This window comes from Prosopis cineraria, unplaced genomic scaffold, assembly GCF_029017545.1.
Source record: "Prosopis cineraria cultivar Desert tree isolate PC_DT_omini unplaced genomic scaffold, ASM2901754v1 PC13, whole genome shotgun sequence".
Lineage (NCBI taxonomy): Eukaryota > Viridiplantae > Streptophyta > Magnoliopsida > Fabales > Fabaceae > Prosopis > Prosopis cineraria.
The window spans coordinates 12,830,188-12,902,276 of NW_026555344.1; the positions used below are offsets into that span (position 1 = coordinate 12,830,188).

Here is a 72,089-nt window from a genome sequence, read left to right on the forward strand (position 1 = left end):
AATACTTCTAGATTGCTAATAGATACTTGAAAACTAAAAATTAAATTTATTAAATTTATTAAAACTTGCAATATTAAATTTTTTATTACTAATATCATTTTTTGATTTGCTTTTAAAGTCAAAAATTATATTTTCCTTAAAAAATAAGTTTTTGATGTAATAAAAGAATAAATATTACATTTTTCTTAATTATAAAAATGTGAAAATGTAATCTTATGGTGGTTGAGGAGGAGGAAATATTGATACTATACCTATTGATAGGGATTAGGTGATAGGCAATTAAGTATAGGTAAAATAAAAATACAATTAATAATTATATTGTATTTGGTATTATTATAAAGGACTATATATATATATATATGCCAATTTGAATATTTTTTAAAATAAAATTATATTTTTAATATTTTTATAAATATATATACACGTTTCAAAAACATATCATATCTCATGTTTTAAAAAAATGAAAGTATCGACGTATCGGATACGTATCATATTCAATATACATATCAGTATCTGTGCATCCTATGCTCAAGGCCTTTCTTGTAATTAACTTTTTTGATGAAAAAATGCAATTGCCTCTTTGTGAAATACATAATTCATAAATAAAATTTAAAGTCCATTTATTAATAATAAAATATCCTTTTATTTCACAAAGTTCACGTGATTTAATCTTGTTGTATGAGAGAAAATTTACATGTTACCCACATGATAATTACAAATAGAAACTCCATAAATAATATTTACAATCCATTTAGTAACAATACATTGTCCGCTTATTTCACATAGTTCTTGTGATTTACACTTGAAGTAGAGGAAATTTATAAGTTATCCAAATAAAATTTATAATAGAAACTTTATATAACATTCAAAGTCTATTTATTTGTTAAATAAGCTAGCCACCTAAAAAGAACTGAATTGGGTGTTATATAAAATTTTCACAAACTTTTTCTTGACAGAAAACAAAGATTATGTTAATTAAAACAAAGTTTCACACAAAGAGCTTTTAATGCAAATGAAGTTTAAAGAAGAAGAAGCTTGACATAAGAGATTTACACTAGTTCAACACAATCACTTAGCCTAGAATTCCTAACTCTATAATTAGAGTTGTTTGTTGATTTCAACTTCAAATTTATATTTATGTATTATGAAAAAAAATTGTGCAGATTGTGTGGACAAAGAGTATGGTGGAAGTGATGTTGTGAAGGGAACTTGTTCACTAAGCAATAAGGTAATTATTATTAATGTGTGATAGGGGTGTGTTTGATTATGTGTGATTTTATTGTTTGGCAAATTATATTTGTTCGAAGATAATATATTTTTGTTTGGAATGTTAATTGCCAAGTGGATTGAATTGCTTATGAGCATTATGTTTGGTACAATATTATTGTTTGGAAATATGAAATTGTTTGGATATGTTTGAAATATATATGCTAGAAACATGTGTTGTTGAGGATTTTGTTTGAAGTTTATTTACCACATGGTAAATCCTCATTAGACCTAATACGTGGCTTGTCACTTGAATTGACTTACCTTTGGCCGGGTGACTCAGTTCCTAATGTAACATCTTAAATTTCTAATATAGAACTTAATTATTATTTATTGAAAATTAGTAAATTATTCAAACTTAATAAGTGCATGATCTAGTAAAGAGAATAGAAGAGAAGTTAGGTTTTGGTGAAAGCTTAAAGGAAGAAGAGAAAGGCTCTACTAGGGGCAAATGTGGTGGTGATCTTGGAAGCTAGCTTGAACCTTCAAACTCTTATATCTTAGTAGGTGGAGCCTTGTTGAGGTTAAAGACACAGTAGGAGCATATATTGGCCATAAGTAACCCTTTTGGCGTCAAAAGGGTTGAGGTTCTGAGACAATAGAGCGTAAGTTAAAGAGACGAGCAAGGAATAACAAATTAGCTATCTTTTGTAATGCCCTATTTATGTTTTGAGTCTATGTACATAGATGTAAATGTATAGTATTTTAGGTTGCCAACTAGAATTACATATACTTTTTGTATTACACTTGTATGATATAAAGTTATGATGTATATTAGCCTAAGAATTGTATGATGTGGTGATATATGTGATGATGCGTGCAGTAATAGGTTAACATACTAGTACAAGTAAAAGTACATTGTAAATGTGTTGTGATATGCTAAACTACACTTGTATAATGTAAATTTATAAAATTTTAGCGTAAGGAAATGCTTTGTGAAACATTGTAAAACTAGGCTAAAATAGTATTACAAGTGTAAGCCGTCATGAATAGATGTGATATGTGATGATGAATTGGCCAAGTAGTGATTATATGCGAATATGTTTGAGATTGGCCTTGTTATGTGATATCGGGTCTTAGGGGACCAAATCTTGTGTTTGACATGATATTATGTGATTATTTGTTCAATTAGATATACATTAGCCATTTGAACTTAGTTCAAGTCTCAAATTGAGTTGGAAGTATAAGTTTTGGTATTTGAACACTTGAATGCCCTAATTTAGTTATAACATTTGAATTTTTACATCTAGGTGTTCAAAATTCATATGATATTGCATCATAACAAAACTTATATCATTAGCTAGATTATTGAAACCTTCATGTGAGCACTTGAATCACTCCAATTGAGCATTGCTTACTAAATTAGTGCAAATATAAAATTTATCCTGAAAAGCTATCATGACAATAAAAAACTGTCATGAGTCATGACCATATGTGCTATTGCTTGTTGTGCATAACTATGACAAATGGCGCAAAGGCCAAATTATCCTTCTCTGTGTCACATGCCACTGTGCATAGACCATATGTCGTGACGTAACATCCTAATTTTAAATATAATTAATTAATATTTGATTAATATATTGAAATTAAAACTAAAAATTTAATCTTAAAGTGAGAGAGAGCCACAAAACTTTTCTTTCCATTGCATGAATATTACAAAATATGAGAAGAAAAATCTCATTAAATATTATATATATTGTTACTAAATTTCATAAAAATTTTACAATTGCTTTCTTCAACATTTGAACTCTTGATATAACTATCCTTGTATGATATACACATGATACAATAGATCTTGAATCCAAGCATGACTTGTTCTACCCCCTAACAAGTTATGTTATTGATGATGTACTGGATAATTGACATCTAAACACATTATGATAGAAAAACAAAGTGAGAATTACAAAATTTTCTCAGTAAAATATATCAAGTTTGAGCTAATAACGGTCTTGATGCCTTGTGTGCAAAAAATAATTTTCTCACTCTTGCCTATATTGAAATTCACATAAAAATATACAAGTACTCATAATAGGCATTGATTAAAAAATTAATAAAAGATTTTACAATATTTTGGTAAATCAAACCATTTTCCCTTGATAACGATATGTGATTATGCATTTGAAAATTATAAACACCCAAAATATAGCACTAAGCATAACCAGGATATCCCCAGTGTGGATCCACATAAATAAATCTCACCCCATTTTCACTTAGATTGGGGTTATCTCAAAAATGCTAGCATATAGAAATATAATTTTCTTTTGCATATTTCCATATACTGTATTAAACCATAATCTTTTGGATGCAAATACTCATAAAGAAACTTCAAACATTTGGAGAAATACTTCTCATTTGAAACATTCTTAAATTATATGTTGAAAAATGAAAGATCATAAATCTAAATAAATAAGATAAGATTTTCAATAAATAGAAACTTAGATAAAATCAATAACTTGTTAATGTGTGAAACCAAGAAATTAAAATCAAATAAAGTTTAAGATTAATAGACAAGATTATGAAATATGAAACTATTAGAATGCTAAAATAAGATAAATTTCAAAAGTAATGTCTTCTAAAAAACTTAATGATTTATACAAAAGATAGCATTTACATGCTATGGAATTGAAAAGTCTAATGATAAAATATTTAAAATAAATTAAATAGGAAAAAAAATTTATAATTAAATAAAATTGTAAATCGCAGTAAGTCAAGAATCTTACCTTATACTAATTTTTCTATTTAATGATATTGACCTTATTTAATATTTATCCTATCTTTCTTTCTTCATTTTTTTCTGGCATGTTTTTTCCTTAATTTCTATCATCTCTTTTTATCAATTCTCATACATTTTCTCTATATTTTATCTCTTCATATTATCACCCTTGCCATTTTCTTCCTCCTCTCTCTCTCTTCTTCTCCATCATCTAATCTTTCTTTCACTTTCTTTCTCTCCACCTTTCTCTATTGCCTCTTATTCCTTTCTATTTGTCTACTTATACTATAAGAGTTAGGGGTATATATGGTGTTGTTGACTTGATAAAAGGATTAAGAATTCTTTAAGGGGCAAGTCATCTTAGGTGTCATTCTTATTAATATCCATTTAATCGGACTTGGCTTCTCTCAAAAGAAATTACTATTATGCCACATGTGTCAATTGGTGGCTTTCTCTTAAAGAAAAGCTCTTTTTATGACAATTCATACAAATTTATTTATAACTATTTATTATTATTTTTATAAAACTTACTTCTTATTATTGAATACTAAGAATATCATATATATTTTAGTATTATTAATCCTATTGAAATATTCCATTATCCAATTCTCTTTAAATAAATATATCTACTTAATTTCAAAGAAGGCATAAAAGACACATAATAGTATTAAAAAATTTATAAGTACAAGAGAGATGCATAATTTCAAAAAATGACAAGTTAATTACTAAAAGTTCAAATTTTAAACTTATAATTTATTTACATAGTTATATCTATTATTTTGATTATTTTAAATTTTTCTGGATGTTACATGCAACATTTATGCTAGAATACGCCAAAATGATGTCTTGGCCTTGTTTTTTGTATTTTGCTTTCCTTTGTCTTCCATACTTCTCATATTTTTAAATTTCAATAAATTTGAGCTCAAACTATATATTTGAATGTTTTTTTTTACCCTAAAGGCTACCATTTGTATTTTAACTATTTAATCAATTTAACTTTTGTAAGTTTGATAAGCTTAGGAGGGAATTAATAGCTCCTGATTAATGTGGTATATTGTGGTTGTGGTGATTATTGGTAATGTCAAAACTGACGATACACCTAGCATGATGTATAAGGTGTTGTCCTACAATAATGATTTTGTCTTCGTTGTTTGGATAATATATGTTTGTGAAATCATTCTTGAATATCCACTTAGCAACCGCATGTTAGTTGCATCATGTAATGCAATATTAACTAATTTTCCCACAAGACTTAACCTTAAAACCAATTATTGCCACGATAATTAGGAATCAACCATCCTGGTCATCTTACCATGGTAAAAAGAAATTAACAGTAGTTAAAGAAAATTAATCATAGTAGAAAAGAAAAGACTTGGGTTTAAGGTCTACTATGGTTAAATGAATCAAGCATATAAAGGCATGCATATAATGGCATGACTAGAATATGCAAACAAACATAGAAATTGTTATGGTAGAATAAAATCAAAGTATACAAGATTAAAAACCATTTACTTAATACTAGCATACTAAAAAATATTGGAACTCATTTAAATAAGTGAAATTAAACCATTCAATTGAGATTCCAAGTGGAACAAGTATTTTGTAGCATCTCATAATCAAACAAGCACGTATCAAAGTCCCAAAAATGAATGGAAGCATGAACATTTTCTTGACAATTAAAATCATTGAAAATGATGTTTTAAAATCTATTTTTTCTAAATAGAGTGATCCATCGCAGCTAATTACAAGTTCATCATGGCTAACAACGACAAGGCAATCCGCTATGGCAAAGGAGCCATCCACCATGGCATACTGCAAAGAAATGACATCATTAGTGCTGTCAAACTATAACACTAGGAACAAACTTCTGACACACCCCAAGCCTTCATCCAACATTCAATCAGGATAATCTAGATATCCACAAAAAGCTCATCTCAAGTGCTAACTATTGCCATTAGTTTCTTTTCAAGATCTTATCACAATAAAAAATTTAACACCCAGAGCCAAACTTACTCCTTTTTCACACTTAAACACTTCCAAGGTATCCAAGACCTCAACCAAGTTTTAGAAGCCTAAACACCCACCTAAACCAAGTCCCCAAGACTCAAGACAACCTATATAATGCACCACATCACAAATATTACACGTGCATCATATTTTCACTTTTCAACCTTAATTCCAACAAAAACCATAGGGGAGACTTATATAACATAAATTCATTATTTAATCTCATTATAATACCCAAAAGTAATAACAATGAACTTTAAACCTACTTGTACCAATATTTAGGCTCTGTTTCACTTTAACAGCAAATATCATAAGACTAAGGCACTATATACAACTATCAATTACATAAATAATGCAATGATACAAGTAACCCAAAATAAATGTCCTAACTTGGCAATTTAACAATCATCATATTATACATAAAGAAATAAACAAAGAAAGAGGCTATATTGTGGGAATTTCAAATTCCTAAGCCTTAAATGCATTTTCCTTTTCTTTGCTGAAGCTAGTGCCTCTAAAATATTAAATAGGTGTGAGTACAACCACTCAGTAATTAAGGAAAGCTCTAAATCACGCACATGTAAGTCAATTCAATTAAGGCATATAAAGAAGGCATTTATAAAAACCACATTCAATAACATAAAGTACAACATCATAATATCTCAATATCACATCTCATGATATTACAAATACATGATCAATATCTCTTTATCTTTTCCATATACTGCTGACTGAATTTCATAGGCTAATAACTTAATAGGACTAAGTTCATGTGAGTGGACTAACCTAAGTTCTCCAATCATGAGGAGTCATTCAACCAAAGATGCCTCACTCAATCTTAGACTATAGATTCCCCTAATTCTTGACTCCATTAAGAGTGTTGCAATACCTTACCCCACATCCAGTCCAGGGTGATATTAAGGGCAATAGATTTAGGCAACCTATGCTTGCACCCATTCCGATATGAGTTTCAGGAAGACCCAACCCATGAATACCATCCGCTGAGGCCACCTCATGGTATTGGTTATATAATTTCACGTGAAAAAATAATCTACTCCTTATAGGGCATCCTCCTTTCTAAATCATGATCATGCAACCATGCACAAGGCACTACCATGAATATTCATATCTCAATGCATAATTATAGTACTCAAGCATGCATAACAATATAGTTAAACTATCACAAGCATGCATATAAAGCTCTAGCATTCCATAATACAATCTTTCAACTATATGAAGCATTTTAAACATAAAAAGCTTTAATGAAAAATTATGAAACCCACTTGCCTTTATTTTGTAAAACAATAATTAAGTTTATATTCAAATGAATTCACGTTAAGCATGTCCACAAAACAAGCTAAACTAATCTAACAAGCAATAGTATAAGTTAGAGATCCCTTAATTATCTCAAACATTTAAAAACTCAAAGGTTTCCCCTATAACATAATACAATAGATCTTACTCATATCAAATACTAAAATATGTATTCAATTCAAATTATAATTTCATTTGATTCTTTTCAAAGTACAACTATCAATATACCTTTCAAATATTACACTCACAGTTGTAGACATAGGAAATTCATACCCAATAAAATATCTTTATGTTTATTCACAAAATGATTTACATTCAAATAGTAACATGTCTCATAACATGTCCAAAATGAAAAACCATGCATGTACACTGTACAACAAGAATTAAATCTTCATTATCTCAATTCTTCATGTTAGAAAGGGCAAGCCAAGTCCAAGTTCGGTATAATACCATTGCCAAGATCAATCGAGGAACAAGGTCCAGGATTTACAAATCAAAGTCAGCACCGATATAGTTCAAGCACGCCATCCAAATACAAAAATCAAGTTTCAATCTAACAAAAGTCCAAATAATCCATCCAATATTCAATCAAATCTCCAACCATGTTCAATAATTACTTATTGTTAAAAAGCCTCAAACCACATGCCAAACAAAGGGTTAAGTCCCAAATCAATCACTGCCCCCCATCTCCAATTTTTCTTACAAAGAATTCTATAATTCAACACCTTACAACAATCACAAACAACCCCAAATCACAACCAAAGTTCCATAATTCAAATATCATAAAGAAGTCAAAAATCATGCCAATTCCATCTTCATGCGTTTGAAAATTTGTATGGAAAATACACCAAAATATTGAATTTAACATTTCCTAAATGTCTTCAACCATTCAAAATCATTCAAATGAAATCTCAAATCCATATATACAAATCATTTCCACCATTTAGGAAAATTTCCAAATTACTTTCAAAAAGTTCTTTTAAAGTAAGAATCTTGAATTTAAAATGATAAACAAAAAAAAACTCATTAACTTTGCACATAAAATCCTTGTCACCTAAGTTTTTTTTTTTAGCTAAAACAATTTGTTAGTCAAGCAATATCTAGATTACTTATACAAAAAAATATCCCAAAAATTTACAATAATTCATTCATAAATAGAAAAACAAATAAACTTGCTACGCAACCACAAATTCAAGCTGCAGCAAACATTTTAGACATACCCAAGGCAAATCAATGAAGTTTCAAGTAAAGATTAGGGAAAATTAATGTATACGTCCTAAAAGTTTTGCTCAATTTAAAACTAAGTCCTTAGAGTTTATTTTATTTTAATCAAGCTCTTATTATTTGATTTATTATATATGTTAATCCCAGAAAGTTAAAATTAATATAAATTTCACAAAAAAACTACTTTTGAAGTTTACAAAAAAATTTAATTTAATATTTTTAGCCAAAATAAAAAAATTAATTTAATATACTGTTTACATTTTTATTATTTTTTAATGAAAATTCTGCATGTATAAAAAATATTTAAAAAACAGCCTAATTATATAAATTTTGAATTATAAAAATTATGTAATTAATTCTAAAGTTATATAAATATTTAATAAAAATATAATTTAAAATAAAATATTTTAAAAAGATAAATTAAAATAAGATAAATTATAGAAATTGAGTGAATAAAGTACTGGTAGATTTTTTTTTAAAGATTAGAAAAAATGATAATAAAATCTCTTTAAAATATATAAATGATAATTGATTTCTTAAAATATTATAATTCTCCTAAAATCTTTAACGACTTTTCTGTTATTAATGAATTTATATAAATTATTAAATTGTCCTTGTTGAAAATAAATTGTGAATATTTAAACAAAATTTATGAATCATTTATTTTTTAATAAGAACAATTTAATAATTTATATAAATTTATTAATAATAAATTTTTTTAAAAAAAATTATAACATTTTAAAAAATTAAATTATTATTTATATATTTTTAAAAAATTATTATTTTTTTCCTGTAGATTATAACCTAAAACAACATCCCTCCTTCCAAAGTTTAGGGTTGAGCCAAATGGATAAAAATATTTACTTTCCACTATAAACACCCAAATGACATCAGCCAATCCCACCTCTGACAAATATCCTCGATCCATCTTCCCTCCTTTGCCTCATCTGAAACATTATTTTGGCCATCCATACTGAAACATTCTTCATTTTCTTCCCTCACGAAACGGCCAGCATTTCAAGTCGTTAGATTCTTCGTCCTCCACTTCTCTCTTCCTTGGCCTCCTTCCCTCAGTCTCCTCTGTTACTCCATGGGTGCTGGCTTTGTTGTTCTGATGGATGAAATGACGTTAATGTGAAGCCGTGAACATTGCTGGTTGGTGTCTCTCTGGTTTTTCTTTCTCTGTGACGTGGCCACTTTTACTTTTCTTTCTTGTTTCTGAATGTAATAATTTTTTGAAATGGAATTGTTGCTTTCTGAATTCACTTTTTTTGAACTGGAATTCTTTAACTCAAACCAGAACGAAGAGGAGGAGCATAGATGGAAAAGGGTTGAGGGCAAAGCTTTTTGATTTTACAATCACGTAGCCTTATAGAAACTACTGTTCGCAAGCCAATTCTATCTCGCTGGTCACTCTCAGTTTCAAACTCCGAAGACCCAGATCGAGTTCGGCCAATCTCTTCTTCTGGTCATCGTCGTCTCTCTCTCCTATCTCCTCCAAGGTCACCGTTAGTTTCTGTTTTTCCATATCTTCAGTTCTTCACCTCTATTCTTGGTTAAAGCTTTGTCTTCTTATTTGATTTTCTTCATATTAAGTCAATTTTTCGTTTTCCTCTATATTATTCTGCAATTATTTTCATCCGTTGGATATTGCCTTATCTTGTTTGTCTTTACTTATTCGCAGTCTTCAACTCTTGATCTTCGACTTCGAATTCGTCTTCAACTTTTGATTTTCGACTTCGTCTTTCCTCTTCGGTCTTTGCTGCTCAAGGTATGTTCGACGTCGCTGACTCTCTGCTTCTTCTTCTTCTTCTTCTTCTTCTTCTTTTTTGGCTGATTTTGTGACTTTGACTTCGCTGCCCCCATTATGTTCATTTTTTGCTGATTCATGGTTGTTCGAGTTCGAAACTGTTGTGGTTTTAATTTGTTGGTGAATGGCTGAATGCCTTGTGAGTTCTGATTCGTGCCTTTTTCAGATTTTTTGCAAGGTCTCCGCTCAGAATTTTAACATTTGAGCTAATCTTAGAACAACATAAAATAGAAACCAAAGTCATAGGAAAGTAAAGAAGGACAATCTAAATTGATCGAGATATTTCACATAGGATATAAGTTGAGTGGTTAAATTGACTAAAAACTAAAAAGTTATTTGTAATCGTAAGATACTAATAAACAAACTTAAAAGGGAAGTTTCATCAAATTGCTATAAGACCAACAATATTATATAATAGTGAATGTTGAGTTTTAACGAAACAGCAAAATCATAAAGTTGGAGTCACAGAGATGAAAATGTTAAGATGAATGTAAGGACATACATGTAGAAATAAAATCCAAAATGAGCTCATATAGGAAAAACTAGGCGTTGCGCCTATTGAAGAAAAAATAGTAGAAAATCATCTGAGATGGTTTGGATATGTACAAAGAAAACTACGGGATACACATAGATAATTTTAAACCCTGTCAAGAGGGGTGGAGAAAGGCCAAAAAGAATACCTTTGGAAGTTGTTGATCGAAACCTTAGTTAACAATATTTCTAGAAACTTGATAAATGATAGAATGCAGTGGCATCATACAATTCATATAGCTGATCCCACCTAGTAGAATAAGGCTTGTTGTTGTTGTTGTTGACTGTGCTTTCTGCCTTTATTCATTTGCTTTAGAAATTCTCATTCTTCTCAACTTCTCTCTCTCATCAGGTTCTTTACATTCTTCATTAGAAGATTTGTGCAAAGGCCCTGGTAGATTATGATGGCATAGAATACAAATTTCTTATTTCTTATAAATCTCCTCTTTTTGTATAAATCTTGTTTGCATAAATCTCCTCTGCTTTTTTTTTTTAAAAATTTTGTTCTACCAACAGTCTTGTAATTATTCTGCACAAATCTCCTCTGTTGCATTACTTGTTTTGTTTGTACCGTTTGAACTGGAAGTTGGACAATTATTTGAAGTTTGAACAATAGTCTTGATTTATGTTTGCTTCATTCCTTGTATTTGTTATGTTTTGTGTGTTTTATTATGTTAAAGGTTTCTTAGGCCACAAAGTATGCTTATATTATTTAAAGGTTTATTATAATTTTTGTTGTAATTTTTTGCTGCAATTTTAGATTTATTTTTTTGTTAATTCCAAAAAAAAATCATTTCAAGGGCCATACTAGGCATCTTAGCCCAAAGATACCTGAGCATCTCAACCTTGCCTCCCGGCCCTTCTAACTGAGGGCATTTTTCAGACATGGTTGGCCTTTGGGCTCAACTTTATGCTTGAAGGGGGTTTAGGGTTGGTCAATGGGCAGCTATCCTACCCGGTCCAACCCTGCCCATGTCCCACCCTAAATATGAGCTATGAACACCTTCATACCAAATCCAAACTCATTCAGCCTTTGCTCCTTGGTTCTTGCTCCCTTCATTCTGATTCTGAAATTGAACCTCACCATTGTCATTCTTGCTTCACAGCATTGCTGTCACTGACACATTGTTCAAAGGCTCAGACTCACTGTTCTCCATTGGGATTTGCATTTTGTTGTGGTTCAGCTCAAGCTTTTGCTGTTGCTCAAACAGCACTTTCAGTTCGAGTTCTGTCCTAGTTGTTGCCTGCTTCTTTCTCTTGGCTCTCTTCTTGCTTATTTCATTCTCCAGGTTCATTACCTTTCTTATTCTGGTTTGATTGTTGCTGTGAGATCCGGGTGAGTGTCTTCTGCTTGAATGATTGACCAATTGAGGCTATGGGTGTTTAGATTTTGGCTCTGTATGACTGTATCCTAAGTTTCAATTGAAGCTCTGATTAAAATGGTTACTGCTCCGATTGAAGCCCTGTATGACTGTCTCCTAAGTTTTGATTGAAGCTCTGTGATAAAAAGTGGTACATCTCTATTGAAGCTCTGTATGACTGTATTGTAAGTTTCAATTAAAGCTACGTGATTAAAAATGGTACGGGTTTGATTAAAGCTTTGTATGACTGACTGTATCCTAAATTGGTAAGTAGGTAATCTGCTATTCTTCAACATTATATGCTCTAGCCATCTAGCATCCTTATGATGCAGTTCCTTCTAGGATGCAACTGAGAAAGTTGTGTAGGGGATCATTTAAACTACTCAAGCTCTCTTTTTCTTTAGATTTAAAGTTGATGGATTTAATCTTTTTCAATATCTGGCTATCACTTCTTTGATGATGTCCTATTAGCAATCTGCATATACTTTCATAATTTTGCATCCATCCCTGCTGGTCTCTAAAGGAAAATTAATATAATATAACCTTAACGACAATCTTAGGTAAGTAAATTTTGTTTATATCTTAATTGTTAGAAGCTTTGGGTATAGGTATTATTTGTGTTGGGATAGATTTTAAGTGCGATTTATTAATACTGATATTTTTTCAGTTCAATGTTGTATGATTGATGTATTTGGAGGTTTGTCAATATTTTAAATTTTGATTAGAGAATCTAAATAAACATGTAAAAAAATTGTCCCAAATTTTCTCCTTTTTCTTACCAAGGTGGTGGGGAGTGATAGGGCTCACAATAACCGGAAGAAATAATAAGAATAAATCTATTAAGATGATATAGAATAAGAATCTCGTTCTATATTTCTCTCAATAGCCACGCTTGGGAGAATCTCCAAAGGGTTTGAAAGACAGTTTATTAATTTTCTCATATGCTAGCTTCAAGGTTGCTAGTCATATTTATAATGCTAAATACAATCTAAAATAAAATTTAGATAACTATTTAAGATAATGAATAAAATCTAGATAACTAAATAAAATTTCCTAAAATCTAAAATACTGCATAAAATCTAACTAAATAAAATCTGAATCTAAAAAGTTAAATAATAAAATCTTAAGAAATATCTAAAACTAATTATCTAGTTATCTAAAATTAAAATACTAAATTAAATGAATTTAATCCTAATTTATCTTTTGCTTCTCCCTTCGTGAATAAGTCTGAATCTTATCCGGAATCTTATCATTACCCCCTCTTGAAAACTCAACTTGTCCTCAAGTTGAAAAGAAGGGAATTGAGCATGCAATAGGTCATAGTCCTCCCAGCTTGCTTCTACCACAGGTCGCTCGTGCCATTCCACCAATAGTTCAAGCGAATGATAACGAGTCCATCTATGATCTAAGACTCGATGAGGTCGTACATGTAACTCAAAATCAGCTGATAATGGTAAGGCAGCTGGTGCAAGCGGTAGATCCATCCCATAAGCCGGGCGCAAGAGGGATACATAGAAAATAGGGTGAATACGAGCGTCTGCTGGCAGTTCCAATTCATAAGCTACTTTGCCAATTCTTCGAAGAATCTTGTAGGGCCCAAAGAAGCGCGGAGATAATTTTTCAAACTTTCGCTTGGTAAGGGACTGTTGACGAAATGGCTGTACTCGCAACCACACAACATCACTCACAGTATACTCGACTTCCTTTCGATGCTTGTCAACATAAGCCTTCATTCGGTCCTGAGCCTTACGCAGATCATCCTTCAAAAGTCGGATCATTGCATCTCTAGTTTCAAGTTGATCTTCTAAGTCAGCTACAGGTGTTTCTCCTTTCACATAAGGAAGTAGAGGAGGAGGATCTCTCCCATATACTAGTTTGAAAGGTGAATGGTTGGTTGACGTATGATGACCCGTGTTGTATGAGTATTCTGCCCAGCAAAGGAACTTGTGCCAAGACTTGGGTTGCTCGTGTGCAAAACATCGCAGATAGGCTTCAAGACTACAATTGACCACTTCTGTTTGACCATCTGTTTGAGGATGGTAAGCAGTACTCATCTTCAACTGGGTCTGGCTTAATCGAAATAACTCTTGCCAAAACGAGCTCATGAAGATAGGATCCCGGTCAGAGATAATTGAGCGAGGTACCCCATGTAGGCGGATAATTTCCTCACAGAAGACTGTGGCAACCTTCTTAGCAGTGTAAGGATGTGAAAGAGCAAGAAAATGAGCATACTTACTCAAACGATCCACCACTACCAAAATAACTTCAAACCCACCAAACTTTGGAAGACCTGTGATAAAATCAATTGAGATGTCCTCTCAAATCTGAGAGGGTACTGGTAAGGGTTGAAGAAGGCCTGCTGGCGCCAGAGTTTGATACTTATTTTGCTGACAAGTGGCACAATGTCGCACATATGCTTTCACATCTGCTTTCATTGCCGGCTAATAAAAATTCTCCGAGAGACGTTTAAATGTTTTAAGAAAACCGCCGTGTCCTCCAATGGTAGTAGAATGGGCTTCTGCTAGTAACTTTGGTCGTAATTGGGATGAATAGGGAATGACTACTCGGTGATCATAGAAAAGTTTTTGATTAACCAGGTGGAATCTAGGACGGGATGTTGGGTCGTTTTGCAAATCTTGCATTATTGCATTAGTGAATGGATCTAAGGCCAATTCAGAAGGGAGGTCATGTAGCTCAGGCGCGAAGGGGACTGCCAATTGAAAAAAATCTGCGTGTTGCGGTCGTCTTGATAATGCATCAGCACCTTTATTTTCCACTCCTGCTTTGTAGATGATAGTAAAATTAAATGGTAAAAGCTTGATAATCAATCTTTGTTGAGTGTTGGTGGTGATACGTTGTTGGAGTAAATATTGAAGACTGGCGTGATCTGTTCTAACAAAGAAATGCCTCCCAAGGAGGTAATGACGCCATTTTTGCACTGCCAGTACTAATGCAAGGAGTTCACGATCATAAGTGGACTTGAAGCGGTTAGAGAAGGAAAACCCTTTACTAAAGTAAGCAATGGGGTGGTCGTTTTGTAATAGTATAGCCCCAATCCCGTCAGTGGATGCATCGCATTCAACTGTAAATTCCTCTTCAAAATTGGGTAAGTGTAGAACAGGTGCTGTCATTAATGCAAGTTTCAAGCGATTAAAGGCCTTTTGAGCTGGTTCAGACCATAAGAAGGCATCCTTCTTAATCAACTCAGTAAGGGGTCGAGCAATAATCCCAAAATTCTTCACAAAACGTCAGTAATATCCAGCAAGGCCTAAAAACCCACGTAACTCCTTGACATTTTTTAGGATAGGCCATTCACGTACTACCTCTACCTTCTCAGCTTCCATCTCTACTCCTTGGGCAGAAATTTGGTGTCCTAAAAAAGGAACTCCTGGCCTCTCTATAAAGCATTTTTTTAAATTGACACAGAACACATTTTCCTGTAGTATTTGCAAGACAGTGTGCAAGTGATCCTGGTGCTGTTGAACGGAGGAACTGTAGATCAAAATATCATTAAAAAATACCAATATAAATTTTCGCAAATAAGGACGAAATAAATCGTTCATAGCCGCTTGAAAAGTGGCTGGAGCATTAGTTAAGCCGAACGGCATGACGGTGAATTCGTAGTGCCCAGAGTGGGTTCGAAATGCCGTTTTGTAAATATCATCAGGTGCCATCTTAATTTGGTGATATCCAGATTGTAGATCCAATTTGGAAAAATAAATTGCCCCATGTAGCTCATCTAATAACTCATCAATATTAGGAATTGGATATTTGTCTGGAATTGTGATGCTGTTTAATTTTCGATAATCTACACATAAACGCCATGATCCATCCTTCTTTGCAACTAACAAGACTGGACTGGCAAATGGGCTGGAATTGGGCTGAATGAATCCCTTTTTTAGTGATTCTTCAACTTGCGCCTTAATCTCAGTTTTCTGATAATGAGGATACCTGTATGGTCGTAAATTAGGAGGACTGGCCCCTGGTAGTAGGGTAATGGTATGTGAGTGCTTTCTAAATGGTGGTAAGTTTGTGGGTTCTTCAAAAACTGATGGAAAAGCTGCAATTAATTGTTCCGGGTTGAAATATCGGAGAGATTTAGAGTCAGCGGAAGCTTCAATTTGTTGCATGGAGTTAAGTTGAGCACCTCTAGTGGTATTAGGGACTCCTTGCAGCTTATACCTCTTACCATTTTTCTAGAAAATCATAAAAAGTTGATTCCAGTTGGCTTGCACTGTGTTAAGAGATGCTAACCATTTAATACCAAGAACCAGATCAGCCCCCCCTAGAGTGAAGGGGAAAAAATCTTCCTTAATGGTTAGACCTATCAGTTCTACTTCTACATTTTTGCATATTCGATTGCAGCGCACAATACTACTGTCACCAATTTGAACTCCAAAAGTAGAAATTGATTGAATAGGTAGATGAAGTTCCTGGATTAATGCATCAAAGATGAAATTATGTGTAGACCCACGATCCACTAACAATAACACTTGTCGAGAGCCCAATCTTCCACTAAGTTTCATTGCTGACCCAGAATTACTGCCTAGGATAGCATTTAATGAAATTTCAGCTCCATTTGGTTCTATTTCTTCGAGTGCAGCGTCTTCGAGTGGAGGGATAATCTCTTCGCCCTCTTCAGTGACCTCCATTAAAGAGAATGAACTCTTGCATCGGTGCCCAGGTCGAAATGGGTCCCCACAGCGGAAGCAAAGACCCTTCTCCCTCCTGCGCAGGTGCTCGGCGTCCATGGACGCTGGTCTGGCCAAGCTCGACGATGTATTGTTGGAAGACGTTGCTGGGTTTCTATACGAGTTCGAAGACGCTGTCAAAGCTTTCTGGGCCTGAGTCGTCTGTTCTCGTGCGAAGGGAAAGGAAGAAGTATATCGATTCTGGATCTGTAGACTGTTCGGCTTGGACCCACGAGAGAGAAGTTTCCCTTCAAACTCCAGTGCTAGACTCATAGCTCAGTAAACACTCCTTGGCTTGTGAATACGTACATCTGCACACAAGTCATCCTTCAATCCGTTCAGAAAAACGCCGAGGAGGCAGTGCTTCGGCCAATTCTTGACTCGCGATGATTGTTTGGCAAATTCTGCTCTGTATTCCTGCACGCTTCCTTCTTGTTTGATGCTGCACAGGAATTCGTTGGGGTTTTGGTACTCAGGAGGTCCAAAATTCTCCTGAAAAGCTGACGCCAATTCATCCCAATAATGAAGCGTTCATTCATGGCTGATCCAAGCAAACAGATCGAGGGCGTCACCTTCCAGAGACAATGAGGCTACATCTACTTTATCTTCTTCAGGTGTGCCATAATATTTGAAGTATTTTTCAGCCTTCAAAAACCAACCTCGTGGATCACCTCCACTGAATTTTGGGAATTCAATTTTTGTGCGATGAAATCTGCTACGTCTATGAGTTTCTTGCTCCTCTTCACTTTCATCTTCATAATAATGCCTGCGGGAGCCCTCTTGGGCATGTTTGCCTTTGTTAAGTGTAGAGGCTTCAAGTGCTTCTATTTTCTCTTTTAATAAATCAAGAGTTTCGAGTCTTGAGGCTATGGTAGCTAGATCTGAAACTATCGAGTCTTGATTTTTTGGGGAGTGATTGGATGAATTGTCAAGATGGTTTGTTTCTTGACCCGTACGAGTAGTAACCATGGCTCTGATGCCAAATTGATAGGGCTCACAATAACCGGAAGAAATAATAAGAATAAATCTATTAAGATGATATAGAATAAGAATCTCGTTCTATATTTCTCTAATAGCCACGCTTGGGAGAATCTCCAAAGGGTTTGAAAGACAGTTTATTAATTTTCTCATATGCTAGCTTCAAGGTTGCTAGTCATATTTATGATGCTAAATACAATCTAAAATAAAATTTAGATAACTATTTAAGATAATGAATAAAATCTAGATAACTAAATAAAATTTCCTAAAATCTAAAATACTGCATAAAATCTAACTAAATAAAATCTGAATCTAAAAAGTTAAATAATAAAATCTTAAGAAATATCTAAAACTAATTATCTAGTTATCTAAAATTAAAATACTAAATTAAATGAATTTAATCCTAATTTATCTTTTGCTTCTTCCTTTGTGAATAAGTCTGAATCTTATCCGGAATCTTATCAGGGAGCCTCGTAAAATATGATCTAAAATGTTAAATCTTGTCATTTTATTGTCATTTCTTTCGTTTATTGTTTGTTCAGGGGTAAATTTTTTTTTATTTGTCTTCAATGGATCTTCTAGGTTCTTGGGTTGTGTGATACCTATATTTCCTCATTACTTCATTATAAAGATAAAACTGAGACTTTTATGAGTATTTAGTTTAGTTGGCTCTAATTCTTACCTCAATTTTCTTTTAATCTGGTAACATTTCCAATGTTTGGGTTTGGTTGGTTAAACTTATATTTGCTATGGTTTTGGGGTCTGGTTTTGCTTTCAGTGGAGTTACTATTTCATGAGATGACGGTTAGTTATCTATAAATTGTGGTGCTTATACTTTATATGTCGTGTGGGTTTGGCTTTGTTTAATAGAATGATGTTGTTTGCTTGCAGTGGAGGCATAGTGAAGTGAAGCTGTAGCGGAGGGAAGCTGGATGCATCATTTGGCTGCTATCCAACTTTAAATTGGACACTTGTCAATAAGGTCCATGGAAAACTCAATTTCAGCCATTACAACACTATCTCTACAGTTCCATTGTTTCCACTCAAACACCAAAACCAGTGGCGAACATAACAATTTCCGCATCTTCAAGTTCAGGGCTTCCACTCAATCTCTCTCAATTTCTTGTGAAGCACCTCCAACGCTTGACTGCAAAATACGCAAATTCTCCTCTGAGAAGGTGAAACCTTTTGCAGAAAAAGATGCATTCCCTTCATCATTACCCCTCCACAACAAAAACCCACGTTCCATCTACAAGGACATCAAGAAATTTGCTAAGGAGAACCAGCTGCGAAAGGCTCTTATCATCTTGGACTACATGGACCAACGGGGTATCCCTGTGAACCCCACGACATTCTCTACCTTAATTGCTGCTTGTATTCGCACCAAATCCTTGAAAGAGGGAAGAGAGATTCATACCCATATTCGGATTAATGGGCTAGAAAAAAATGAATTTTTACGCACAAAACTTGTCCACATGTACACATCTTGTGGCTCAATGGAAGAAGCTAAACAATTATTTGAGGATTGCTCTTGTTGGAGTGTATATCCATGGAATGCCTTGCTTAGAGGAACTGTGATTTCTGGTAAGAAGCAATATCGCAATGTGCTTGCAACTTTTTCAGAAATGCGTGCATTGGGGATTGAATTGAATGTATACTCTTTCTCTAGTGTTATCAAAAGCATTGCTGGTGCGCCTGCACTTTTTCAAGGATTGAAGACTCACGCCCTTTTAATTAAGAATGGTTTAGTTGATAGTTCAATTCTGCGGACAAGTTTGATTGATATGTATTTTAAGTGTGGCAAGGTTAGGCTTGCCCACCGTGTGTTTGAGGAAACTCTTGAGAGAGATGTTGTTGTGTGGGGAGCAATGATTGCTGGTTTTGCACATAACAGGTTACATAGGGAAGCATTGGAGTATGTAAGGTGGATGGTGGAGGAAGGAAGAAAGCCAAATTCAGTTATAATGACCATTATTCTTCCTGCGGTTGGTGAGGTTTGTGCACGAAGGCTAGGGCAGGAGGTTCATGCTTACGTACTGAAAACAAAATCATATTCTAAGCAAGTACCAATTCAATCTGCTTTAATTGATATGTATTGCAAGTGTGGGGACCTGAGCTCAGGAAGACGAGTGTTTTATAGCTCAATGGAGAGAAATGTCATTTGTTGGACTGCCCTGATGTCAGGTTATGCCACTAATGGGAGACTAGAGCAGGCACTAAGATCTACAATTTGGATGCAGCAAGAAGGGTTCAGGCCTGATATTGTCACAGTTGCTACTGCTCTTCCAATTTGTGCTGAGTTAAGGGCTCTAAAACAAGGGAAGGAGATTCATGCTTATTCCTTGAGAAACGGGTTTTTGCCTAATGTATCTATAGTCTCTTCATTGATGGTAATGTACTCCAAGTGCCAAATGATTGATTGCTCTACAAAACTATTTGATCACTTGGAGCACAGAAACGTGATTTTGTGGACAGCCATGATTGATTCATTTATAGAAAATGGGAATTTATATGAAGCACTTAATGTGACTAGGTCAATGCAATTGTCAAAGCAGCGGCCAGACTCAGTTACCATAGCGAGGATGCTGAGTGTTTGTGGTGAACTCAAACTTTCAAAGCTTGGGAAGGAGATTCATGGCCAGATCTTGAAAAAGGATCTTTCATCTGTTCATTATGTCTCTGCTGAAGTTATCAATATGTATGGGACTTGTGGGGATGTTACTAAAGCAAAGTTGGTCTTTGATGCTGTCCCTGTGAAGGGTTCAATGACATGGACTGCTCTTATAAAGTCATACGGTTATAATGAATTGTATCAAGATGCAATTGACCTTTTTTATCAGATGAAATCAAAAGGTTTTTCTCCAAACCACTTCACTTTCCAAGCAACTCTATCTCTATGTGAGGGAGCTGGATTTGTTGATGAAGCTTGTAGTATCTTTAATTTAATGTTGAGTAGATATAAGATTGAAGCATCTAGAGAACACTATGTTATAATGATCCGACTTTTGACACGTTATGGTCGACTGGTGGAGGCTCAAAGATACATAGAAATGAGTTCTTTGTAGCGAAGGTTGATAAGATTCTGTGTATCAGATACATACATTGTCAAACAATCCTACATTCTGTTTTTGAATCACAAGCAGCATGGACATTTGTATAGACATATTAACGATGTGAGAAAATTGTAATTATGTGTATCATACTCCTACTAGATGTTCCACTCTTTCACTTGAAAACTCATGGTGATTAGCCAGTTCTCTTCCGAGGGTAAGTAAACTATGGAAAATTACTTTAATGATGTTTCATTTTTGAGGCGTCAAGCTTTCCTCACAATTTTTTTTTTTTTTTTTTTTTGGTTGGGGGGTGGGATGTGGTGGTTCTGTCTATACAATATGATTACTTCTTATGTGCCTTTCCAAAGGATGAGTTTTACGGTTACATTATTTGCCTTTGGTTTCATGGTGAAATATAATACCATCTCAATCTCATCCAAACCTTTATTCCCAGTTACCTTACTAAGCTTTTCGTTGTACTGGTAAATTGCAACTCGTGGGTCTCCCCACTACACTATTTCAAATTTGTAGAGATGAGAATATTGAGATGGATATATAGACATGCAATCTGAAATGAATACATAAAAAAAAAAAAGTAGGCGTAGCATCTATTAAAGGAAAAAGGATAGAAAATCGATTGAAATAGTTTAGACATATATAAAAAAAATCATGGAAGGCACCAGTGAAAAAAATAAAATGGATAACTTTGAATTCTATTAAAAGAGGTAAAGGAAAATCAAAACAAATACTTTTAAAAATTTTTAACCAAGACCTCTTAATTAGCAACATTTTCAAAAGCTTGATTAATAATAGAGTATAATAATATCGTACAATTTATCCAATCAATTTCATTTAGTGGAATAAGGCTTGTTGTTGTATTATCACAAATTTGCACATTTGTTGAACTTTTTCATTGTCATATGCCAAGGACATTACCAGGAAATTAGGACACTTTTTATTGGAAGAACAGGAGATCAAATATTGGTTCATATTAGATGCTAGATAATGTTTTATTGGTCATACTTCAGTGACCAAGAGGGAGACAAGATTTTAATATCATTTGTTTTTCCACATCTTGCAAATCATGACTCTTCTTTTTATGCTTGGTAAGATTATTATTATGTTGATATTTATTATTTTTTTAGAGAAATTACATCCAAGATCCATACAAGAAAATTAATTATTATAAGGTTCATTAACAACTGAATTAAGGAAATAGACAACACAATCAATTGTCAATCTCCTTAATTCACTTGTCACTGAACCTTATAGTAATTAATTTTTTTTACGTGAGACTTCAATATAATTTTTCCTTTTTTTCCCTATGTTTTTCATATGCGTGCTTAATTTCAGGATAAAGACTTGAGAATTGCTTGGCAGTACAAGAAGTATTTTGGGTGAATCTCTTCGAAATATTAACTCTAAATATGCTAAGCTGGTCTGTAACTTCTGTCCTTTACTTGATCCTAAATGACACTCTAATGTTATCACTTTGGTGATATTTATTTTGTTACTGTGGTAAACTTGATTTTATCTTAGTTACTGTGCCTGTAAGAGCTTCATGGATAATATTATTCTTGTCTTTTGGTAAAAAAAAAAAAAAGCATTTTTACCTTTCTTGTGTTTTTCTAACTATAGAATTATGCTAGGGCAATGCACCAAGTGCAACCCATTGAAAATATTAACCCTGCACACTTGACATTTATAATGCAGGTGCAAAGCATGTTTATTGAGAATTGTGATGACTTTGTGGAAGCCACTAGAAAGGCAGTTTTTCAACGGTTCAGGTGTTGATTGCATTAGTATCAAAGATTTGACAAACCTTGCCCCTTTCAGGATCAATCCATGTGCAACAATTTCAGCTCAATTCTCAAGGTGCAGTATTGGTCATGAACTCTACTCTAGTTTGGTGCATATTGATGTTTATGTTAGAATTTTACTTCATCCGTTCCATATTGTAAGGTCATTTTAACAAACACCCACCCATCAAGAAAAGTGGTTAGTTAGTTAACTACCTAATTTTTTCCAACTTTGCCCTTAAATACCATTATTAATTAGTTGTTTCTAATGATTACTTTTTTTCTGGACAAGTTCTTTTGATATACTCGTGCTCCCTCTGGTTCTTAATATAAAACATATTTTAAAAGCTTTTTTTTGGTCCTTGATATAATGCAAAGATAGAGCAATTAATGTTTCTTTCCAATTTTACCCCTTATTTATTTATTATCATTTTAATTTATAGACAACAATTTATGTTTATTAATTGCAAAGGGCGAAATTGGAAAATTACACATTTTTTAACCATTTTAAGGATATATTATTATTTCTTAATAAGCATAAAATTAGTTAAGTTTGTCTTATATTAAGGATAGAAGATAATAGTACTTTACAAAAATGGCTTTATAATATGAAATGGAGGGGGTATTTAACTATTTATGCATGTCATCATGATTCCAGGATCATGTGTATGGCAAGGAACAATTTGTTTGCAAATGTAACCAATCTTAAAAATAATTTTGAGCCCAAATTCTGTGTTAGGAACTACTTCTTTCGCCATTTCTTCAGCTTGTTAGAGTAAACTGAAAGGGTAGCATTATAGCTCTGTTTATTTTCATCTACGTCGTTCTGATCCTGGACCTTTCTTTGGACCCAGTTTTTGCACCAATGGATTTCTGAATTTCTAATGAGATTCTTCATTCTTAATGTAAAACTTGCTGTCTGTCTATCTTGAATTTACTAACATTATATGGTGACATAATCAAAAGAAGTGAAAAAAGCAACATGTTCGGATGTGTTAGGATTAAAAAAATTCCAACTAAGGTTAGAATAAATTGAGATTTGCCAACTGGAGTTAGGATAAAAGTTCCCAATGTTCCACCACTGCACATTAAAAAGCATCTTGGGATAGCTTCAGCAAAAGCGCTGGATTGAGTTGACTACCCATTTAGCTATTTTTTGTCCAAACAATATATCAATTTATCTAAAAGACTTTTTAATTCTCAGCTGAGGTTTGGGTCACCCCCAATCTTAGTTGGGGAACACCTATCCTTTGCTGGGCGAATGGCATTCTATTATTCACAATGCAATTATTCAAACATGGTGAGTTACTTTGTCAATCTTTCTAGGTTAAAAAAAAAAAAAAAAAAAAACTTTGCAGAGACTATTGGCTTATTATTTATTTACTCATGCAAGAATTAAACGATAACCCAACACATGGGTGATTAGGGCTTCTTGACTTTGTATTTTGCAGACCAGGTTGGCTCTATTGTATATTGCACAAATTCTGATGAATGAGATGCATTACTTTTTTTTTTTTTAATACAAGGAAATGGGAAAATCATGTAAAAGAAGGAAGAATCAGATTATGTCAGATTCCATAAGGGCTCTGCATCCAAGAGGTGGATGATTGTAAATGGTAAGGTTGAGATTATCACGAGATGCAAGGTGAGCGAGCATGTTCGTACATCTGTTTGCTTCCCTGAACGTGTGATTGAAGGTAATGATCCAATCTTTCATGACAAGAGTTCTGACTTTATTGATAATTCCAGAGAGAGGATGATTATCGGGAAAATTATATTGGATAAGTGAAAGTGCTTCCACTAAATCAACATTGATTTTGTCGAAATGGGCATTCCAATAGAGTTGAAGTCCTTCTAAAATGCCTAATAGTTTTGCTGTTGTGCTAGGATGATAGCCGAGTTATTTGGAAAAACCCTTGATCCAATTCCCTTTATCGTCACGTATGATTCCACCACAAGTAGCAGCTCGATAGAGTTGACAGCCCCATCAATGTCAAGATGGATCCAGCCTGTTTCTGGGAGTGTCCAGCGTGCCTCTAGCTTTTTGCAATTATGACTTAGGAGGTTAACTTTGGATTGAAGCCTTATGTCATTGGTGATTTGTTGGGTACTGGAGAAAGCAATGTCGACATTCTGAGAGATTTCTCCAGAATAGATTTTCTTGCAACGCGTCTTCCAGATGTTCCAGCAGACCTGAGCGAAAAGTCAGATGCATTACTTTTACTTGTAGATAATGACTCATCCTAAATTTTATATCTTATGTGGGAGAAAATAGACATTGGAATTTGTGCGACTGCATATGAAAGATAAAGCTGCAAATCCTGGTCATTACTATTTACTGGACCGTGTTTGGTTTTATTAGAAAATGAGTCCATTTTTGGAGAGAAAAGATAGAATTGGAGATGTTTGTAGAAGTTATAAAAAAAGTTATGTGTTTTTTAAAAATTTGATTGGGTTTCCTTTGTCTAAATGATACAAGTGTATAATATTTATTAGTAGAAGTTTTTTTAGGAAAATCATTTTAAAAAAAGTGCAGGGGAAATGTTTTATCATTTTTAAGCAACTACTTAGTGTTTACTACTATGGAGTATGGACTACTATGAAATTTGAATTCGAGCCTTCCTTGCATCCTGCATCGAAATACTTCCTTTTTGGGGCCTTCTCTTTATTCAGCTAAATAAATGAATAGATATTAGCAAGATTGAATTTAATGAAAAAAAATTAATCTCTTATAATGTGATAAATTAATATTCAAATTTTTACTAAGAAAGATGCTCATGTTTAGTAATCAACTGTGTTTTAAATAGAATTGCCTATAATAAGAGGATACTTATGAGTCATAAGAAAATAGATGAATGGATAAAATAATAAATAAAAACAAAAACGTTTGCATCTCCTGTTTTATTTGAAATTAAAAAAAAAGTTGACTTAACAGTGGGACTGAATAAGAAGAAACTCAACACTAATTAAGTCATATCTTAATCTTAAGATCAAATAATCTTGTGCATGAAATAATATAATAAGTTAAAGAAAACTTCCCTTCAATGCCCAATTTGACTCAAATATATTGATTGATAATATCATATTTTTCTAATTGCTCACAAATATTCTCTTATTAGAGACAATTTTACAATCAAGCAAGAAGTTTGATTGATAATATCATATAACATATGGTTTGTTTAAGAAAAAAAATCAATGCAGATACAACAATTTTAAAAATAACATGCAATTCAAGCCAGCGTTTGTAATATTTATTTAGAAAAGAATCAAATAGTTAGAAATCATCCTAAACTCAATTTCTTTGGATTTCTCTATTCAGGGTAAAAATTGGAATGAATTAATAAATAACATAATAACAAAATTGTCCCCCAATGTAAATAGCATAACTTGTTCAAATGATATTTTTTGGGGTGAGAGTTATCTGATATTTAGTATGATTCACTAATTTTGATCTCAGCCATGTTAAATCCCAATTTTTTTGTTTTTTTGGGGACAATATTAAGTCCCAATTGTTGAAATGATATCTTTAAATGTACATATTAGAGAATCTTAGAGTGTTAAATTCAATGTTCATTTTTACTTTTTCTCACTTTCTAAAAGGTCGTTCATTTTAGACATTTTAATATGTTCTAATAAATTAATAAAGTATAAAATCTTTTTTACAATCTAATATTCGCATCATAATAGCAAGAATCACAAGTCCAAACTTTTTTTTTTTTTGGTGCAATGCTGACTTAATTCTGAAAAATTATTAGGGCAAGACAATCCTTATAATTCAAGATTGAGAAATATACTAAGTTAATTTTGCTCGTTTTGTTCTTAATGCCACTGAAACTTCGAGATATCTCCTATCAGAGCAACAAGAATGTTGGCATGCTTTTTTGAGATTTCCCATTGCCCAACATTTCACTTGAGGTCCTCAACACTCGAGAGATTTATTTAAAAAATAAAATAAAATTACATGGCTTAGATCCAGAAAGCTCATGGCCAGAATATACCTCCAAACTTAAAAAATCACTTACAAATTACCTATCAACCAAACCTCCTACAACCTTATAAATTATAGGTCAAATTATTACAAATTAGAGCAACATTTGTTAGTTTAAACAGAATTTTGATTTTACTTGCTTGAATCCGGAAAAGGAAAATTGTTTCAATCCTCAATTCTCAAAGTAATTTAATTGTAACATTTCCGGAAGAGAAGACAATGACATTTTGGTCTCTTACCTACTTTTTCCTCTCACATTAGTGTTAATTTCTTTCATCACTCATTATACTCTCCTGACTTGCCATACAATGGAAGGTCCAACCATTCCAACCCCCTCCCCATTCTCATTCCACTCGTCCTTATTTTGCACCATAGCCTAAGTTCTCAACTTTTTGAACCTTGATCTTGAAGCTACCAAACCATCCCCCTACATTAGGGTTTCAATGAGTTCCTGATATATTTAAAGTATGGATGCTGCCATTTTCTCAGATTTAGCATTTTCGTTAGCTTTTACCAATCTTCCTTTCAAGTAAAGGATTTTACCAATCTTTCTGGGAATATGAATGTCGTGTAGACCTCAGATGAGTGGAATCTCGCGTTACTGAACTGGTTTCTAATGTGTTGTTGCTGGTTTCTTCCCCGAATCTTGTCGCATGAGGAAGATGGGAAAGAAAAAAAATGGCATATGGAATTTCAGTAATTCCACAATTTCTATTTTCTATTTAATTAAGAAAACTTTTTCCTCACAATCCCCAATATCATACCAAACATTTATCATAATCTGCATAATACTTTGTATTGTAAAACTAATAGTTAGAGACGGCATAAAGCACTTGAAAACCGTACCAAACATCCATGAAACCTTGCCTATTACATAGTGCCATAATTTATAGACAACCCAAAAAACACAAACTTTCAAATTTAATTTAATTTAAAACAATGATACGGTACAACCAAAGTTTGAAAAACTAAAAACTCTATCCACAGGTCAGCACTAGGGTAAACACATGGTGACTATGTAGGTAAACATCCTACTTACATCCATGATGGCACCAATTCTGAAGCAAGAAAGCTGGATTCAAGGCACAGCAAGCATAGATGAGAACTAGAGATCCTGATTTTACAGGTTTGTCTTCTCCGGAAACTGAATAGATTGGGTATAAATTAGTTGTATAATAAAGAAAAGCTAAACTGTACCTTTCAATAGGAGGCATATCAATTATTCCTTGCCTGTCCAAGCATAGGACATGGCTTGATAATTTTCAATGCAAAACATGGTCTGGCAATTTATGTAAATAGAAAATAAAACTGATTGATACTAAATCATTGTTTATATTGGCTCAAACTAAAATTTCGGTCATCATCTACTTAGGGTAGAACAGGGGCCACTTTATAACAAGACAACACATTAAATTTGCCAAGTCTCCCTCCCCCACCCACATAACCACATTCCCCATTTAAGCACCTGTAGAAAAGCTTTTGAAGAATACCTCCGCTGATTATTGGGTGCCAGATTGTTGTATCAACTGAGAGTATATATACTCATCAACTCTCTGTTTTGCCAATGCTACCTGTTCAAAAGTCCAACCTTCCAATTTAATAAAGTAGAAACATGATATTAATTTATAAAAATCTGCAAATGAAACAAATCAATAAGGGATGGCATGGCACAGGTTAAACTCCTCAGGGCTGCCAAAATGTACTTGAACATATTAAAATAAATCCACTTAGCATCCTTATCTCGAAAGGTAAAAATACTTATTTGTGTTTTTTTTTTTTTATAAACATAAAAACCAACAATCGAGATTTTATTGATGTAAGCAACAACAGTTCCTCAAGTATAAATGAAAAAACCAACAATCAAAATTTTATTGATACAAGCGGCAACTGTTCCTCAAGTATAAATCACTGATTTTACTTCTATTTTTAAAATGGAAAGTTAATTCACACGAGTGTCTTACACATACACTTAATGCTGAACCCTAGAGGATCAAAATTCTAGGACTAGAGAACAGGTGCCAAATAAAATTCTAGCAAAATAAACCCCAGGTGTTTCAAGTTTTGCAATTAAGCTCAAACTTTCAGCCACTCCTACACAACCACAATTTTGGAATTCATTGATAATACAATACACATACCGTTAAAAACAAAAAACAAAAAACAAAAACAAAAACAACAGAAAGAAAGACAATTCACCAATTAAAACAATTGAATCAAGTTCCCACAAACAAAACCCAACGATCTATACAACTGATCCAATTTCCTTGTTTACATTTTTTTACTGAGAGGGGTTATTTGATATTTCTATTGAAACCATAAGGTCTTATCTGCACATTTAGTCCAAATTTATTGCATCCAATCATGAATCTCAAGTCAGTTATCCATTCATCTGCTAAAGAGGGCCTAGCCAGTATCTAAGCCATGAAATCTACCTACCAAAATGAAAATACATTGACAAAAGAAATGTTTCAAATTTCAATACAGGCTTTCTTATGCTTCCATGTGCATCAAAAGGCTAAATTATCAGTAACAAACACAATCACCTGTTGAGCACTACCACCAAACTGAATTTGCCTATGCTTTTGTTCACCTTTACCCCCATAAACCTGAAACATTTTCCATAAACCATTTATTAGAAGAAAATCTAACAGAAAGATTCAAGCACAGAAATAGTAAAAGTAAAATGAACAGTAAATGAATGCAATAAAATAACGATCATTTATCTCATACTCGAGACATTGCCTTTTTTAAAATGTTGTGATAGACGGTACAAGTCACAGTGCACCAGAATTTGTTGGCTGAAAATATTAATAACTAATTCGTTCATGCCTGTGTTTTCTGAAAGGCTGAAAACTGGTCCATGTTTTCTGAAAGGCTGAAAACTGGTCTCTGTTGCAGGCTTAATTTACAGCTCACCCACTTCAGCCCTCATCCTCATCAGATTTGCCCCATTTCTCCCTTCCTCAGACTTCTGAAGTCCATCTTCAATTCTGGTAAATTGTGAATTCTACTATCTTTCACCAGTTTCTTCCACTTTTTGTTCAAATACTTGATCATTCATTGATCACCATACTTCCCTGTCAAGCTCTCTCTGTTCAAGTATTCCCATTTCCTCTTTCATGGCTTTGCTTCAACCTTTCTTCATTCCTCCATCACTGTATTTCTCTGATATGGTCTCTTTCTATCATGTAATTCTTTGTTTTTCTATCAGTCTTCTCTTTTTTTTTCACCCTCAACCCCTCCTTATTTCCTCTTCAAAAAAGTGACTATTGTTCATCAAGTGATTTCAATTTTCTCATTAAATCTCAGTTTTGAAATGTTTGACATTCGTATTCCCAAAATAATAATAATAATAATAATGTTTGATATTCTTGTATAAGCAATTTATGCTCTAAACATTTGGATTTTGGTTGATTGTTAAGGTGATTGAAAGTAGCGTGTTTTTTATTTCTACGTTTTTTATATTTATTTTGAATCACAAAGTTATGTGCACTGCATTGCACTACGCAGAACAGGACACTATATCAAAGTTCCAAGAGACCCAACTGTAACTGGGAGGCACCATCAACAATTATGATTTTATGAAACATAAATGTCTTGAACTATCAATTACATCAACAACAAACAGGTCTAATGCAGTACAGGATCTAACCTTGATTGTTGCTCCAGATTCATTTCTGATCCTCGAAATGTTTGAGCCGCATCTGCCGATCAGCCCACCAACCAATGTCTCCGAAATCAGCATCTCAAAGGTAACATAATCAGCTGCAAGATTGGTTGTCCTAAAGATGATGTTGTAAGACAATATTTCAAAACTTGATACAACTGCTAACTGACAGCTAGGAGTATTATGACATAGAACGTTAAATAACCTGAAGTTGGGTCAAGATATGGTTGAGGTGGTCGTATTGCAGCATAATTGTATGTTGGGCTGATAGAAATCACTTGTCGAGGGGGGTTTTCCCTAAAAATTTAAAGTTGCATTAAAGTCATATGCAGCTACAAACTAATTCACAAGAGCAATGTTAGACAAACACTAATAATAAGCATATCGAGGTCCGTTATCAGACCTTAGTTGACAAGCTATCTCCTCCAAAGCTTTGATTACTGAAGAAACATCTCCTGACAACTGAATTCAGCAAAACGTTTTCCAAAATTCAGCAGAAAAATTTAGAGCCACAAAGGGAATGACAGGAAGGGTTAGAACAGAAAAACTTTGAACAATGCTATATGTCCATAGGCATCAACACACGCACACAATTTCTCGTAAGATTATCCTCAAAGTAGTAGTAGTAGACTAGTAGTTGAAAGAATTCTATCCAATATGCAAAGCGAAAGAGCAAAAGCAGGACAAAAAATGACTACCAAAAAAAATCTGAAAGTATTTGAAATCCCTAAATTCACTAGCAGGAGAACCTCTCAATTTGAAACAAACCAACCCTTGGAAGCTGAAACAGATTATTCACATTCATTAACTACAAAAAGAGCATCCTATATGTTATCCTACTTCTGATACCCTTGAATTTTCCTGCTAGCAGTTGCGTGGTGTATGTTGCAGAGACCTTTTGCCCTCTAAATATGTATATCAAGGGTTTATACATAAACAGTGGAAATTTTCGTTCCAACTTCCAAGTCGCTAACCCTTTGTTTTATTTTCTATCAGTCCCACCATGAAAAACAAACCCAAGTTCCCTACAGTTATACAGCAATGTGGTTTGGCCTGTTTCAGCGGCAACACTGTCAATGATAAATCAACTTTATCTCATAGAAAACATGCAACACTAAGTAGAATTTAGGGGCAGCTATTGCCATCAGACAATTACTTGAAACGCCAAAGAACAGATATCAACTGACACTGATGACAAATTAATTAACCAAGCCACCGAACAATTAAGAACATAATTATATTGCCAGTATCTTTTAAAACATAATCAAGGATGGCAAATGTTACTTCAAGTGTACAGCAAACGCAGACAAAAAAAGAAAAGAAAAGAAAAGTGAAAGTGCCCCAAAAAAAAAAAATATAAAAAGCTTCCTTGGCTTACAGAAGCCAACCTAAGCAAGAAAGAAAATACATACCCTAAATACACTTTGAAAAAGAATCATTTCAATAGACCAGCGTAACAGTTATTTATAATTTTTTTCTGAAAAATTGTCTTGTCAGACAAAGTACAAGGTTAGATTAGTAATCATGTTGAAATCAGAACATTGTAGGTGAATGCCCAATTATCATAAATGACAAGAATCAAAGTAGCAAAAGCCCACCTGTACTACTCGATCAGATTCATGAGCAGATGCACACAAAGGTAACTGATTTGGAGCAAGAACAGTAACTGTGGCACCAGAGGAATTCCTTAACTTCTCAATGTTTTGACCTGACACCCCAATCAAACCACCCGCCTGGGACCCAGCAATCAAAAGCCTTATTGTATTGGCAGCCACATGTCCTGCTGTGACTTTTGATGCATCGAAATTGCCATCATCTTCCTGTTATAGGATGCGTATTTTTTACGCAGATTAAAAATAGTTTAAAAAGACAAACAAGGCCAAATGAATTATTAATATGAATTCAGAAATATACCTTTAAAATTAAATTGGCAATTTGCTGGAGAGCATTCTCAGCATCAGTAATGTTTTCATCATTATCTTTTGAACTAATGATGATAACTCGTTCTTCATGCCGCTGAACAAACAAAAATGTGAGATTGGGTTCAGTAAATGGCAGTAACCTGAGAATCCACTGCTTAAAAGCTATAAACAATAGGCCCTTCATGCCAAACGCTTTTCTGGAGAAGTAGACAATATATCAATATCAGCAAACCTGAAAGTTCCCCTAAATGGATATGGTCAAAATTTCTCCTTCCCTTCTTACTTAAAAAAAAAAAAAAACAGAGACCAGGCATTACCATAAAAGGAGGGCATGTCTTACAAAAAAATAGATCAGAAAGTAAATAGGATATGAAAACTTGATATAAGAGGGTAAATCTGAGAAGCAATTTATTACCAAAATAATACCTCCCCTTACAGTCAACTAAAAGCATGCCTTGTATACACAACGAGATCACTGACGAAATATTCAATTCTTCATACAATCTTTAAGGAGCCAAAATTGTCAGTGCCAGATCATATTCATGATTTCCAACTAGAATGCTTCAGGTAAATTGGTTTTCTCATGTAATCTATCAGTGTCTTGCCAAAGGTTAAAATACAATTACATGTTCAAAAACTAAAAAGGCTCATCCATGAAAGAATGCTCCTTCATCAGATTCCCAACTGGTTCACGAGTCACCTTCACTATTTCATCTTAATGAAACGAATTATTGCCCCCAAAAATGTTCACATTGCTACCAAAATTCACTTATTTAGCTCCTCACGATCTTCAATATAAGATATCGAATGCCTCTTGCCAGAAGGGAGAAATACAACTTAATCCTTTGCTCGCTCCCTTTCTTAAGTACTCGACAAATATCAATAAACCTAATAAAGACTTACAGCGATAGCGTCAGCAATTTTTATGGTGGCTTTCGTATCTTCTCGAATTTTCTGTATCCGACAACCTTCTTTGCCGATAACCTTCCCGATCTGCCTCGACGGCACCACGATCCTGAAAATCACGTCCTGACCCTTTACCCTCTTTGCCGCCGACTGCTCGGCCACTTCGGTGCCGGGAGCTTCGTCTTCTCGGCGGCGCTTCCCAGAGGCCGATTGGCCGGTTTCCTGGATGGCAAGGGGTAGCGGGAAAGGCATGTGAAGGGGCATGGGCATCTGCATCTGCATCTGATAAGGCATCGGCATCTGCAAAGGCATGGGCATAGGAACCTGCATAGGCATAGGAACCATTGGATTTTGAGGAACCATTGGGTTTAAAGGAATTTGGCTCTGCTGCGACATTGCAGCATCGGAGAGGTATGGAGGAGGAAGAGACGAGTCCATTTGCAGTGAAGAGTAAATTTTGGTGTTGAGGTGTCGAGGGTTTTATCAGCTCCAAATTACGGTTAAGTCCTTCCGTCCGTCCAATCCGAACCCGATATGGCTTGTTGTACTCGTCTCACAGTCTTACTTTCGCTACGAAAACCGTTTGAATTTGTTGGTTTGAGAATTTAGGTTTTTTCTGGGGGAAAAAAAAAGAATATAATTTTTTTTATTTATAAATTCATTCTTTACTTATTCTCACTAAATAAAATTATGACAACGAAATTTTTTTATAATTTTTTCAATTATCATTTTAGTCTTAAATTTTTTTTTAAGAGATACTCTTCATACACATCTTCAAGAATCAAAATCTATAATAATATTTAAGGAATTCAAATTGTTACCGTCTATGTCACACCCATTTAATACTTAATCTTGAATTTTAATTATGAACAATCACGTCTTTATAGTTTCTTGACTCAAAAAATTTTTGAGAAGAAGAATTATTTTGAAATTCCTCGTAACACGTTTAAATATCTCAAGATTTATTAACAACTTAAAATGTGTTTGGATATCTTATATTTAGTTTTTAAAATGTATTTTTACACTTTTTAAAAGTCAAATATTGTTTTGATAAGATTTTAAGAATAAAAGCATTTCCCTAAAGTACATTTTAAATGTTGTTGAAAGTCCACTTAGTAAAAACACACTAGAGATACTTTTGCATTTGGAAAAGCTAGATGAGCATATGATGAGATATATAAAATTTCTAAAGTTCCTATGTTGCCCTTGTTCTTCACCTGTCATTACAGACCACAAAACTCACATGCAGCTCTAGCCTCTTGCATTATTTTCATCATCATTTTGCCAGTGTTTTAAGAAGGAAAGAATAATTTATTTTCATATTAAAAATAATTTTTTTATATTTTTTTATATTTAAAAATTATTTATACACCTTTATTATATATATTATTCAACATATAAAATTTTATATTATTTATATTCTTTTATTATATATATATTATTAACCATTTTAAATTTTATACCACTGTTTATATAATTTTTTAATAAATCAAATTATACATAACCAGAATTGCGTGTAATAAATTCTATATGTCTTTTTTAGTAACTATATATTTAAAATTATTTTTCATTGTGTATCATCCAAACATTTTTAATAGAGCACCCCTTTAAAATTTTTTATCACATTCTTAAAATATTTCTAATATATTACATTTATATAACAAAAATTACAAACCATCATTAATCAATGTCCTCTTTAATAATTATATATTTAAAAGTACATTTCATTATATATCATCCAAACAACTTTCAGTTTATTGAACTAACTTTTAAAAAATATATTTAAATATAAATTTTATTACAACAGCTGACTTTTACTAAATTGACTTTTGCTAAATGAATTTATAAAAAATAAATTTTTGGCAAAAGTCAGTTGTTGTTTAGAAATTCCTTTAAAGATGTAATTAGAACTCAAATGTTGTTTAGTTATAGATTTCCTTTATTAAGTTCATTTCAAATGTACTTTCCAAACTACTATTAAATATGTTTTTTCAAAAGTTAAAAATAGTGGCTTTTTAAAAGTTCTTTCCAGAACATTTTAAAATTTTGCCCATAATATACCCTCCTTTTGTTTATATCAGTGATTAAAAAATCAAATTAGACTGGATGGTCGAATTAGTCTGACCTCGGACCAGTCTAGATTTCAGTTTGATCAACATGTAAAAATTATTTTGGAGGTTAAGCCGTTTTGGACCAAAAACTAAACCCGATTTTCAAAAACCGAACTATGCAAAAAATTCTTTTTTAAAATTTTTTTTAAAAAATGATCAATTTTTTTAATCATTTGATGTTATGTTTATATCATATGGCTTCTTAAGTCATAATAAATTTAAAATATTTGGTTTTATTTTTAAGTTAAGTAGTAATTTTATATTTATTTCTTATATTTAAATTATTATATACATATATAATTTTTTAATTTAATTATTATGCCATTGGTTTAATCATTGATCTAACCCGATTGAACCATTTGAAACTTGAATTGCAAACCTTTTCAATTCAATATCTAATTTGGTTCTAAAAACATTGGTTTCAGGCTTCAAAATTTGAAATGGAATCTTCTTTTCATTTAATTTCTTTTGTTGTTTCCTTCTAGTTTCAGATAGTACCATTAAAAAAAAGTTTCTTTTTAAATTTTTAATTTTAATCAACATTAAATATATAAATATTTTTTTACAATTTATCAAACTTCATATTAATTTCTACTTTTTATTATTCAACATATAAAATTTTATGCTAAAATTTTTTATCACATTTTAAAACATTTCTAATATATTATATTTATATAATAAAAATTATACATTATTGTAAATCAATGTCCTTGTTGATAATTATGCATTCAAAAGCACATTCTACTATACATAATTTAAACAACTTTTAGTTTATTAAATTAACTTTTAAACAAATATATACAATCATAAATTTCGTTATAACAACTGACTTTTACTAAATTGATTTTTATTAAATAAACTTTTGACGAACTAACTTTTATCCAACAAAAAACCAAACACACACATAGCAACTATTGAGTATTTAAATATGCCATGTGGGACTTATGTGTAGTTCCCAAAAATTTATTCTACACCTTTTTAACCAAAAAAATGCATTTTTTATAATTCTATACCTTAATAATTATAAGGATTGATTTGTTTTTAGGAAACATTTAGGAATTAAATTGATAATTGAAAAAAAAATTAAGAAGAAAAATTTATATTTTTCCTAAACATATTTTCAACACTCTTATTTGATTGAAGAGGAATGGAGAGAAAAAGATGACAATAAAACTAGAAATAGGTTAGGTTTGACAAGACTTTAGCCAAATAGGCTAGAGCTTATATGGTATGATAGAGGTCTGGCTTGGTCTGAATTTTTTTTTTTTAATAACTCAAGTCTAAGCCCATCAAAGCATAACTTGACTTGAAAACCTATTTAAATAAGTCTACATAATATGCTTTAAAAGCCTCAAATTTGCTTTAAGACTATTAGAGTCTATAACTTAATATACCAGCAACAATAACCCCTATAATGTCAGATGGTAAAAGTATTGTTGAAACAAGCATACATATGGAAGACAACAAGTGTATTAATATTTTAACAAGCATGGTAATGAAAACTTACGAGTGCATTATTTTGACAAGCATACATATGAAAAATGGCTAAATAACCATAATGCATTAATAAGCATGAGTGTGAAAGCTAACAAGTGTAATATTTTAACAAGCATGGTGATAGGAAATTTTAATGTGACCTCCTCTAACCAAATACTTAACCACCATTATTAAACTCTACCAAAATAATTAAAAGGTAACCACCCCAGACTATCTTACATAGTAGATAGGGCTTAACTACAATTGAAAAATGACTAATCATAATAAAAAAGGAAAAATGCTTAACTTGATGAACTACTATGATTAAAAAGATTTTGACTTACTATTGAATAAGAAGGTGCAGTGGAAGAATAAAATTTAAATCCTTATCCTGATGTGGACTTAATGAACTCGTTTAAGTCAAAGTAGATAGAAGAATTATCTTTTAATTTCGAGCTCTTCACATGTTGTCTGCAAGTAATTGAATCTCAAGAGCTAACAACGTAAATCTGCCCCCTTTTCTGATATACACACAAATAACTTGCAACTCAAACGGCATGCTAGCGCTTGAAACATTCATTTATTTTCTTGAATGTTGAACTACTCTTCTTTAGGAATTTTTAGTGGCTCTCAATATGTTTTATTGTCAGAACTTTTTGTTACTCTCTCAAAAACTATATGAAGCACGTCCTAATCTATAATATATATGGATTAGGGTTTTTGCCTTTCTATTGAAGATCCAATGAAAAAATAAATTAAATTTATCTCATAAGTAAAATCTATAATATCATAGCTAATTTAAATTTATCTTACAAATTTAAATTATAAAATTGATATGATATTATCTCATATCATGTTAGTTATTAAATTTAATCTATCATATAGAATTAAATTTAAAACTAACACAATATAATATAATATAATATAATATAATATATATATATCACATATACATATCATATTACACACACACACACGAATATGTATATATTTCAAAAATATTATATATATATATATATATATTAAATTTTATATATCATATACATATATATACACACATACACATGAATACATACATATATATATATATATACATATTTATTAAATAAATATTCATATATATATATATATATTTTATTCACCTTAGATAAAGCATTGAATCTAAACACATTTTAAATTCAATAAATTTAAACATTATAACTCGAATTGGGCTGTTTTTGTGTGCAACCCTGTAGGCCCATATGAAATTGATAATTTATTAGTTTTTATAGAAATGTTTTGAATATATATTATTTGTTAATCTCATAATTCTATTGATTGAAATCACAAATATGAATTCATTGAGAAAAATAATATGGGCCTATATTCAAATTTTCTTTCTTAGTTAGAAAGATAACACATGTAGGTGGGAAGATGATTAATAATAAAAATCTAGCAAAATAAATTTTTTGGTTGAATTCTATGTTTATTTTATTTATTTATAATTTTTTAATTGCTAATTTTTCTTAAAATGTGAAATAAAAATATATATTTATATTATATAAATTTTAAATTGTTAAAAAATTTGGTATATTTTTGTGGGTTGGGAAAATGGGTTGGAGTCGTTTTATTCGACGAGTTAGCCCATCCCAACCCTTAAAATACGCAGGCTAGCTTGTAGCCCATTCAACCAATGTTAAGAAAAACCCTAATACTAGCAGTTGTACAATAACTCCTTATTATAATACATATATCAAGTATATGGCACAATGATATGGTCTATATGAGGAAGGGAAGATCACTGGTCGACCTTCACAGCGTCATTAAAATTATCACATAAAAAATAGTAACAATAAAAGGTGAGATAAAATATCTCAGTAACTAAGGATTTAACTTCTAATTATATTATATCATATTTGGTCTCTAGTTTCCAATACATAAAAAAAAATTAGATTGATCACCTTCTAAAAACAACACTCAATTTAGTGATTCTATCGATATTGCCATTTTCCTTCTATCATAAGTAGCTTAGGATTTAGGTCACCAAGGGTTGCTCATTTTGGGAGCTTATAGGCCCTAATTTAGTAACACCAACCCAAACACCAATGTTTTGAGACCCAGACTGGACATTAAATAGGAAAGAACAATAGGTCACGAGGTTCTCATGATTTAACCAGTTAGATCGATGATCAAATTGGTGACATAAAAATTAAATAAAAATAATATTTATATACATAAATATATAAATAAGACATTAATTTGTCAATAATTCTCAAGATCTCGAGGTTAAAGGCTAAATGCCTAGACTGCTAGAGCTAGAGGTAGAGGCATATCGACACAAGCTCATGATCTCGAAGCAAAACGTTGGAGCTAGAGGCATGCTATGTCATGACTCATGAGCTTTGTAACATCCTGGATTTTAACTTTGAAAATTTTCATTATTTATAAGGGTATCTTAGTCAAATTAAGTGAATTTCTAATTAATGATATTTTTGGGAGACTAATGAGTTTATGGATCATTGGACAACTGTAGAATAAGGCTAGATCACTATGGCATGAAGGGAGGTTTTGAAGGGGCTCTTTATGCCATGCACCACGATACATGTACACAGATTTACGTTTATTAGTTTGTGAATCAAAACAAAAATTAAAAGTGGCAAAGAGGGATTGCAAGAAAGTGACGGGAGACGATCAGTGCTAAAGCTCGACCTTGGGCTCATTTTAAAAGCATTTGGAACAAGATTTAGCTTTGGGTAAGCTTCTTCCACTTCTCCTTCTCCCTATATTCAGACCTTTCTGATGATTAGGATATTTTGGGGCTTTAATTTAATTTTTCTTAGATAATGGTTGAATCTATTGTCTTAGTTAAGGTCCTGGGTAGTTAAGTTAAGCCTCTAAACCTATATTTATGGATTATATAATGATTTGGAGTTGTTATTAGGGTTTAGACGAACCCTAGGTTGGGTGATTAAAAGCAATGTGGATAATGTGATGGTGTTATTTATATGTTGGGATATTAAATAGTAATGTAGTATGTTAGAAGGATTGGTAGGGTTAAATTGAGATTTTGAGCATAATAGGTACCCCTAGTTGTATTACATATGGGGTGATTAATGTGGGATTGACAATTAAAGGTCTTATCTTGTAGATTAGCCTTTAATCGAGCATTGTGGCACATAGTAGACGCGTGTGGACTTGTTGGTTAACCACAGTAATCCTTTTAGTAACAAAAAGGTTGAGGTAATTGGATTATCTAATCTCCCTTTATATGTGTTTGAATGGTAGGGTGTTAGATATTAAAGTTAATGTTTTGGTTTAGTACTATCATAGTAATAATATAAAAGTATGATTTTTGAAATTATGTGAAGTGAAATAAAAAATTATTTTAATACTTTTGTATTTGAAAAGCTAAATGCTATTTTTATGTATAACTACTTGCGAAATTCTATGATTTATGTGAAAATGAGAAATTGTGATAATTTATATATTATGACCATGTGTTGGAATCCTCAAGCATGTTGGCATGATCATTGTGAGAAGGTAGAAGTTCACTCTAATGTATTATTGGGACATTGTTTGAAAATTCATATGGTACACTAGCACTATAGAAGCTTCAGTGTTTAGTATTATATTGTTTGAAAGTTCTAGTACTACAAGTGATAGATTGGGCATTAACACCCCTAGTATTCATAGACAAGGAGAATTTGTGGTCTATAGTGGGTGAAGGTGCTTTCGGCTAAGCTTGCGTCCTACTAACGGTGAGTTTGGCCTAGTTTAGCCACATGAACTTGGTCCTATTAAGTTGTCAGCCCACAAATTCAGTCGAAAGAAATAAGGAGGGTATAAGGGGGGTGTGTTGATCATGCCTTTTATACTACAACCATATGTGTGGATATATGGTTCATTATATGTTTGAATGCTGCCTCACATACGCACAAACTGTTCTCACACATGAGTAGTTGATTAGATTATTTAGTTACTAAATCTTCAACTCCTCCTATGATTATATTTTATAAGTGAAGGCTCTGATAAGGTCAAAGGAAAGGAAGGTGCAACCGAGCATCAAGGAGACTAACTCATAGTTGCATAGTCCTTTTATTTATTTTTGGTTTATAATGAATATTATATGCATATGCCAACTTAGGACATATATAGTTTTGTGATGAACTTGCATGAATTCCGTTATTAGCTATGGGTATCTCTGCCTAGGCTTGTTGTATCTGTGTTGTAATGGTTGTGAGAGGTCGAGATATTAGTGCAAACGTTAATTTGGTATTGATTCATGTGTTTGATTAGCCATTGGGTTGTTTTGAAAAGTGGTTACCCCTTGTGGAAATTATATTAAAATTGGGGTTTTGGTGGCTAAATCTTGTTCGAGTTGTCATTGTAGTGATTTAAATGCTTGAACAAGTTATTTATGATCTATTTGAGTTGGTTCAAATGGTTCCATGGCTATTGGCATTTGGTTTGGGAGTTTGGGCACCTTGGTAATGATTTTTGAAAGAAAATGAGCCATTTTATGTTTGTGTGTCTAAATTTCATTTCACTCAATATTTGGGTATGAGACCAATGCTAATAGCTAGGTGGCTCTAAGAGCTATGTGTAAATGCTTGAATTGCTTGAATTGGACATCAGACGCTGAAATAACGAGCTCTAGAAGTTGGCCTGGAGAGTTGTCATGATAGCAATTTGTTGTCATGATAGTGGTTTCCCGTCGCAGCATATTGTCCTTCACACCGCGGCATAAGGCACAGAGAAGGGCATTTCCTTCTATGCAGCTCGCTGTGGCGGACGATACTCTGTGCTGCAGCACACTGTGCCTCAGTTGCTCTATTCATTAATCTTATGTGTTGAATTTCTTATGCTTCCATTTTCTCATTTAATTAGTTTTAAACTATGGTTTGAGCTCAAATGATCTTCTAAAGGGTTTTTTTTGAGATTCCATTTTTCTTAAATACTTTTAACCCTTAGGTTATAATAACTATTTATGAGATTATTATGAATCTTGGTTATCATAACTTTGTTCGTGTTTGGTATTCTGTGTGTTTGGTAATGTTAGGGATGACATTACAAGCTTATGATCTCGATACCAAAGGTTAACTTACTAAAACTAGAGGAGAGGTTAGAGATTGAACTTGGGCTGTGGAGGAGAGATCAAATATTAGAGAAAAGAGGATAGAAGAGAACTAAAAATTAGAGAAGAGAAATCATGAATCTAAGTAACTTAAACTAAATTTATTTTGTTTTTTGCATTGAACCGAGTTAACTCGGGTTGATTCGTTTTGGTATCTGGGTCAACTTTGTTCACTTAAAATTGATCTGGTCAACCATGTAACATCCTGATTTTTTTTAGATAAAAAAAACATTGTTGTGAAATTTAAATTTTTATTAAAAAATGATGATAATAATAGAAATTTATATTATTTGAGATTATTTAGAAATAATAATATGGTTAGAAATTTAATTATGAATTTAAAACTTAGGTTTAAAAATTATATAAGAAATATTTTATTAAGATATAATTTTAACATTTAGAATAATAAAAAAAATATATGTGTGTGTGAGTAAAAAAAAAAAGAAAGAAAGTAAAAAAAAAGGTACTGTGGAAGTCCCACATCATTTAGATATGGGAAGGTGAGGCGCCTCCTCACATATAAAAGGAGGAGGCGCATGCGTAAGGAGCGGAAAGCAGAAGCAAAATGAAAAAATTTATAATTTGAGAAAATTGCAGCTAAGGGCCCAAGATGCAATTTAGAAAAAATTGCAAGTAATGGCCCAAAGGTTTGAATAATTAAATTTAGACTTATAGTTTTTTTTAATAATATAATTTTGGGACTCACAATCCCATTCTTATATTATTTTTCTCTCTTCCTCTCACGTTGCTCAGCGTTTTCTCGTAAGGGGGGATTATTTTCTTTTTCTTCAGGTATGTTCTAACTTTCCTGTTTAGATTAGCATTTAAAAATTTATTTAATTACAAAATTAATTTTATAGTTATTTTCTAAATAATATTAGCTTTCTAGTGATGTGATTATTTTGTAGGATAGAACAAATATTCTGATTAGAATTTTTCTATAGGATAGTTAATCTAATGATATGATGGATTAAAAATATAGGTTAAAGCTCTTAGGAATATAATAAATATCATAGAATATTTTCTTGAGGTTGAAACTCATGTTTAAGAATTTTTGAGTTAAAATCTAGATCTATATTGTTGAAATTATATTGAATCTGATATGTAGGGATGAACTTTTAATTATTAAATAGTTATTTAAGTATGAATAGGTATTTTTGAGATTATAGAAAGGTGATTTGAGGCTTCAAGATAATTCTAAAATTTTTAATTTATTTTTGAATGAATTTTTAGAATATAGATGGATGAAATTGTGATACTAGAAATGATTTGAGGCTTAAAAATAGTTTATTAGGGTACGAGAAATTTAGAGAAGAATTTGAAAAATTAAATGAGGCATAAATCTTAAATTAGTGTTAATATGGATTTTAGATCTAAGACTTTCTAACTCTTTAATTTAGAGTTATTTATTAATTTCAATGAAAAATTAATATATAGTGTTGTGAAATAATTATGTGAATTATATTGACAAAGATAGTGGTGAAAGAGGAGTTGTGAAGGGAAACTTGTTATTCAAGACACAAGGCAACCATTATTAATGTGTTGTGATGGGTGTGTTTATGAATAGTTATGTGTTGTTTTATTGTTTGGAAAAATTATGAATTATTAAAAATAAAAACTGTATATACTTGTTTGAAATTATTGCCAAGTGGGTTAAAAATTTATTTTTGTTTATCATGATGAGATATTATTGTTCGGATGTATTTCTGTTTGAATATTTGAATGATGCATGACTTGTCAGGGTATTTTAATGTATGGTGTTAATGGGAATTTCTGTTCGGTTAATTATTACCGTATGGTAAGCCCTCATTGGACCCGATGAGTGGCATGTCGCTTGGTCCAACTCACCTTTGGCTGGGTGATTTGGCGTCCGAGCATGGCGAAAGGAGGATATAAGGTGCAGTCATGCAAATTAAATACTTGTTCGGTTTATTTGAAAATATTGTTCGGTTAAATGTTTTTGTGTGCCCACTTAGCAATCGCATGATTAGTTACATCCGCATGCATATACTGGGACTTTTAAGTCTCATTCCCCGTAGTTAATATTTTTACAGGAGCGAGTCCGACCGACAAAGCACCAGAGGTGTAACTATGGTGTATGAGACACTATCTTTTACGTTGCCTCTTATTTTAGATTATACAATATATCTTGTACCAACTTAGGACATATCTTCTTTGTGAAGTATGTAAATTTTAATCCTTTTTATTAAAAGTATTTATATGACTAAGAGGATTATGTCTGTCCCTCTTGATTTATAATCTGATTTGAATATCATGCCATGAGGATTATATCTGTCCCTCATGGTTCTAATTGTTTTTTTGAGATATTTTAAGACCTGTGGTATATTATCTTGGATGTATCATGGTAGAAATTTTTCTACCATGATAAGGGTATGATAAGGGTTTAATGAAAAAAAATAATTTGTTGAATTAATAATTTGCGAAAAATTAATTTGTAAATTTGAGGGTGTTACAAACCAGGTTCAAATGCAAAAGTGATTCAAATGGTTGAACTAAGCCATTTTGTTAAGCAGTCAATGATCGAACTAGGCTGACGGTCTAGTCCGATCTAAATTTCAAAACATTACCCAATATATTTCATTATCGAGCCACAAGTATGGTTTAGTAAAGTAGGCTAAATCATAGGCTATAGCCTCCTTTTACCACTCAATTATAGGTATAGTAGTTTAAAGTCACGTACCATTATTATGTAGTAATAAAAAAGACAAAACATATCAATAGCAACAGTCTATCTTAGCTAGGATTATATATATGTATGTATGTATGTATGTATGTAATTAATAGTCAACAACACATTTATCTATTACCTCAATTTATATCATATGAGTTTGCAATTAAGAATATAAAATAAATAAAACCCCTAATTACCTTTACCCTTCAAGTTAGAAAGGGGAAATTCAATTAAAGCTGAAGCCAATCTCTCAGAACAATAACAACCACCACCCATAAATACCCAATGGTACCAGACTTAGCCTTAACTTTGTTAAGATGGTAGAGATTGGAGATTTGAGTCTAGGGAGGTTCCAAAAGACCCCCATGAGGGTGGGGTAAGGAATAACCTAAGTACCACCTTGGGAAAAGCTGGCTTAGGTTTTGTGAGGAGTGCCTTTTATGTAACAATTCTCACCCCATCCCACTAGAGGTCATTTGGACTAGGCTCCAATACTCATCACAGAACCCAAGATAGCTTTGTCTAAGGTGGTACTTAGGTTATTCCTCACTCCACCCTCACAGAAGTCTTTTGAAACCTCTCCAGACAAACTCAATAGTACCAGACTTAGCCTCAATTTTCTTAAGATGGTAGAGGTTAGAGGTTCTAGTCTAGGAAGACTCCAAATGACCTCTTTGGTGGGGTAAGAAATAACCCAAGTATCATATTGAAAAAAGTTGGGCCCACTGTTTAAGTAGTTAAGGCTCCAGTCTAAAATATCCTCTATGGGGTGGGGTGAAGGCTATTATACCTCCTCTTTCGCAACTCAATACCCAAAATTTGAAAATTCTTACTTTTTGATCTAATTTTTAAAATTTAAAATGTTGATTTTGCCTTTTGTCTGCTCACAGTGACGTGCTTTAGAAATTCATCCACTCGCTGTCAAGCTCTATGTTTTAACCAATTAACATGAGGCTAGCATTTACACATGATTATCTCCTTTGATTATCTCGTCTGCTAGCAGTCAAGGATAGAGGCTTCAGAAGTCTAAAAAAATTACCCTATTTTTACCCAAAAGTAGGAAAAATTTTCCTTAACTCACTAGTTATATGAGCTCATAATATTTGGGATGTTACATTGAAACTCACTTATCCAAACCCCCTATTCTGTCAACATTCATGAGTAGACAACTTCATTGAAGAACTTCTCCACAAGCAGAGATTGACAGAGAGCATAGCTCTTTCTAGTAGGGTTCGTTCACAAGCATTGACACCAAATTGTGTCATGACTATAGGTGGATATGAGCAAAAACTCCAATTTTCCTTTAATTCCATTTTAAATCCCAAAACTAACCTCATATTACCCTTAATAATCCTTACTTATTTCCTAACCTTAATTTGAAATTCTAGGATGTTATACAAATGACAAGTGAGTGTATTGCTCTTACAAGCAGGCATATAGAAAATGATAAATAGTCATAATGTTTTAACAAGAACAAATGTAAAAAATAACAAGTGTAATATTCTAATAAACATGGTGGTAGAAAATAATAAGTATATTTCATCTTTTTTATTCAATATTTTTGTCAGATGTCACGTTAAAGGCTTCAAAGTAATTTTAGAATGTTTTGATCCTTTTTGATAAATAAGTGTCTTCAACAGTCTTTCAATGTGATTTTCTCTTACTAGAATTAATCTTGGAAATACCGCATTGAAGGATCGCTTTAACATATTAAGTGCAAAAAAAGACTAAAGCATTATGAATTTACTTTGAAATTCCTAATATCACATATGATAATAACATTGAAAGTAAAAAGACAAAAATAGCCGTGCCCATCATCTTACCATCTTGTTATTTCCAACACTTGTGTTTAATAAATTATTATCATTACTTGTCATATTTTACATGTATGCTTATCAAAACAACACCTTCAATCGTTACTTTTTACTACCATGCTGATTAGAACATGACACTTATTATTTTTCATGCTCTGCTTATGAAAACATTATGATTTGTTATCTTTCATATACATGTTTGCAAAAATAATACTCTCACTCATTATCTTCCACCACCATGCTTGTTAAAATATTATTATTTTTCACACTCATTAAGACATTATGGTTATTTATTATTTTTATATGCATGTTTATTAAAACAATGCAGTTGTCATTTTTTAATATTATACTTCTTAGAACATTGCACTTGGCCTTTCCTACATTGCTTGTCATTTTCTATAAACTTGCTCATCAAGACAATATTTCTACAAGCTAAAATTCAAAAAGATTATTTTTCATCTTTTTTCATTCAATCTTATTTAGAGCTAGTAATTTGGCAAACAAGTCAACCCAAATCCGCTCAAAAGATTTATTGCCAAACTAAAAAAATTAATTTTTTAATATTCAAGCCTATTTGGGCTGGCTCAAAAAAATTCAAGCCAAGCTCAATTATAACCGTATGAAAAAATAATTTTTTAAAAAATATATAAAATATAATAAAGATTAATTAATTTTTTAAATTTTATGTCATTTTATATTAAAATACTATATATTTGAGTATATTAATATAGTTATTTTTTAAAAAATATTTATATTTTCATATATTTATTATTTTTAATCAATAAAATATTTTAAAATAATATTTAAAATATATTTTAATATTAATTTTTATATTTTAAGAACCAATTTTTTTTAAAAAAATTTTGAGTCTTCTACATCATTTTCGTGTTTAAAAAATATATTTTATATTTTTTATAAAATAAAAAATTAATTTCAAATTAAAAATAGAAATCAAATATGTACAAATTCCTAACTCTACTACTTGATAAACATAATAAATAGAATAATATTTTTAAATAATTATTTAGTTATCATCTACATCAGGCTTAGTTAAAAATTAAGAATAAACTAGAATAAAAACTCCTTATATGTAAGGGTTAAACAATATTAAAATTTTAAAAAATATCATTCTACTCATAATTAAATGATTTCATTTTATATAATATTTTATTTATTTTATATATTTAAATGATTTTATTTTATTTTATTTTATTTTATATAATACAATAATGTCTATTTTTCTCATTTTCTTAAAAACAAAAAATATAGTTTACCCAAAATTATACTCTCTCCATTCAAAAATATAAGATATTTTTTAAAAAGTTGGATGTTAAAAAATGTAAAACATTTTTAATCTTTAAAGATGTAATCATTATTTTTTTAAAAAAATGACCCTATTAATAGTGACTTTATATTTATTTTAAGATGTTTAATAAGAATAAATATAAAAAAATAGAATTAATTTAAAAGTAAATAACTACTTTATTGAGAAGTGTGATTAAATTAAAAATGCCTTAAATTTTTTAAGAAGAGAGAGAAAAATTTGAACTAATCAGAAACAATCATTTTAAATTAATCATCTAATTATGATTGAATTGAGATCAATTTGATTAATTTAATTAAAATATATAAAAAAACTTATATTACCATAATAAGAGTAATATTTAAATAACTAAAACATTAATTTATAAATAAATAAAATTTTCATAAATAAATTACACATAATACAACAAAACTTCTTGAATCTAAAATTAATAAGTTATTATTTTTTATTTTATTCTTTTAAAGTAAAAATAATATTTTATGTTTGACTAAATTATTCAAAAATTAAAATTAATTTAAAAAATAAAGAAAAATATTTTTAACAAGTTTCAAGTTTTCAGGCAAATCCGAATAAGTCCGAAAGTGTTAGGATCAAGTTTGATTATATAAATTTTTAAAAAGATTAAGATACTTCAAATCCGATTCAAATAAATTCAACTCGAACGCAAACCGAATAAACCCACTTCGCCAGAATTACAACCCTAAATCTTATTATCAGATTCGACGTCAAGAATTTTGAGAGTATATTCAGAATGCTTCGATCCTTTTTCATGATGAATAATGTCTTTCAATAGTCCTTCAATGTGATTTTCCTTTAAAGGGTTTCCAAACTTGTTCCTCTCCAACTTTCCAGAGTAAATGCCGTAAGCATAACCTAACCTAATCTAACCATTATCCCAGCAAATGAAATAAAGTATGCTGATTCTAATTCGATTAGATCCAATGTAAAACCGGAGACACAATAAACTACATGGAAATGTCACAAAAAACCCCATGACTTCTGGATGGCAAACGTCGACGTGAAGAAAAATGAGAAGCAGCAATTCGAGACACACCCAGAATTATCAATAAGGAGAAGCAAAGATGAAAAAAGCCACAATTTATTTACATTAAAAATGTGAATCTCCCCAAATACCAGAACCTGAATCTCTAACTCATCAATAACTACAAACACCAAAGTAAAGTGAAATATGCTTTGAAGCTTCAAAGAAAGCCTCATTCAGATTGAAAGAACAAACACCCGAATCAATCATTACAATGCAACATATTAGGAAAATGGAAGGGTACTTTGGGTATTATCCTTCCCTTTCCTTTGACATCTTCCACTCTCCTCCCATGGATAGAAGGCAGGAAACAAGTCTTCAATGTGAGTGGAGATGAAAAAGAGCCGAGCTTTCCTATCCTTTGTTCAAAAATCAGCAAACCAAACCGCTCCAGAATTGAATGCACATGTTAGTTTTTGTAGCCTCTATTACAGGAGATTTATAGAAACACTTGAACCCCTTAAAATCATTGAGTTAAAAATTTATTATCCCAAAAGTCAACAAAAAAAAAAAAAAAACTTATAGTTTTCAAACTTGGTGTTCAAATACAAATTCATTTATAAACCAGAACATCTGGTTATGGTGCTTCGGAAGGGAAATTTAGATACAATGTTACAAGTCATAAGCCACATTACATTTCGTGGTCCTTCTCCAAAAAATGCTTATTAATCAAACTTAAATATAGAAGTAGAGCATATGTTGAAGATTCGAAAAAAACCAACAAACTAATAAATATAGAGGTATTATTATGCATATATATGACTCTACTTACACGTATGAATAATGATTAAGCGACTGCTAAATTCAAATATGTCAATACTCACATTTTGCAAAGGATCAACATACAATGTCCAATTCTTTATATGTAGATGAAGAGGACAGCTATGATGACTTCTTCAACTGTGGTTCTTCCTTGCTCGTGATACTAAAATTTTATCATACCTTATTATCCTATTGGGTGTGGCAAACAGACCCTAAGCATCTAGGTCTGGACCTGGATATGCCGGTAGGCTCATAATACGCTTGTCTAGCACAGGACCACCAACCGTAAAATGATACAGACTCTGAAAGTTTGACCCTTTCAACCCAAGCAACTGATGCACTGCACCCAATAAAAATTCAGACTTTTCAGGATTATACAATAAAGCAACGAGAAGAATTTATCTTTAAAAAAAAAAAAAAAACCATCTATAAAACTTCGTAGAGCAAGCTTATTAAGAACAAACATATAAGTATGACAACGCACTTTTTAGTAAACAGATCTATTTTTGACTTGATTACAAGTTCAGATTTAACATGCGCATATTAACTAGTAGTTTCTCTCTCCAGAATATGAAATGTGCATATTCATTATCAACATAAACATCAAGGTTCATTAAGCTTCAAGGATAGATTTTGTCCAATCATAGTTCATGTGATGTCCATAATCCGACAGCTTCCTAACCTTCGCATTAGCACTGAATACTAATACATGGTTCAACCATGATGGCTGTTTCAGATGAAATACAGTTTCAAAGGATACAAAACTTAGAGTCTTATCTATATCGTCTATTGACAAGCAGGAGCCTTTCTACTGTACTCTAGTATATTCCAACTATTTTGCCTCATGGTTGAGCATACTAGGAGTACCAAACTGAATAACAAGAAATCTCAAACCAATCCATCCTCAATAATAATAATAATATTGTCCCTCTTTCCACTCTACCTCTCAGCAAATCTTTTGTGATGTATTCTTCATTTGCAACTTTCTGTTGCTCAATTCTTTTATATATGAAGGAACAAGAAGCACTGAGAATGTTGAAAAACTCAAAGGATCCTAGAATCTAGTAATTTCTTCTGAAAACTACTGTAGATAACATGCAGCTCATACAAAAACTGACTGGTGCTGACCACATTAAGGTAGGAAAATAGAATTCTATTTCAGAGAAACTAGTTACAGTATCTATAAAACTTCATTACTCTAATAACTGCAAATGGAGGATCTCAAATAAAAGACAGATAACAATCATAAGCTACCCTTTACAGCCTTCCTACACCAATTTATATAAATAAACATCTGATGCATAAGACTCACCAGCAGAGAAATAAGCATAATTGACACCCCATAAACATATTCTGAAGCAACTACATCCTAAGTGGGCTCATGCTCTACTCTGAATGGTAGCTAAGCAGTAACCACCCCTTAAATGACCAAGTCAGGCTTCTCCCAACTTTTCCCATCATTTTGGCTCAATCCAGCCCATATTTTCCTTCTGATATGAGTGATAATGGGTGCTGTTCAGAAGCCCAAGGGGTATGTTATCAAAAACACCTTGCCTTTGTTTCCAATAAGTGTCAAAAAGATGGAAGAAGTGTTTGATTCTGGAGCTGATCGCCTTGATTTATGAATGTGATTAACAGTGAAGTCTTTCTTCAATAAGAGACAGAAAACATTGTGTAGCTTTCAGTGAAATGAGTAAGCAAACAGATATTGGCAGCATTCTTTGAGGTACAACGTGATTGATTAACTGCTATGGTTCAATCATATGAAGCTTAGAATAAATCAATACTTGAAGTTGAATATCAGGGCAATAATGAACTTTCCACATCGAACATATTTTGTTCTGCTGTAACCTAGAATGAATAACTAGAAGTGATGTTTTTTATTGGTTACCAGGAGGGAAGAGAAAATATTTTAAATGGACTGTCCAGGGGTTGTAACACCACCAAAATTTTTATTAGAGATGAAGATTAAATTTCTCACTATCTGTATGATCCTCAAATTAAAATTAGAGAAGAATTACGAACATGACATTTTAATGAGTAAACCATAACACTTCTCTGCAACATGAAGCATGGATGTATTATGCAAATTATATTTACAACGAATAAATTGATGCAACATATGAAACACCGCCATACTGAGAGTTTCAAAGAAATGGCAAGGAAATGTGTCATACCAGGGTCATCAAAGAAGCAACCAATCCCAGTTGCTGAGATTCCAACAGCATGTGCTTCAAGATACAACAACTGTCCCAGGGCCCCAGTCTCCCAAAATAAACAAGGATACATCCACACATTCGTCTCACGCAAAGTGGGCTCAAAACGAGCTAACATACCAAGGCTGAAGCAACCATCACTAGCAATATCCTGCAAGTAAGAAGACACATTTATCAGGAAATAGAGATGCAAAAAGTTAAGGTTCTGGTTAGAAGTAATAAACTCATTCATTTGAGATATTAATTATAGACAAAGAGTAAACAGAAAATCCCAACTAATTAATATCCCAGAAATTCAGCAACTCCAAGTACAATAATAAAACAAGAGATGTTCAAATATTAAGCTGTTAGTATTCAGAAAAATCGACAAAAGCTTATTCACACAATAGTTACAAAAGGTACCAGATGGATGTTATGCCTGAAATAATTAGGCAGATTAGCACCAATTGCAGTGAAGTATTTCGTTAAGCCACTACACCTTACTGTGAAGAATACAGTCACTTTTTTAAATATTAATTAAAGTAAAAATCCAATTTTGAACACTTCTCCATTAAAGGAACCAAAAATCCCAGAAGAAAGGGAGACTATTCTTATGTCTCTATGCAACAAAACAACCACAAATAAGTATTCACCTGATGACATGAAAGCTGCTTAGCAAGCTGCTGACAATTGTATCTATAGAGTTCATATAAAGGTAGATCATCAGGGCAGCCCTCTGGTTTGGCCCATACAAAGTCAGGGCTCATAGATTTCTTGAGCTCGTCAAAATGATTTTCATTCCTCACCAAAAAATACAAGCCCCGTGGTAAACCAATCACCCTATGGACAAATAGAGCAGCGTGCACCTCAGCATCCCATGGAAAAGCCCGGAACGGCAATGCCTGTTGCCTCTTTTGTCTCTCTCCAGTTTGACAACCTGAAGGAAGACAATGTGATAGAATCTGATAAAATGTATCTCTCGACATTTCAGTAACTCCATCCATATCCACTGCACTTCTACGTGTCCTAACAACTTTCCTCAATGTATAACCCTTGTATGAGGATTCACTGTAAAGACCACTTTTTTGAAATGGATTTATAAAGAATCCTAGTCCCAATGTCAAAGGCTTCTTCACAATCTCAGCAGTCCTATAGATAATATCCCAACATATATGCTCTTTGCTAAGAGAATTTGGCTTTCCTTTCCACTCCAATTTCGAAAATTCAGATAAAGCAGAACTTAATTTTTTACAATCCACATCAAAATCACCAACTCCGTTGGGATAAACTAGTAAAACACAATCCGGATGCTCAAATTCAATCTCCGGAATTCTTCCTTTTACAGGTCTGGATGGAATTTCAAATTCAGGGAAAATTTGAAGCCCCATAAGATTCTTCAAATCTTCAAATCCCAATCCGTCTATAAGCTTCACATCCCAACCAAGCCCCGCAGCAGCCATTGCAACCGCAGCAATAGCATGACCTATGTCATGATTACAATACCTAAACGCTCGCTCACCGTATTTCCATGCCTCACGCCAGAAAATAGATGACAACCCAACAAGAAACGAATTCCGGGGGAAAAACTTTTCAAAGAATTCTGATGGTATTTCGGCTCTAACCTCCAAACCATGCTCCTTTGGGGCATAATGAGCAACAAAAGGTGAGTCAGAGAGAGATTCTATGGGAGGGGCAATAATGTAAGCTTCCGTTGGGTGCAAATTACCACTACTTGGGTTAACCCGGAGAGACCAAGTGCTGAATCCCGTGGTTTTCCAAGCAGAAAGAGCGAGAGAGTCATAGAAGAACTGAGAAATGGTGGATTTGGATAGGGGTTTTGCAGGAGGAAGAGAAAGGAACACAGAGGAGTACAACGGAGGTTCAGTTGGCAACGAAGGGTAGTGTAAAAGAGGAAGGAGAGGAGAAGACACATACCTGCGAAATGGGTTAGGTTGGTTGGCCCAATCGAGGCCGTGAGGGCCTCTGGCGTACTTGTTGAAGGAGTGCTTGGTCTGGTTGTGGTATTTGAGGACCTGCGAGAGTTTGTGTTCCTCCAAGTCTTGTTCTTCTCTAGGGTTGGCTTTGGAAGGGTAAGTTGAAAAAGAAGAAGCAGCCGGAGAAGAAGAGAATGACATGATGGGTATTAAAGCTTTTGGGTTTGGAATCACGACGGAGGTTGCAGGAAGAAAATGGAACAGCGGAGGATTCGACGACAAGAAGAGCCTAGAAGGGAGAGGCAGCATTTTCAACTACTCCTTGCGCCCTCACGCTTCTAAAATATTCCATCAGCATTTATAACTACTTGTGTTCGTTTTTGGAAGAATTGCTTACCCGACAATTATATTCAATTTTAATATATTCAGCAAATTTGTTATTTTATATAAATTTAAATTTAGATTTAAAAAATTATTTTATTTAAAATTTGTTCCTGCATCATCCAAGAGAAAATGAAACACGTATTATAAATGAACTATATAATATGATTTAAAGGGAAAAATTTACACACTTTGCTTTCATTTAGTTGTTAAAAATGATAAGAATAGAATGGATTAAAAAAATTAAAAAAAATAATTAAATTACCATTTCCTCTTATTTTTAGCAAAATAAAACTCAATATTATATATTATAAATGTAAGAATTATCATACTCTCAAAAATATTATGAATTATGACTCTCAACACCAGAAACTAAATTATCATTTTTCTTTAGGAATATAATTCAGTTATCCCTCTCCACATTTTGATCATTTTATTTTTACTTTTATTTTTTCAATTCATTTAATTTTCTTTTTTTCAAGCAACCAAACCGAATCTTAGTCTTATATATTGATTATGTTTGTTTCTAATTAAATCAAAATATGTAAATCCTTATGTATTATTTATTTTATAATAAATTATTATTATTAATATTATTAATACTTTAAAATTCACTTATCATGATTTGATTGGACAAAAGCATATTAAATATATGAAGCTAAATATATAAGTCTTGCCCTAATTTATATTATAATAGTATTTATCAATCACAATTATAGTCAAAAGTAAAAATTATGAGTATATGAAATAATGATTCAAACCATTTCTAATGTGCAGAAGAAGTTGAAATTATGCAATGAAGAGGCAGGGAAAGATGTCCATGAGAAGTTTCCCAATATGTCATGAGAAGTTGGAATTGCCGTGGCTTAAGAAAGGCCATGACAATTCAAAGATTGAACTTCTCAGCTTGAACTTTTTTTTTTTCCTTTGGAAAGAAACTAAGATTGATCTTTCTATTACTTCTCATACTTTTAAATTTTTCTTTTTTGTGTTAGGACGGATGCTATTAAGAAAACTTCTGAACTTTTGAATCAATTATTTTGGAATGCACTTATCGATGCTACCCTGCTATTTCAGCAATGTTGATCCTTTTTTTTTTCTCGCTAACAAGCAATGTTGATCTTGGTTCATCTATTACAAGTGTGCTTGGATTTCAATTGCATATAATTGATTATTAAAAAAATTCATTAATATAATTAATTTGAAATATATTGATTATATTATGTGATATATAATTGATTTATAAAATTAATTCATAAGATTGATTTTAATCAAAATTGAAAAGCAAAATTAAAAATAAAGTAAGATCATGATTTTGTAAAATATATCTAAACAGCCATTACAACATTCATTTTATTTATTGGCCAAACAAAGCACAAGACAACTTGGAAAGGCTTCGAAATGACTAACCAATGGCTTTTGATTGGAGATTTTAACCAAATATTGCATTGCAATTAAGGCTGTTTAAGTGGAAGTCGGGTTTCAAGCTAGGGCCCTGTCCGACCCAAATATATTTATTTATTTATTTTTATTGAAAAAATAATTGTTTCATAGTATCATATATCCTAAAATATTTCATGCAACATCATATATATTTTCATGATCAACATTGAAATTTTTTATGATTTTAGTTTTTTAATCATTTTCAAAAACTTAAAGTAATATTTTAACTTAGTAATATATAAAAAAAGTAGATAATTTTTAACTATGTATAATTTTAAAAATTATTACTTTTCATCGTAATGTTAGTCTTATATAAAATGTATCTTAAATTGCGATAATTATTTTTCTTGATAAATAAAAGCTTTTCTAAAATATTTTTAAAAATGTTTTTCAAGTTGGGCAAAACTCAGCCTACATTAAGGCATTGAGATGAGCAACAGGCTGGATGATGCCTAACCCGACTCTGCCCCCATGTGCACCTTAATTAATCCAAAATGATAAGAGCAATATGGGTCAATACTCTAGTTCTAATGTTCTATACATTCTTTCAAAGAATGCTTAAACTTGGCAAAGTTGGAAAAGAAGTGGTCTCACTAAAGAAAAGCTTGATTGAGCCTTCTACAACACAGAGTAGTTGCAAATTATTCCAGAACCGAACGTGCTTAAGTTAACAAGTGTTGGTTCTCTTCATAGTCCTATTATCTTTTCAACAAGTCTAGAAGTGCAACATTCTCTGAAAATGAGAATATATGAGAATTATTAAAGTGGTTTAATATTAGTGATTGTTCAAATAGCATCACACAATGTTGGTGGAAAGTTTATAGGGTTCTTCAAGCTTTAGACTCCATAATAAACTCTCTAGTGTTCTATATAATTTGTTCATAGGGAGGAAATGAAAACCTAGAAATTGATAGGGGACGCGGAAGCAAAATTGTGCTAGTTTAAGGACAGAACCCTGAAACACAATAAAAATACAAGAACAAAAAGAAAGGGACGGAATTTATGACGGAAATAAAGAAAGATATGAGGTAAACAATAAGATAATAATCAAGGAGAAGATTCTCTAGAGCACCTGTCTTTAGGAACCTCAACCTTCGAAGACACCACAAAAGTTGATCACACTCTTAATCACGTCTGTTTCTTACACGGGATGCCACCACAAAGCACTAAGGCTCTCAAGAGTTATAAACTCTAAAAAATGAATAATTTCATTCAACTTCTATTTCGTTTACAAGAGAGAACATGTCTAATTTATATAGGCTCATAGAAAAGAATATTTCCTAAAATTAAAACCTTAATTTCCTAATACTAAAAGGAAAAATAATATAAAATAATGATAAAATATTCAACCACATAATTTAGGAGATGTGATCCTAAAATTATGGGATTACAAAATTTAAAAATTAATACTATAATTAATTCTGATTTGACTAGACTCAAAATAGGAAATCAAATCAAAGGACCATTAAAATGGGAAATAATTTAGGAGATAATCAAGGGATTATAAAGGATTTAAAATCACGCCACCCTTGACTTCTTCACTAGGATTTCATGCCTCCTTGCTTGCAAGAGGCTCAACTTGTAGTCTTCCTTACATTGGGCTAAGGTCTGCATCTCTTGGACTCTTTATGAGTTTGGATCTTAAGTACATTATACACATATAGATGCTCTCCTTTAGGCTTGAGAGGAGTGCCCCAATACTTTTCAAACTCTTGAACTTCTTGCACAAGACTGAACAAGGCTTGCTTCATGACTTTAGTTCGGGCTCTTGTCATTGGACCTCCAATATATTATAATGGATCTTTAGGTACGTTGGATTAGAAGTATTGGGCTCCTTCTATGTCACCATACTCATAATTACCATCCTCAAGCTTCATTGCCATTAATGCTATGTCATCCGTGCCATGGGGTCCATCATTCCCTCCTAATTGGAAAGGATTCATCCTCGAATTTGCAGAATCATATAAAGATAAATCAAAAACATTAAATGTGGCACTAACATTGCTATCAGAACTAGGCAAATCAATCTTGTAAGCATTATCATTAATTCTTTCCAAAAACTTGGAAAGGTCCATCTCCTCGAGCTTGAAGTTTGGACTTCCTTTGATTAGGAAATCTCTCTTTCCTTAAATATAACCAAACCCAATCTCTGGGATCAAAGATCACAAATCTCCTACCTTTATTAGCTTGCTTGGCATATTGCTCATTCTTTCGCTCTATGTTTGCTTTAACCTTAGCATGTAAGTCCTGCACAAACTTAGCTTTAAGATGATTCATATGATCAGTCAAAGATTTACTATAAATAAGAATATTATCAAAGTAAACCACAACAAACTTACCTATAAACCTTTTAAAAACATGATTCAATAATGCCATAAAAGTACTAGAAGCATTAGTCAAACCAAAAGGCATAACTAACCATTCATATAATCTAAATTTAGTTTTAAAGGCAGTTTTCTATTCATCACCCTCTTTCATATGAATTTGATGATAACTACTTCTAACATCAATTTTAGAAAAGATAGAAGTACCATGCAATTCATCAAACATATCATTAAGTCTAGGGATAGGGTAACGATACTTTACAGTGATTTTGTTGATTGCTCTACAATCAACACACATCCTCCAAGATCCATCTTTTTTTGGCACCAAGATAACAGGGACAGCACAAGAGCTAAGGCTCACACGCACAAAGCCTTTCATCATCAATTCTTCTACTTGGCGCTGGATCTCCTTAGTCTCTTCAAGGTTAGCCCTATGTAACATCCTAAAAATTTTAAGACTCAAATTTATTAAAAAAATAAATAAAAATAAAATAAAATATCTATAATTAAATTAAAATTTAGAATAATTTAATAGAGGCCCAGAGTTTGAATTTTACTAAGCAAAAGTTTGGTTTTATTTGATTTTTAACTATGGGAAAAATTACCAAAGTTGACCCGGGCTTTTGTGCAATAATAAAAAATGTTGGGCCCTTTCTTGTAATTTTCCCCAAACTTTTTGACCAGCAATTTAAAGGCCAAAATTGATGCAGAAATGCAGAGAAAATGAGAAAGGAAAGAAACGCACAAACGGGAGAGAGAGAGAGAGAGGAAGAAGAGAAGAGTAAGGGAGGGAGTTAGGCTTGGATCTAGGAGTTTTGCGACCGTTGCAAGCTCGGCTACACGATAGGTAAACTCCCTACTTCAATCCTCTTCTCTTTCTCTTGATTTTCTTCAATTTTTAGAAGAGAAAATTTTTGGATTTTGATCCCAAAGGCTTTATTCTTGTAAGCTTTTGTTTCTTTGGATCCTAGGGAGCATGTTTTGAGTTTCTATATAGTGATCTAATATTTTGAGTGGATAATTGGATGAAAAGAGGTGTTTTGGGCACAAAATAAACCTTGAGAAATTGGGTTTTTGCTCTTCAATGGTTTAAGCTTATTGATTTAGTTATAATTTTGCTATTTGAGCCCAATAAGATTTAAATTAAGGTTTGGTTTTCATTATAAGGGCTAATGGTAAAAGTTGGTGACACTAAGTGAAGGTTTTTAATTGATAAAAAATTATATAAATTGAAAATTAGCCTAGTGATGGTTAATAAATGGTTTTGGTAGTTAAGTGATACTATGTGAATGGTTGGTTTAATATATGGACCATTAGGGTGGATTATGACTCATAGAGCCAAGTTGTGTGGTATGAGTTATAGTCTTCATTAATGCTATTTGTCATGATAAGTGATGTGGATCACTTATATGTTGTAGAAAATTGTTGGTGGAACTTATTGAGAAGTAAGGAACAAGCCGAGCCCTATTTTGTACAAAGGGAACCCTTTTGGTACCAAAGGGTTGAGGTAACAGGGGAATTTATATTTCTTATTACTTTGTTTTAGCTATTTTTGAATAAATATTACTAGTTATCATGCATTACATGTTTTAAAAGATTAAATGTGCTTTATAAGGGGTTATGGGGTACTACTTTGATTATAGTGCAAATGTGTTTTCTAATTGTTTAATAACAATGTTTTTATGGAAATGAGATTTATAAATATTATACTACTTTAGAGTGTTGAATGGTCAATACTCAGGAAAGGTAGACAAGAGTAAAAGGCATGATCTCGGTGGGAGTTCACCAATGAGAAGGTGTGGATTTTTGATATTCTATGGCACACTATCAGTACTCAGTGTTGTCTTACGTATTGTGGGCTCAGTGCACTAAAGTGGTTAGTGTATTGAGTGTTCGACACCTCTCAGTGGGGGAGGGAATCCGACATATGAAGTGTGAGGTTGAGTGCCTAGGCCAAGGTAGCCCTCACATGGAGAGTAAGTCGGGCTGGCTCTGGGAGGGAGTTAGCTTTGACTGCTCAGGATTCACGTCGAAGGGGCATAGGCGGTTCGGTAGATTAGATCATGCCTTAGATTATGTTTTGTGCCTGTGGAGGTACAAGTAGGTATAAGGTTTACCTGCGAGTTAAAGAGTGCCAGGGGGCATTCTGTTGGTCATGAAAGGCCATACCGGCCTAGGTCATGCATTCATGCATTTTAAATGGCTAAATTATATACTATGTTGAATTTATTATTCGTTTATTTGATTATGGCTTACTTTGTAATAATCAATGTAAATTTCACTGTTACTGAGACTGTGGTTGTCTCACCCCTTTCTTTTCAATATTCTAGGTCCAGGCGAAGGATCCAGTAGTGGACGGGGAAAGGAGCAAAGCTAGGGGTTTGCTTGTGATTTGTAAAGAACTGCAACCCCTTTCTTTTGAGCAAATATATTGTAATGTATTTAAGATTAGGGTGCCAGTAGGATATGATTATGTATGTGTGTGTGAATATGTGTGGATTGTGTGCTTGTGTATAAATTTTTGTCTGTTTGCAGACTTGTGGCTAGGAAACTTGGTTATGGTATGTGGTTTTGATGGATTTACTTAGTAGACCAAGTTTCTATTACAAGCAGATCTTTGTTTTGATATATATGTGATTTTATAAGCAAATGCAAAGTGGTTGTATTGCAAATGGTGTGCTATGGGCAAACATACACCTTGGATAGAGAGAGTGGGTGCGTGGGCCCCACAAGGAGCTCTGAGCCAAGTGAAAATGTTTAGCATATGTATTTATATAAATACATGGTATTTGGATTGATTTGTGACCACTCTTGTATGATTTGTGCATTTTGGGGGTTTAGGGTCCATTTTGGGAAATGGCACCCGGGTGGTCAAATTTTGATGTATGGGGGTTTTCCATCATTTGAATGTTCTATCAGGTGTTTTTAATTTTATTTGACGTGTCCAAAGTGTTTCCACAGGTTTGTGACCATTAGGATGGGATTTGGACAATTTTGAAAATGGTTTTTACCAAAAAGCTGCACTTTTGCATCCGGGTGTCCAAATCTTAATCCGACCGTTGGATTTCTCTAAAATTTGGGTCACAAGTAAAACCTTTTATAAGCTTCATGTGGGCTTTGGAATCACGTCGATCGGATATCGGACGGAGAAACGACGCACTCCGGAATTTGGTCTGGAGGTGCTGTCATGACAGCATTAAATTGCTGTCATGACAGCTACAGTATTGATTTTATAACCTGTACAAAATTTAATCCGTCCGTTGGATCTTTTCAAAATTTAGTATTCTAATAGTATTCTTTAAAAGTGACATGTGGGCTTTGGAATCACTCCGATCGGAGGTCAGATGATGAAATGGTGCACTCCGGAAGTTGGTCCGGAAGTGCTGTCATGACAGCTTGACAGCAAAAATAATCAAATTTTTAACATGTCTAATTTTAAATCCGACAGTTGGATCTTTTTGAAATTTGGTATACTTATAGTACCCTTTGAATGTGACGTGTGAGCTTTAAAATCACTTCGATCGGAGGTCGGATGGCGGAACGACGCCTCCCAGAAGTTGACTCAGGAGGGTTGTCATGACAGCAATTTAAATGCTGTCATGACAGTATCTTTTTATTTCTCTTTCGTCTAACTTGCTTCCGTGCGCTATAGTTAGAACCTATAATTTTTTTTAAGGTTTTAAATGTTTACTTTGCAATCGTATATTTGCTTAGTGATTTAAATGGTTTGTTTCCTAAGTTGGTTTTAGGATTAACTCCTTAACCACACTTAGTTTATTTGAATTGTGTGATTTTTGGATAACACTCGGGGCAAGTGTTACACCTATAAGCAAGCTTGTTTGGAATAGTAGCTCCAGGCAAGAAATCTATCCCATGCTCAATTCCTCTTAAGGGAGGAAGTCCATCAAGAATTTCACCAGGGAATAGATCTCCATAATCCTGCAACAAAGAGACAACATTAGAAGGTAAAGTGGGGTCAAGAGTGTCAGTAGAAAAATAAATATTCTTGAGAATTATAATAAGAGCTTGCTCACTCATCAAAGCCTCTTGAATCTCACTTTTCTCACACAATAATATTTTCTTTTCACTATTTTTCTTTACTCCCATCATTTTATTTTTTTTCTTTTCTCACTTTCTCACCACTCTTTTTCCTCTCTTTTGATTGATTTTCAAATAAAGTAATACTCTCTTTCTTTTCTCTCTCACTCATGCCACAATCAAGGAGATCTCTCCTTTGCTTGTAATCTTGAGTAATCTTTAGTTGATCTTCATAGGCTTGGATGGGCCTAAGAGAATTTAATACAACAGTCTTGCCTTTAAAAGGCACCTTGTAACAATTTCTAAAACCATCATGAGTAGCCTTACTATCAAACTGCTAAGGCCTACCTAATAACTAGTGTCCAGCAAGCATAGGGGCTACATCACATAATACATCACAAGTATAAACCCCAATAGAGAAAGTAATTAACACTTGCTTAAAAACCTTAATTTCAGCACAATCATTCAACATTGCAATTTATAAGGCTTAGGGTGTGGAATTAAGGGTAGAGATAATTTATCTACAAGTAAAGTGCTAGCTACGTTAATGCAACTATCACCATCAATTACCATACTACACACTTTCTCTTTGATTAAGCATCTAGTATGAAAAATATGCTCACATTGCGCATGTTCATCATCCTCCTTTAGTTGAATATTAAGAGCTCTTCTTATCACCATGATAGAGTCAACTGCACCATTGCATTCAAGCTCATCATTTGATTCATGGGAGGTAGAATCATCATCAACATTATCAGCATCATCTTTATCACTTTCATGCACACTATCATAGCCACTATCATCTCTCAAGATCACAACTCTTTTATTGCTACAATCTCTCGCAATGTGGCCCACACCATGACATTTGAAACACTTAATAGGAGAAGTGTTAGATGAATAAGAAGAAGGTTTAAGGTTAGAAGTTTTACCCTCATACTTGATCTTTATTTCTTCCTTGGCCTTGGATGTATCTTTGGCTTTGGAATCCTTCCATTTGGAGGTTGTCTTGGAGCCTTTCCAAGAGGATTTAGAACGTTTGTTCTTATTTCTCTACTCTAACTTTATAGCCTTGTGTATGAGCTCTTCCTTGTCTACAAAAGTATACAAGTCAAGCTTATCTCTTAACTCTGGCCTCAAGCCATCCATAATTCTTAACATTGCTTCACGTTCATTTTCTTAAATGTTTGCACAAAACTTCAAGATATTCAACTCGTGCACATACTCCTCCACTGTCATAGATCCTTGAGAAAACATTCTTAATTTTCTATTTAGCTCTGTGTAGTAGTAGTTAGGGATATAAGCCTTTCTCAAGTACCTTTTAAGCTTCTCCCATGTTTTAATAGGCTTTTTTTCAAGTTGGCTTCTTTTGTACTGCAAATCTTGCCACCAATAAACAACATAGTCAGTGAAATTCAAAAAGCAGTTTTTACCTTCCTTGACTTAGATAAATCAAGAGTCATAAAGATTTGGTCCATCTTCATTTCCCAATCAAGATATTTTTCTAGATTATTGTTACCCTTGAATGAATGATACTTTACTTTTTGGTCTGGTAAGTCAATATCACGCTTTTAGGATTTCTTTTCCTTAGGAGAAGGGGGCTCTTCATACTCTTCATCATCCCTGGGGGTCTCACGCTTCTTTCCTTTAGAAGAGGAAGTTTCTGACTTATCTTTATCCTCTTTATGGAACCTATGATCAAGTTCCAAACGAAATTGCTGCAACTGTGTTTTGATAAATTCTAAAATAGAGTTCATATCAATACTAGGGGATTCATCCTTGTTACTCATGTTCACAGAAGCACTAGAAATCATATAAGATAAAAATGGGTCCTCACACACACACAAACTCACGTGTTTACTCTTAAGATAGATAAAGTCATTCGTGTTTTACAAAAAAAAATTAATGGCTTTTTTTTAATGATGAAAAACACACTTGCCTTTTACTACTCACTAAGCTTGTGGATAGAATCCAATGATGAAACCAAACACAAATCTAAAAACTAAAAAACAATCAAGTGAATATCTTCTAAATTAAGGAAACTAGAAAACAAGCACAAGATGAAAAGGGGATTTTTTTTTCAATTTTGAAACAAATAGGAAAGCAAAATTTTCAAATAAAATTAAGCTTGTTAAAGGAAAAAACCACACGTGACAACAAAAATAAAAAAGAAAGAAATAAAAGTCAAAGAGTTAAATACTCAAAGATAAAAATAGAAAACTAAATAAAATAAGAGAGTAGCACAAATAGCAAATAAGATAATAGAGAATTGGAAAAGTGCTACTAAAAATTAAAAATAAGAAAGTGATCAATGTATAAGACTTTTTTATCACCCAAGTTGACTTTTTTCTGTAGGCAATCTCTTGGTGACTTGGGGTTCAAGAATAACTTTTTTTACAATCATAACTCACAGCAATATATTTTTTTATAATTTTTTTCTTGAATTTTTGGATTTTTTTCTCTTTTTTTTTCAACACACTAACACTTTTTCCCCCTTTTTTTGCATGGATTTCTAAGTTTTTTTTTAAAATGAAAACTCACATAAGATGAAAAAGTCACAAAGATGAAGAAGAGAAAAATCAAAAGATAGAAGTAGATGGGATAGATAAGAGATGATCACAAAAGAAATAACTCAAGATAAAAAAAAAAGAAAGGACAAGAATTTGAACCAAAACTAACAACCAAAGCTTTGATGCCAATCTGATAGGGGATGCGGAAGCAGAATCATACTAGTTTAGGGACAGAACCCTGAAACACAATAAAAATACAAGAACAAAAAGAAAGGGATGGAATTTATGACGGAAATAAAGAAAGATATGAAGTAAACAATAGGATAATGATCAAGGAGAAGATTTTCTAGAGCACCTGCCTTTAAAAATCTCAACCTTCGAAGATACCATAAGAGTTGATTATACTCTTGATCACGTCTGTTTCTCACACGGGATGCCATCACAAAGCACTAAGGCTCTCAAGAGTTGTAAACTCTAAAAATGAATAATTTCATTCAACTTTTGTTTCGTTTACAAGAGAGAGCATGTCTAATTTATATAGGCTCATAAAAAAAATATTTCCTAAAATTAAAACCTTAATTTCCTAATACTAAAAAGAGAAATAATATAAAATAATGATAAAATATTCAACCACATAATTTCAGAGATGTGATCCTAAAATTATGGGATTACAAAATTTAGAAATTAATACTACAATTAATTCTAATCTTTGACTAGACTCAAAATAGAAAATCAAATCAAAGGACTATTAAAATAGGAAATAATTTAGGAGACAATTAAGGGATCATAAAAGATTTAAAATTATGCCACCCTTGACTTCTTCACTAGGGTTTCATGCCTCGCTTGCAAGAGGCTCAACTTGTAGTCTTCCTTACATTGAGCTAAAGTCTGCATTTCTTGGGCTTGACTCTTCATGAGTTTAAATCTTAAGTACATTATACACATATAGATGCTCTCCTTTGGGCTTGAGAGGAGTACCCCAATACTCTCCAAGCTCTTGAACTTCTTGCACAAGACTGAACAAGGCTTGCTTCATGGCTTTAGTTCGGGCTCTTGTCATTGGACCTCTAATATATTGTAATGGGTCTTTAAGTACGTTGGATTAGAAGTATTGGGCTCCTTCCATGTCACCATGCTCATGATTACCATCCTCAAGTTTTGTTACCATTATACTATATCATCCGTGCCATGGGGTCTATCAGAAACCTAAAAGCTTAAATTTAAAAGCTTAAGCATGAGTTTCAATTCTTGTTAGTAATGGTGGACCGTCAGGATCAACAAGATGATCAACATCAAGGAAAATTAGAAGAAACCAAGCATCTTCTTGAAGTCTTCTATGATTATGGGAATATCTACTAGGAACAAATTAAAAGGCCAAACTAAAAGGGAAAGGAATACTAAATTCTTCCACATGATGGTGAGCAGAAGAAAGGTAAAAAATCATATTAGATTTTGATATGAATTCAAGTAGTATTTGGATTTGTAGATTTATATTTGTATTTTAGATTTAAAATCTCATATTTCAAATTCATATATTTTGAATTCTTTGTTTGAGTAGTTTAAATAACAAAGATTATTACTATTCAGTAGTGTTTCGAAGGTGTAAATGAAGATTTGAAATAACAAGGATTTATAAATGATTTTAAACTATGAAGGAATCAAAATAACATTTGAATTTAGATTTTATTCTAATCCATAAATTTGTAAGTCCCCAAATAAGAAATTTGGCTCAAATCTAAATTCAAATCTATATGTATCCAAACACATCATCATTGTTCTTAGATTTTGAGTTGGCAAGATATTTTGTTGAAGGAAAAGTAGATTCTTGGCATGAGGTATATGGAAAAATTAGAATGTTTTACAATTCTAATGAAGATCAGGATAAAAAATATCAAGTTGGCTTAGAGATTATTTGTGTTTTAAAGTCCCAAAATCATAGAATGAGAAATTGGAGTTCTTGCATGGCTTGGGCTTTGGAGAGAATGCTTTAACTATAGATATTGTAGCTGGCTTGCATGGCACTGGTTGGAAGTCAGAGAAAAGATTTGAATTCCTTCTACATTTAGGGTTTGAATTCTCAAAGCTATGTATCATGGTAAAAAAAAAATACACACAAAATTCTAGATCAAAAATCTAAATTTACAGATGAGATGGTGAAATTCTTCAGTCTCAAGAAATGGGAATCCCTTCACAGTGTTTGACACATATGGCAACAGTTTTGTTTTAAATAAAAGGGTCTGCTAGGAAAAAAGTATTCTATCATAACTATGATTGCATGCAGCAACAATGGTTTTGTATATTTTGCCTGTGAAATTCACCCAGCTGATTGGCTTTGTACATTTCTTCATTTGCTACTTCATATGTAAATGGGAGTTACAGTAACATTGAAGACAAACTATGACATAACATATAGTATGTTCTACTTAAAATCGATAATTTTAACTAAACACAACAAACTAGCGTGGATAAATCTAAAAAAATTTTAAGATCGATCAGGCTTGGAAGTTAAGAAAGATTTTATTTATTTCAAAATTATTTGAGTCGCCTGAATAAGTCCGGGCTAAACCAAAACCAAATAGACTTAATCTAAATACTTGAATTCTTTTTATTATTATTGATAAAATGAAATTAATATTTACTTTAGCTTTCACATACCCTCTTAATGAAATTTTAATATTCTAATAACTGTTTCTTTTAATATTTTGAAAATATTAAGATATAATAAACATAAGAGGTTATTTCATATGCTTTCATTTTCATTCTTTCAATGCTTGGTCTCGCTTTAATAAGGATAGAAAAAAAAAAGTTCCATTGCAGAGTTATATTGCTTGAAACAAAATTAATTTTTGAAGATAAAAATTAAAATTGGTTAAAAAAGAAATGATAAAATAAAATAATATTTAACAATTTGTGTATTTAGGTCAGCTTGAATAAGTTCAAAAGCCTGAGGTGTATAATATGAGTTTTTTGTTATATGTTTAGGTATTTTAAATTCAATTTAAATAAGTCTGACTCATCTAAATTACCAATTCTGGACAAAATTATTAAGAAGGAACATGGAATATCTTATATATCTTGCATTAATAGATTTCCTTGGAGAAGATACTTGGAGCTTGGATTTTTGAGACATACTAAACCCCTAATGATGTGAATCCTTTCCTTCTTCAAACTGATTATATCAGAGGTAAGCTAGGTAGGCCATTTGTAATTTATGTCATATTTTAATGCGAATATGTTGCTTCTTTCATATTTTAATGTGAACATCTTGCTTCTTTCATATTTTAATGTGAACATCTTGCTTCTTTCATATTCTTAGATCTTAATTGTCCATATATGATGGAAAAGTTGGGCAGATTATATATTTCTTGTTATGTTGTTGACTACTGATGTGGAAGTGTCTCTTCTCTTTTTTAGTTTTTAAATTCTTATCCCTTATGTCTGGGTATAAAATAGTAGTAACAGGACCTAAATTTGAGAAGAAAAAGGCAAGTAAAATATTTATTGGTTTGGGAAATTATTTTAGGAGCATGCTTTTGTCTTCAACACTGATGAAAGCAGTTATCCACTTATTGATCAAATTTAGGAGAGTAATACAAGCTTGATAAAAACTCCACAGCTTCAGTTGCTTATTTAACATAGTTGGTATTTTACCTTAATTACATATACATTTTTTTCTATTTTTGAAACATAAACGAACCTCTTTGAATATGAATAACTATAAAACACAAACATCTCATATATTTTTAAAATTTCATTTCTATCCATCCAACCATTAGTTAATTGTTAGGTCATATCTATTGGACTAAAATACTCCTCTTTGAATATAAATATTATTTAAAAATAATTCAACTTACCCAAAAAATTTTAAGCATGTATGTTTTAATTTTTTATTTATATTTTAAATTTTTTAATTATGTAAATGTATTTAGAATCTTTAATGAAATATTTCTAGCAATATTAAAGATTGGAAAGTGTAGGTTTTGAAAATAGGAGGGAGGTATTTGTTATTTCAGCAAAATGGAAAAGAGATAACTATATTTTACTCTAAATCTATTTATTTCAAATGTCTTTAATGTTTGTATAATGTTTTCTTTTAAATAATAACTCTAGTCATATCATGCTAAAGTAGAAGAATTTCATGTTGTGTCCCTCTCCTTAATGAAAGGAAAGAAACAAATAAAAAACCAAGGGGGCTTTTATTAAAAAAATAAAAAAAAGAAAGAAAAAGAAGCAGCAGAACACACAACATGTTCTGAATAATTATTTTCTTATTAAGTAGAGTAAGTTATGTGCATTTATACTGAAATAAATCAATATGAGTTAGATTATTCATGACTTGTAAATAATATACTCTTTTTTTTTTTACCTTCATCATAAGTCACATTTTAAAATATTTTTATGGTCCTTAATGCAAACAAGTCACATTACAAATTATAGAAAACATTACATATTTTTTTAATAATATTTTTCATTGGAATACCCTGTATTTAATGCCCTTCCAATAAAGCATAAGTGTGGGAAGAGAGATTAAGAGTATTTAAGAATGAAAATAATTTATTGAAAAACTATTTTAATTGTTGACAAAATTAATATTTTCTCTCGTTTAAAATATAAAAATTTTTCTTAACTAATCTTTATTTAAAATATTTTCAATTTAGTACATATAAATTTTTTTATTTTATCCCTTATGTTTATTAATCTAGATATTTATATAAACATATCTTTCACTTATCATAGAGTACATTAATAATTAGAACTAGAGGTAAAATATATATATATATATATATAATTTTATGAGAACAAGAACTTTATTAATATGTGAATTTTTTTAAAAACTACTTGTATGAGTTATATCTTAGAGAGAATGGAGTATTATTAATAACTAATTTTAACTAATGGTATGTTTGAGTTAGAGAGAAAACATTTATAACAAACTACAAGGACAATCATTTTGCATTTTTTTAATAGATATGTTAATTTTACGGATATATTTTTGTGCAATTTTTATAATTAACTTTTTTTCTTCAATTTAATTTCGCTTCATCTAATCTAAAGGGTGATGGATTGGAGGGTATTACAACTCACATCTAAAATAGTGACAGAAATGTGAGTATTAATTGATCAAGGTGAGAAATACTTCCAGGCCTAAAGGCACAGAAAAAAAAAAAAAACAGAGAGAGCTGATAAACATTAAATTTTTTTTAAGAACCAGATTGAGAAGATGATGTTATTACCAATTTTTTGGCCTGAAATGTCATTACAAATTCAATTTAAATATATCCAACTGTAGGTGACTAAAATGAGATTTTAGTTACTCAAGAAAGTTTTTTTGGCCCAAAAATAAGTTGATTTTTTTAAAAAAATTAATAATTTAGTCTTTATAGTTTGACCCAATTGTAATTCAGTTCTTAAAATTTGACTTGTTATAACTCAATCTCTAAAGTTTTAATTTAGTTGTCAGTTAGTTTCTAGATTTTGACTTTTGCAATTCGGTTCTTATAATTTTAATTACTTAAATATTGGTCCCTATATCTTAAACATAAAATTATAAATATTAAAATTATGTTAAAATTTATTACTAATATTTTAAATTACTAAACCCTTTTAATCTTTATACATATTAAAAATATTAAAATTTTAAAATATTTTTAATCTTTAAAATTTTATTTTTAAAAATATAAGGATCAATATTTAAGTGATTGAAACTATAAGGATTGAATTGCAAGAAGCAAAGTTTAAAAATTGAATTATAATCGAATTAAAATTATAAAAATTGAGTTACAATGAATCAAAATTTAAGAATAAAGTTATAATTGAGTTAAAACTACAAAGATCAAATGATTAATTTTTTTTTCTTTTTTTAAAATAAATGAAAGTTTAAATAAGTTGAATTTCTGTAGGTTACCGAGTCAAAACAAGTCTCTAGATTCAAAGAGTGCTTTTAGAGGTTCTTATAAATTGTTCACTAACAAAGTCTTCACATTAATAATAAAATTTGATTTCGTAACTTTATAAATTATGATCCAAAGTTTTATCAATTGAATGAACTTTTATTGTTTTTTTCCCCCTAAACAGAAATTGATTTTAACGCGCTAAATTTTCCCAAAAGAGGATTGGACTCTCTAGCCCAATAAAGAACGAATCAGCCTAAAAGCCCAAATTTTATTCCACTCTGAGCGTCTGGTCTTAACGAGGGCCAATTTGGTCATTCAACTACCATTTTGAAACACGATAATTGGGAACGTGGGCTTAGTAATGCGGGGGGAGTGGAAATAACCGTCTAAACTGTCACGTAGAAGAACTGAAGAGAAAGGCAAATCACAAACACTGACATTTTTCACTCAGAGAGAGAAAGAGAGAGGGATTTGCAGAGAACAATGCAAGTAAAGAAGAAGGACCAAGGGCCTATAAGGAAAGGGCCATGGAAAGCCGAGGAAGACGAGGTGCTTCTAAGTCATGTCAATAAGTATGGCCCCAGAGACTGGAGCTCCATTCGATCCAAGGGGCTTCTTCAACGCACTGGCAAGTCTTGTCGACTTCGCTGGGTCAATAAGCTTCGCCCAAACCTCAAGAAGTACCACTCATTCCTCTTCTCTATATACCTCTTTTGTTGATTTGGTGTTTGATGAAAGTTCTCTTAGAGTCTATTCAAACGACAACGCGTTAATTACTGGGGGTGTTCTGTATTGCTGCTGGGCTGATGTAGGTTTGAGTATTTAAGCTTATAGTTTAAATTATTTGATGGGCTCTTTGTTTTTGATTCAGTGGGTGCAAATTTTCTCCGGAGGAAGAGAGGGTGGTGATAGAATTGCAGGCACAGTTTGGGAACAAATGGGCCAAGATTGCGTCTTATTTGCCAGGAAGAACAGATAATGATGTCAAAAATTTCTGGAGTAGTAGGCAAAAGAGGCTTGCTAGGATTCTCCATTCGTCTTCACCATCCTCAAAATCCCACAAGAACAAGAATAAAGTCGCCACTTTACACATTAATATTCCGCCTTTGGAGGTAATTGAGGAAATTTTCTTTCTTCCTTTTTATCAAAAAGTATGATATCATAGATAGACTCATGTATTACAGCCCATTTCTTATTCCATCAAATTAAGTTTCTTTTGGATTTGAGGTTTTCCATGGATCGGAAGTCAAATGTTAGTGTTTGGGATTTCTTACAGCAATTCCTGGGTCCTTCTTATCGCAATTCTGGAATTCTAGTTCTCTTCCTTGCCTTTGCCTTCCTTTTCCAGGAATTATTCAGGAAGACATGAACATGATACAGTAATTTAATGCAACAGAATAAGATGAAGTAGTTTAAGTTGTATATTATGTCTAGCAACTACAGGACATACATTTTATATGATATAACTCCTTTCTTAAAATATTTATATTCAGTCTTCTTGAGTATGGTACTAGAAATTTGAGTGATTCCCATCAATTTATCTGCAATATTTGAATGCTATTTTGTTTGGATCACTCACTTCTGCATAGAGAGAGTCTTACTGGTTGGATGGAAATTGGTTTAGTTTCATGAGTTTCCATATCCATAAAATGCTTTTCCTGAGAGTACCCCAAGGTACACTGCAGATGACAAAATGTTTATGTTTCTTCATTACAGTTTTCTCGCAGTTTATTTTTTATTGATGAATTTGCATAAGATTTTCTTTTATTGATATGTCTGCAGGCTCCTAAATTTAGTTCATCTGAGGAA

The 72,089-nt window shown here is 32.1% G+C and overlaps 4 protein-coding genes across 11 annotated transcripts in view; 2 read left to right on the top strand and 2 right to left on the bottom strand.

The window, feature by feature from the left end:
* Positions 1–9,426: 9,426 nt before the first annotated feature.
* LOC129290912 (pentatricopeptide repeat-containing protein At1g71460, chloroplastic) lies at positions 9,427–21,198 on the top strand. 3 transcript variants are annotated; one of them, XM_054927979.1, is made up of 5 exons: positions 9,427–9,679; positions 9,825–10,026; positions 10,209–10,295; positions 11,972–12,154; positions 18,787–21,198. In XM_054927979.1, the coding sequence occupies exon 5, from the start codon at positions 18,882–18,884 to the stop codon at positions 20,958–20,960; it is 2,079 nt and encodes a 692-aa protein (XP_054783954.1). In that variant the 5' UTR covers positions 9,427–9,679; positions 9,825–10,026; positions 10,209–10,295; positions 11,972–12,154; positions 18,787–18,881; the 3' UTR covers positions 20,961–21,198. The 3 variants fall into 3 exon arrangements, with proteins under 3 accessions (XP_054783954.1, XP_054783955.1, XP_054783953.1); XM_054927980.1 differs by lacking the exon at positions 11,972–12,154 and adding an exon at positions 12,155–12,201; XM_054927978.1 differs by lacking the exon at positions 11,972–12,154.
* A 6,362-nt stretch (positions 21,199–27,560) lies between these two features.
* LOC129291115 (flowering locus K homology domain-like) lies at positions 27,561–33,700 on the bottom strand. Of its 3 annotated transcripts, XM_054928287.1 has the most exons (9): positions 33,228–33,700; positions 32,317–32,418; positions 32,001–32,222; positions 30,806–30,864; positions 30,608–30,699; positions 30,388–30,500; positions 29,279–29,341; positions 28,226–28,306; positions 27,561–27,879 (listed from the first exon to the last, which is right to left on the bottom strand). In XM_054928287.1, the coding sequence occupies exons 1-8, from the start codon at positions 33,666–33,668 to the stop codon at positions 28,235–28,237; spliced, it is 1,164 nt and encodes a 387-aa protein (XP_054784262.1). In that variant the 5' UTR covers positions 33,669–33,700; the 3' UTR covers positions 27,561–27,879; positions 28,226–28,234. The 3 variants fall into 3 exon arrangements, 2 of the variants coding, with proteins under 2 accessions (XP_054784262.1, XP_054784261.1); XM_054928286.1 differs by having other exon boundaries at positions 27,561–28,306; XR_008588644.1 differs by lacking the exons at positions 27,561–27,879; positions 28,226–28,306 and having other exon boundaries at positions 30,388–30,517; positions 33,228–33,699.
* A 15,143-nt stretch (positions 33,701–48,843) lies between these two features.
* On the bottom strand, positions 48,844–54,036 carry LOC129291308 (uncharacterized). 4 transcript variants are annotated; one of them, XR_008588664.1, is made up of 4 exons: positions 52,413–54,036; positions 51,742–51,931; positions 49,627–49,904; positions 48,844–49,190 (listed from the first exon to the last, which is right to left on the bottom strand). XR_008588664.1 is itself a non-coding variant. In XM_054928597.1 (3 exons), the coding sequence occupies exons 1-3, from the start codon at positions 54,000–54,002 to the stop codon at positions 49,777–49,779; spliced, it is 1,908 nt and encodes a 635-aa protein (XP_054784572.1). In that variant the 5' UTR covers positions 54,003–54,036; the 3' UTR covers positions 49,341–49,776. The 4 variants fall into 4 exon arrangements, 1 of the variants encoding a protein (XP_054784572.1); XR_008588663.1 differs by having other exon boundaries at positions 48,844–49,227; XR_008588662.1 differs by having other exon boundaries at positions 48,844–49,261.
* Positions 54,037–70,763: 16,727 nt separating this feature from the next.
* LOC129290409 (transcription factor DUO1) overlaps positions 70,764–72,089 on the top strand; it is a 1,988-nt gene continuing 662 nt past the window's right edge. Inside the window, exons 1-3 of the mRNA XM_054927169.1 lie at positions 70,764–70,960; positions 71,152–71,392; positions 72,063–72,089. The exon at positions 72,063–72,089 is cut by the window's right edge and continues 662 nt beyond it. Coding sequence (XP_054783144.1) covers positions 70,764–70,960; positions 71,152–71,392; positions 72,063–72,089 — 465 coding nt within the window. The remainder of the gene's footprint in view (positions 70,961–71,151; positions 71,393–72,062) is intronic.

Bases quoted from the DNA above. Each gene is read 5' to 3' on its own strand.
- LOC129290912 (XM_054927979.1), top strand. From the start codon at position 18,882: ATGGAAAACTCAATTTCAGCCATTACAACACTATCTCTACAGTTCCAT.
- LOC129291115 (XM_054928287.1), bottom strand. From the start codon at position 33,668: ATGGACTCGTCTCTTCCTCCTCCATACCTCTCCGATGCTGCAATGTCG. The intron at 32,223-32,316 runs GTATATTTCTGA...ATCCTATAACAG, and splicing joins TTGCCAATTTAATTTTAAAG to GAAGATGATGGCAATTTCGA. The intron at 28,307-29,278 runs GTGATTGTGTTT...ACTTTTGAACAG, and splicing joins TTGGTGGTAGTGCTCAACAG to GTAGCATTGGCAAAACAGAG.
- LOC129291308 (XM_054928597.1), bottom strand. From the start codon at position 54,002: ATGCTGCCTCTCCCTTCTAGGCTCTTCTTGTCGTCGAATCCTCCGCTG. The intron at 51,932-52,412 runs GTGAATACTTAT...TCTTACTTGCAG, and splicing joins AGCAGCTTTCATGTCATCAG to GATATTGCTAGTGATGGTTG. The intron at 49,905-51,741 runs GTATGACACATT...TATTGGGTGCAG, and splicing joins TTGCTTCTTTGATGACCCTG to TGCATCAGTTGCTTGGGTTG.